The 60,948-nt window shown below is 42.4% G+C and overlaps 1 protein-coding gene across 1 annotated transcript; it reads right to left on the bottom strand.

The window, feature by feature from the left end:
* Positions 1-26,026: 26,026 nt before the first annotated feature.
* On the bottom strand, positions 26,027-55,958 carry Psat1 (phosphoserine aminotransferase 1). The gene is made up of 9 exons (XM_005335150.5): positions 55,801-55,958; positions 52,774-52,834; positions 51,639-51,708; positions 48,862-49,067; positions 47,818-47,990; positions 46,950-47,119; positions 40,346-40,474; positions 28,703-28,840; positions 26,027-27,426 (listed from the first exon to the last, which is right to left on the bottom strand). The coding sequence occupies exons 1-9, from the start codon at positions 55,858-55,860 to the stop codon at positions 27,321-27,323; spliced, it is 1,113 nt and encodes a 370-aa protein (XP_005335207.1). The 5' UTR covers positions 55,861-55,958; the 3' UTR covers positions 26,027-27,320.
* Positions 55,959-60,948: the final 4,990 nt, after the last annotated feature.

The following is a 60,948-nucleotide window of genomic DNA, read 5'->3' on the forward strand; positions in this document are numbered from 1 at the left end:
AGGTTTAGAGAGGCATTCCTGGAAACAATAAAAACTTATAAGGTCTCCCCTGCACCCTGCTTTAGTACCCAGAAGCCACAAGTCAGTTTGCAAATGAACGGGCATGGCTGTGGGCCCATACTTGATTTACAAAAATAGGTGTCTGGCCAGTTTGCTGACCCATATCTCAGAGTATTCAGAATAAGGCTTTTTTAGAGGAAGGTGGTGTTAAACAGGGATTAAACTCGGGGCGCACTCAGCCACCGAGCCACATCCCCAGCTCTATTTTTTGTACTTTATTTAAAGACAGGATCTCACTGAATTGCTTAGTACCTCGCTTTTTGCTGAGACTGGCTTTGAACACTCGATCCTCCTGCCTCAGCCTCCCAATCTGCTGGGACTACAGGCACAGAATACCATTAAAAAAAAAAGTTAAAAAGAAAGAGAGTAATACTTGCTATATGTCACCTCTCTAAGTTTGTGTCTCAATCAGGCAGCATGAGCATCTTCCAAGTGCCATGAAACCTCACTCACGTCAAGGAGCAGCACTTTTAACAACAGGTCCAGGTTTGTTATCTCCTTTGTCTACCCAATTGCATGACATAGGGGGAGAATATTAGTATGTCAGGCACAGACAAATAAATGAAGCTTTTGAATGGTCAGTTGGTGTATTTGATGGACAGAATTCCAAGATGGCATCCAATATTGTCATTGCCTGGTGGAGGGACACTCAACTTCTTCCAATTATTCAATCACACTAATTTAAACACTGCTCTGAGGGGTGAAGGTCCCATATTGATTGATCTAAAGGTAGAGAAATTTTCCTAATCAAATCAATTGAGATTTTTAAACTTGAGTCTAGAGGTCAGAGATGGGTCAGAATCAAAGCGGAAGGAAGATTCCACATAGGGAGAGTCTCTAGATGAAAGATGAAGGGGCTCATGTTGCAAGGAATGTGAGGAGCCTCTAGGAACCGAGAGTGCTCCAGCTGAGAGCCAGCAACAAAAGGGGTCCTAGTCCTACAACCATAAGGACGTGGGTTTGCCAACAGCTGGTGAGCTTAGAAGACCCTAAGTTGCATGTCAGAGCAGAGCCTGGGCAAACACCTTGACCATCAGCCCAAGCACAGAGGAGAAAACAGACATGCAGTGTCTGGACCTCTGATCTCCAGAAACTGTAACATAATTGCTTTATGTTATGGAAAACTGCTGTTTGTGGTAATTTGGTAAAACAGCAAAACAAAACTAACAGAGAGGTTAAGAGAGTTTCTTTTGGGGGGAGGGTAGTATTAATCTTTGCTTTTGCATTACTAGGAATTGAACCCAGGAAAGTGTGACCACTGAGCTACATCCTCAGCTCCTTTTTATATTTTAGCAAATCAGGGTCTTGCTAAATTGCCAAGGCTGGCCTCAAACTTGTTATTCTCCTACCTCAGCCTCCTGAGTCACCAGGATTATAGGAATGCACCACACTCCTGACAAGACTAGGGTTCAAGGTCTGAATTACTACTGGGGATGATGAAGTTCAAAACAATTTCCAGTTTCAAATATAGATGGGTATGTTCCATTAGAGCCACGTTCACTCACTGGACCTGGATTCTCATGTACCTCTGGACAGTACACCCAGCCCTCCTCTTCAGAAGGTGCTCATCCATATGCTAACTGCACTGAGGTTTCACCAAGACCAACTTGCAGGCTCTATTTCAACATACTTGTCATGTGCAGATCCTCGTACCAGGTATTGGAGATGGATGGTGAGAGGGAATGAAAAGATAAATAAGGAGTTAATATCTTAGATGAGGGACCGATACTTGAAAAATTAACAGTTGGGAAAGTATTATAATTGATATGTAAGAGGACCATAGCAGAGCTCAGAAAACAGAGCAATGAATTCTGAAGAAAAGATGGACTTTCCGTGAGAAAACTCAGGAAATAGAAGCACATGGTGTCTTAAAGGAACAAAGAAAGGTTTCAAGTGGAAAATGTTGACAAAGTGCTCAGGGCTTGTATATGCTCTATATATGACTGAGGCCCCCAAAACTTCTTGTATCCTGAGAATGCGTAGCTCTGACCACTAAGGCATTTTCTGGCAATTTAGTGTCTATTATTATTCTCCTTTTTACAACCTCATGAAGGTGGCTCAGTTGAATCCAGAGACACATTTAATTTGCCTTCTATCCTCTAGGAATGTCCCCGCAGAGTGCATGCAAAGTTACTCAACATCAAATAACAGTCAGCCACGGATGTGAGAGCCACTGTCGCCTTATAGCATTTACAATTGCCAGTGTCCTTTTAAAATCTCCTCCAGAGCAAGATACAGGGGTGGGGGGAGCTGGAGGGAATGGGAGCACATGGATTCAATTCAGGGAGATTTTCATTGGCACCAGCTCCCAAGCAGCCTTTTAACAGAGATGTTTAATTGATCTTTATTGAGCAGAACCTTCCCTTCTGCTTATAAAAGAAATGATTGCTCTTCCCCCCCCCCCCCCCGGTTCTGTCTGAAGAAGTTAATAGCCTCAGTTTTCTCTTACAGCAGAGATACTTAATGACCGGGACACTATCATAAATAGAGTTTATTGTCCAAAATACAAGCCACATTCTAATCAGCCTTCACTATTGAAGATGTCTTGTTTGCAGTTGTTGATTTTTCAAGGGACTTTTTCCAGCTGACAAGTACATTGTTCTTGCCACTCAGGGTCCAATTAACAAATGCCTTCAACAAAGCAACTTACAGATATTTGCCAAAGACCCTTAGGATGTCATACTAGGTATCAGTCTGATCTTTTGGGTAGGAGCTCCCAGAAGAGGCCTGGGCGCCAGTCCATAATTGTTTGTACACATTGCAGACGAACATTCTTCAGTATACAGGGATCATTTCATACTTTCAGGACTCAGAGATACATACTCCAGGATTCAGTAAAAATAGAGCCACTGCTATCTAGCTATGAAGAGCAGTTGAGAGGGAAAGCAATACTTTGCAAGTTACTTCAGTTCATTGTTAAAGGGCTTTATTGATATTAGCATTACTTCTTGCAATAACCTTCGAACACAACCAGCAGGTATGCATATTTCCATTTTACAGCTAGGAAATTTTGTGTTAAATGTTCCTGCTAATATGTTATTTACAGGAATAGATTTGCCAGTAAACCAGAAGCTAGTTTTTGCTTCTACAACAAATTATTACGATTTGGGGACTTGTTCAAATTCTTGACTTTCTGCTCCTCATCCTGGCCTCTGCCACTCCTTGCCCACTTCTCCTATTTACAGTCTTCAGCATGGCAGGTCCGATAGCTATAATTCCTAAACCAAATTTTGAAATCTGTTACATGAAAAATGAGAAGTGGTTTCTGGCAGACAACTAGAAAACAGTTTTGAAACCACGACTGTCCAAAAAAATCTAAGACAAGTGGACACTTCAATAGTGTTATTCTAACAGGAAGGATAAGTAGTGCTCTTCTTGTGTACAATATGTCAAAATGCATTCTACTGTCATGTATAACTAATTAGAACAAATTTTAAAAATCTAAAAATAGTGTTATTCTAAGATGTCCCCAAATGGCCATCAAAGGAAGGTGACAGGAGAGAACCACCTACTACTTATTGACACAGGAGTATAATTAAAGCAATTGTAAGATCTGGGCCTGAGGTCTCACCTTGAATTTGAACAAAGAGGAAAGGGGGGAGGATTTGCCCCTGATGTTCCAGCTTTCATTTCACTTGCTTCCATGGTTGAACGCCTAGGACTGTTGTGGTGTTGTTACCAGGTCTTTGTCAGGTGGTATGGACTGAATTGTGTTCCCTAAAATAATCCTGTGTTGAAGACTTATCCTATTGGACCTCAGAACCTGACTACATAACGAGGGAATTAAGTTAAATAAGGCCATTAGGGTGGACCCTCATCCAATCTGACTAGAGCCTATACAAGAAGAGGAAGAAACACCAGGGATGTGAGGCACAGGGGAAAGACTATGTGGGACACAGTAAGAAGGCAGCCATCTACAAACCCAGGAAAAACAAACCTGCTGACACCTTGATCTTGGACTCCTGGCCTCCTAACTGTGCAAAAATAATTTCCTGTTGTGTAAGTGTGTAGTTATGGTAGCTCTGAGAAACTAAGGTGGTGAGTAGGTCACCAAGGGTCAGGAGTACTTGGGAGGAGGCACAAAGGCATTTACAAATGGCAAAGGAACTCCTCTTGGGACCTCTGGCTTCTTCCCCCTCGCTGGACGGTGTCATCACCACCTGGAAGTTTCCATGGGACTTGGAAGCTCTTTCCAAGGAAGAGTTTGACTGAGGCTCCTGGGCCTGCGAAGCTGCCAGCACACGTCAGTTCCTTTCTCAACCTACTCTAAGACCACTTAAATCTCCAGGATCCCAGCCTCTCCCCATCCATCACATCGCCAACCCATTAGGACAACTCTGCAATCGGGTCCCCAACTTGAGCTAGGCTCTGTACTAAATGTTTTACATCTGTTGTCTTTACACTTTCCCACAAATGCTATGAGACAGTTATCCTAAGCATACAAAGACAAAGCGAGGTTCAGAATAAGAATCCAAAACAACAGAGCAAACAAGGTACAGAGACATGAACTCGAGTCTCTCTGTCTTGGGATGGGAATCCACAGTCGCTTAACTTCCAAGCTCCTGTGCTGTGCACTCCCTGGTGGACTCTAGGTCGCACCCACTCTTATATCCTCTCCAGCAGGGACTCTCACACTTCAAAAGGATCAGAGTGGCATAGAAGGGGTCCTTCCCCTGGTCCCCAACACTGCTAAAAACTCAGGCCTGCTCCCGTGTTTCTCTGGGCATGTGGGCCCTTCCCCAGCCCGCAGTTTACAATGCAGTAGAGCTGGGATACAACCTGAGAATGTTCATTTCTAACAAGTCTCTGGGTGATGTGGCGGTTGGTCCAAGGACCACACTTTGGGAACCACAGACATGAGGCAGTTCCTAATCCACAGAAGTGCTGATTGCTTACTTTTCCCTTGAACTCCCAGACTCTGAGCTTTTCCAAATCTGGCTTGTGTTCATTATTCCCCTTCTAGGGGAGCAGGGACTGGAGTGTAATAAGTGCGGTAATTCCTATGTTGAAGTCCTAATGCCTATTACCTCAGAATATGATATATTTGGAGAGTAGGTCTTTAAAGTAGCAATTAAGTTTAAATGAGGCCACTAAGCTAGGCCCTAATTCAGTTTGACTGGTGTCCTGATAAGAGGAGGAAATCTGGACACACAGAGGCACCAGACCCAGGCACACCCGGAGGGACAGCAATGTGTTCACGACCCTCTGCAAGCCAAGGAGGGAGATCTTCAGAGAAACCAGCCTTGGCAGCACCTTGATCTCAGACTTCCACCCTCCAGAACCATGAGAAAATTAACTTGCATTGTGGAAAACTCCCAGTCTCTGGTATTTTGTTATGGCCCTCCTAGCTAATTAATGCAGCCTCCAAGTAATGAATGCAGAACAAGGTCTAGGGTGGACAACACCCACGTGGTATTTGCTACACATTCAAATCTGCTCTGAACACATCCTTTGTATTAGCACAATCCTGGCCATAATCCTATGAAGTGAGCACTATTGTTATCATCCCTTTTACTGATGGGGAAACTGAAGCCCAAAGAGGTCCCATGACTCTCTCAAGGCCACAGGTGGAGTATGCAGAGAAGCTGGGATTGGAGCCCAGCCTGACAGTTCTGTTCTGTCTCAAAGCTACTTACTCCCTGTGGCTCATCCATGAGAACTTCCAAAACTGGTCTTAGGGGCAGTATGGAAGACAAATCTAAGGGTGCTGGACCTGGCTCTGGAGAGGCAACAAGTCACAAACAGGGACACTTTGGAGAGACCAGGACAGCTGCTTCTCCCCAGGCCGTGGATGAGGAGATACCTTCTGCATCACTGGTGACGCAAGGACCCAGAGGCAGAAGACTCGCCCCAGCCTGGTCCCCAACACTGCCAGGAACTCAGGTCTGCTCCCGTGATCCTCTGGGCATGTGGGCTTTGTGGGCACCTCGAGCTATGCACTGCTGTGGCATGACAGACATAGAATCAGAAATGGCCCCTGTCTCTCCAACAGTCCTGGCAATAGAACAGGCCAAGAAAAGATTCCACATTGACATTCAGGGTCATCTTCATCTTCCAGAGCAGGGCTTCTAAACTTCAGCAACAGTGTCATTCTGAGCTAGCTAATACTTTTGTTGGGGGCTGGAGGGGTTGCCATGTGCACTCTAGATGTCAGCATCACACCATCTCCTTGTTCAACCAAAAATGTTGCCAGACATTCCCAAATATCCCCTAAGGGACAAAATTACTTCTGCTGAGATGGACTTCTCTAACCCTGTAAAAGCAACAGAGATATTTCAAGACTCTTGTTTCCATTTGTGAGAATCATGTCATAATAATATGTGTCAATGCTCTATGATGTAAATTAAGCTGCTTTGAACATTGTACAATCTGCCCAACTGCACATGGCAATCCTCCTCTCTCTTTCTCCCCAGCCTGACAGGAGAAGAAAGTAAATCTTAAATCTTTCCTACCTTTTTAAAAATATTTTTATAATTGTAGATGGACACAATACCTTTATTTTATGTATTTATTTTTATGTGGTGCTAAGGATCGATCCCAGTGCCTCATACGTGCAAGGCAAGCGCTCTGCCACTGAGCCACAACCCCAGACCTCTTTCCTACCTTTGATCACTCCTTTCTATTCCACAAACTTGTAAAAAAGGAACCCAAGAGCTGGCGACATCATCAGAATCCAAACTTCCTGACTTAAACTTGCAGTTGGGTTTGGTATTGACCTCTCTCCACCCTGAGGTGAAAATTCAAAAAATAAAAGTCCTGCTGATCCTTCTGATTTTCTAGCCTAGCCATTAATGTGTGACAAGCATGGGCAGCTAATAACATTTTTTTTTCCTCCCTCATTGCTGAAGCAATAGATAAAACAATTTTATAGCTCTGTTTCCCTGTCCCTCAAGCAGGCAGTATTAATTAGGAAATAAAGCAGTGGCAGGGTGTGCATTAATGGGCTATTAATGCCTGCCCGTGGCCTGAAGCCAGAGGCCAAGCCGTTCCCACCACCCAGTGAGCACTCTAACAGCCAATTAAAGCCCATCCTAAACCCGCTCCTTTCTCTTGATCAGTAGTTGGGTTGTTTGTTTTTTTTTTTCCCCCAATCTAAAAAGTCCTGAAGTTCCAAGTAGGCAGAGGCCTTTTTCAAAGCACTTGGCTCCTTTTCTCTTCTTGCAGTAAAACAGAAATCCCCCCACAGAGGACCAGGGGACGAAATCAAAGGAAAGGCATGGAGAGACAGGAGCTGAAGTTGGGCCATTGGGGCCACCTCTGGCCTCTCTTGCTGGAAGCAAGAGGCCCCTACAAGTGCAAGTTATTTACTCTGTCCAAGCTGTAGGAGGAAAGGAGAGTGGCATTTCTGGGAGAGCTTCTGCTTGAGAGTGTGTGTAGTCCTGTTTAGACCTTATCTTCTAACAACATCTGCCTCTTACAACAATAAGAACTAAAGTAATGCACACAAGTGCTCATTTGTTCCCGTGTTGCTGCCTGCATGTATCCATTGTCTCATTTAATCCCCATAGCAAACTCCCAAGGGAAGGATCTTATCCCCATGCTGAGATTAAATGATTTACACAAGATCACACAGCTAGGGAATGGCAGGGACAGTTTCTAAATGCAGACTGTCCATCTCCAATTCGAGCATCACAGCACCTCTGTATACAGTTCTCTTTAGCTCACCTTGACTTGGTGTAGGGCCCTGTCTGCAAAGAAAGTAGGTTTGAGTATTCACATGGCAGACATTTTTGCCCCTGGAGGCAAACATCTTGCTCTACCAGGAAGCAGTGAGAAAGGTCAGAGCTAAAGTCTCCTATGCAAAGTATAGTCTACAATTCGGCAGTAGCAGCATCACCAGGAGCTTGGAAAAGCAGAATTAGGGTGCTACCCTGGAACTATAATACCGGAACCTGCATTTAACAAGGCTTACATAATAAAATTGCATATTCATATTAAAATTTGAGGAGTACTAGGCTGGAATCCAAAATCCCATCTCTAAGGTCATATTCTTCTCTGCAACTAATTTACAAGGAAGCAAGGATTCAATGGGCACCGGCTGTGGCTAAATCACTTTGATATCATACTAGTTTATTAAATCCTCACCAGAACCTACAAATGAGGTTCAGAGTTCCAAGCACCAAAGGTTCCATAAAAGAAAATGACCAAGATGGCATTTGAGCCCAGAGCATCTATCAAGTAGCAAACATCACAGCAGCCCACACTGTATGTCAGGAAAGCAGGTCTCCAAACAGAGCTCATACTACTCTACAGATACCACAGGAGCCACAGTATCAAAAAACTGCCTTAAACTGAAAACTTTTCCTCTAAGAACAAGAACAAAGCAAGAATGCCCATTCTCTCCACTTAACATACCACTAGAAGTACTAGCCAGAGCAGTTAGGCAAGAAAAACATTTTAAAGCATCCAAATTGGAAAGGCAGAATTAAAATAATCTGTTCTCCAATGACATGATCTTTTTAAGAGGATAACCTAAAGATCTCCCCCCCACAAAAGAAAAAATTGTTAGAACTCACAAATAAGTTCAGCAAAGCTGCAAGACAAAAAAAAAAAAAAAATCAACACACAAGCCAGGCACAGTGGTGCAGCCTATAATCCTAGCAACTCAGAGGCTGAGCAAAGACAATTGCAAGTTCAAAACCAGCTTTAGGAATTTAACAAGGCCCTAAGCAGCTTAGCTAAACCCTGTCTCAAAATAAAAAAATAAAAAGGGCTGGAAATGTAGCTCAGTGGTAGAACCCCCTGGGTTCAGTCCAAAGTATGGCAAACAAAACAACAACAAAATGCCTACAACTCAACAACAAAAAAATAACCTGGTTAAAAATAGGCAAATAACAGGTTGACACTTCTCTAAAGAAGATATACAAATAACCAACAAGCACATGAGAATATGTTCAATTTCATTAATTACCAGGAAAATGAAAATTGAAACCACAATTAGATATCATGTCATACCCATTAGGACAGACATTACCAAAAATCAAACCAACAAACAGAAAACAAGTGTTGGAAAGGATGGGAAAAATTGGAACGCTTATGCATTATTAATGGGAATATAAAATGGTGCAGTTGTTACAGAAAACAGTATGGTAGTTCCCTCAAAAACTTAAAAATAGAATTACCATGTGACTAGCAATGGCACTCTAGGTATATAGCCAAAAGAGTTGAGAGCAGAGTCTCAAAGAGCTATTGAACATCAGTGTTTAAGGCAGCATTATCTACAATAGCCAAGAGGTGGAAGTCACCCCAGTGTCCATCGATAGATGAAAGAAAATCTATACAAAATGAATGCAGTCTGTAGGGCTGGGGATGTGGCTCAAGAGTAGCAGGCTCGTCTGGCAAGCATGCGGCCTGGGTTCGATCCTCAGCACTACATACAAAGAAAGATGTTGTGTCTGCCAAAAACTAAAAAATAAATATTAAAATTCTCTCTCTCTCTCTCTCTCTCTCTCTCTCTCTCTCTCTCTCTCAAAAAAAAAAAAATGAATGCGGTCTGTACTCACAGTGGAAATTTATTCATTCTTAAAAAGGAAGAAAATCTGGGCTGGGGATGTGGCTCAAGTGGTAGCATGCTCTCTTAGCACACGTGGGGCACTGGGTTCGATTCTCAGAACTACATAAAAATAAAGATATTGTGTCCACCTAAAAAACTGAAAAATAAATATTAAAAAAAAGGAAGAAAATTCTGTCACATGATATTGATATCACATGAACGAAGCTTGAGGACATTATGCCAAATGAACTTGAGCCAATCATGCAAAGATGAGAACTACTTGATTCTACTTCTGTGATGATTTCAGCAGCTAAATTCTCAAAAGCAGCCAGTGGAATGGTGACTGATAGGAGCTAGGGGACAGAGGCAGAGGGGGAGAGGGTGGGGTGGTTAAAGGGGGTGGAGTTTCGGTTTAGAAAGATGAAAACATTCTAGAAATCTGCTGCTTGGCGATGCATACATAGTTAACACTTCTGTACTGTACCCTTACAAACAGACAAGATGATAAATTTTAGGTTATGGGTTTCTACCACAATTTTCTTAAATGACATAAAAAAGAGCACAAGGCACATGTGAGAAGTTAATTCAGAGTAGGAAGTCTTTGAATTTGGACATTTTAAAGAAAAAAAAAAGCCTGTTTTCCTGAGCTGGTTAAAACACTGCATACCAGTAGTAGTAAGGAGTGAGCAGAGGGCATCTCAAGGTCCCTTCTGGACTTAGAATTTAATGCCTATTTATTGAGAACCTCCTGGTGCATTTGCTCAGTACTACATCAAGATGGAGTTGTTCTATGCGCCCTAAAAGCTTATGATCTAAGAAGGCCCAAGAAACGGATGAGACATAAAAAATGCCAGAACAATGCAACAGCCTTAATCAGGCTGTCTTTGCTTTTCTTTGCTTATAAGTCACTGGCTTTAAATTTAATATAGTGTCACGTCTTTATTTTTCTTGAAGTTTTCTTAAAAGATCATATAAAGATTTTCTTCCATGGTAAGACTTTTATATTGTATTTTTCTTAAAATGGAGAATGGTACATTTACCCTTCATCAGACGATTGCTTATAACTCACCTTGCTTTATTAAGAACACTGCTAGAGGCGTCTATGCCCCTAGCAATAAAAATGTATTTCCAGGCCCATTCAAACCAATGAAAATCTGAGTCTTCAGAGCACAAGATAATGAAAATTCTCTAGATCGGTGTCTTTTACTACTTTTAATCTGTTAACAGACCCTGAGTGTCTCAGATGAAAGGTACTCTACCATGAATTGCTATCATTAATAGCATTCCATCCAGGTAACTCTTGATTATTCCAATTTCTCACGAATTTGGGCACTTTTACTGCCTCTATCACATCTCTAGGGGGTGAGAAAGAAAAGAGACCTGTGCAACTTATTTCTCAAAATATACACAGAAATATAATTGCATACACATCCATGAAAACCTTATAAATAATTGATGAGGAGAATGGAATGCCAATAATAGAACCACTCATTTAGAAAGACAACACTTGTCACAAAATGTCCCTTTACCAAAATAGACAGACAATTTTTAGGGACCACCAAACCAAAGATGGGTATGTATGAAAATCTGGGCTGTCTAAAAGGTAAGTTTTTGACAGCCTCCTAGGTTTTCCAGAATGGCTCCACCTAGGGCCCTCCTCTACCCTCATCCTTTACAATGTGATGTTACAGCTTCTTCCTACAAGAGGTGAGGTCTGTTTTGCCATCCCTTGAATCCGGTTGACTCCATGGTTTGCTTTGACCAATAGAATGGAACAGAAATAAAGGGGAGCTAATCCAGAGCCCAAGAAGCCTTGCAGTTCCTGCTCCCCACTTGGGGCCCTGCCACCAGCACACACCCCAGCTACCAGCCAGACAGACGTGAGGCCCAGTCAGTTCATCAGCCCTGCTGACAGCCAGCTGCCCTCTCGGCAAGAGCAATGCCAGGGGTTAGGCTGGGTTTTCAATGAACATGCTACATAAACTTCTGAGCAAACATAAGATTATTTATTATTATCAAAAACATTTCTGATATTCTGAATCCCTTCATGGATTCTTCAGTGATTACTGGAGAGTAAATGATGCAAATTGAAATGGAGAGAAAATACTATTATGTGTCCAAGTTAACATGATATTTTATATACAGTCTTAGCTTACAATGATTCCACTTACGATTTTTTTTACTTAATAATGGTGCAAAAAATGGCATACATTCAATAGAAACTACTTCCAATTTGGAGTTTTAATCTTTGTATCACAAGAGTAGACAATCAGCCAGGTGTAGCAGTATATGCGTAATCCCAGCCAGCAATTCTAGAGGACCAGGAGTTCAAAGACAGCCTAGGCAACTGAGCTAGACCCCATCTCAAAAATTTAAAAAAAAAAAAAAAAAAGTAAAGGACTATAGATGTCACTCGGTGGTAAAGTGCCCCTGGGTTCACTCCCCAGTACAAAAAAAAAAAAAAAAAAGTGTGTTGCTAAACTATGATGTTCAGTAGGTTAGGTGTATTAAATAAATTTTTCAGCTTACAATATTTTCAACTCAGAGCACAACTCCATTGAATTGTAAGAGAAGGATCATCTACATTTAAAGACATCTGTTTAAAGAAAAACAGGCTTGAATGAAAAAACAATCCAAAGTAAGAAAAGTGAAGAAAATAGAGATTTACTAACAGACTCCAGGGTGTAATGGAAAGCTGAGTTTATGTTTAGTTCTTTGTATAATTTTGTTCACAAGGCATTCTATGATTTGTACACACATGGAAGAAGCCTTAAGATGATCAATAAGTGAAGGATGCCTGAAAATGTAGCTTGGGGCACAGGTCCACTTGCCTTGTTAGAATGAATGACAGGACAGCCCAAAAAGATTGGCGGGTGGGGTGTATGCACGAATCTCCCTAGCACCTGGACGTAGGACACATTTAGGAACCATCCCAGGGCTGCTACTGACCTTCCCTAGGGGACAAAGAGGGTAAGAAATCTGAGTGGCATGAAAAGGGAGAACAAAGAAAGTCTGGGTGTATAACCATATGAGGACCCAGTAGGTGTCTTAGGACTTCTGGGGGCTTGCCTAGCATAAGTAAGGCCCTGGGCTCATCCTCCGTCCAACAAAAGGAAAGGAAAGAAAAGAGGAAAAGGAAACAATTTTTAAAACTTCTGGGGCATCACAGAGCTGCTCTTTTTCCATGTTCCTTGACACACGTCAGAATAAATTACTCAGGGTTGGCTCACTCCGTTGCTTGGTTGCCTCCTTGCTTCCACCAATCCAGAGTTGACAGCACTCTCTGAGTGACCCCATCTCCTTTGTACTTAACATCCACTGTGGAGGGTAAGACTGTAACAGGGATCCCTTCCATGCAACAGGGGTCCACTTAATGCTTTGAATATAAACCACTGGTGGCTTCTTTCAAAACTCGCTTTTTCTTTTCTTTTTCTTCCCTATTCTCCCTCTTCCCCTCCCCAACTGCAAGGAAAGCAAGATGGACATTCTTCCATCCTAAGCCAAGTTATCTGAGCTTCTGCTCACTGTCCACAAAAGTAAAGAAGCTCCAGGTGTGGAAACTCCAGACGGGTTACAGAACAGCAGCTCCTTCCGATGTTAACTGTTAATCAGGTCTACTGATAGTGAGCCCTGGAAAACAGCCTTTGCAACCTCCTTGTGAAAGCCTTCTGTTCCCCCTGGCAGTTAGAACGGCAGCCTCTGTTACTCCAGTCCTTGCCTTTCTCCTTTGCTAGTAAAGCAAGACATTTTCTTTCTTTTTCTCCAAATCTTGTCCTCTTTAAAGGATCCACTTTGGGAACAAGTGAGACCAGGCAAAGGACAGGTAGCTGGTTATCAGAGAAAAGGAAATGCGCAGATAACACTCCCATCACCTGGTAGCTAACAGCCTGGGGGGATCACACTTTCCAACACAAGCAATCAGCCCCTAGATGGCTCTCTTCCTGCCCTTTTGGTCACCTTTGGTCTCACAAGCTAGATAAGAGGAGGAGGGGACAGGAGAAGAAAGGAAACCTAAAAGCTATAAAAGGGGCAAGACATCCCCACTCACTGGGGCAACAGCTTTGGACATCCTCCTCTCTGGAGGAGCATATCTCTCTATCTCTATCTCTATCTCTATCTCTATCTCTATCTCTCTCCTCTCCTCTCCTCTCCTCTCTCTCCCCGCCCCGCCCCTCCCCTTTCCTCTCCCTCTTCTGCCTTTTAAATATAATTTACTTTTCCATCTTTGCCTCTGCATTCCTCTTGGTTGTTTAATCTTCAGTACCTGGGGAATAAGGACCCTATCCTGATTTTCAAGACTGGTTCCACAAAGACCAAGCCTTTGGGTTTAAGACTGCCAAGAGTGGGAGGAGAGAAGCAAGTTGTTAATGACAACCAGATTGAGAAGGAGGAGGGCTCCCTGGATGGACCAGCTGAGAGGACTGATGATGTGTGGAGTTGATCCCTGAAGGGCACAGCGGCAGGTACCAGGAAAGAAAAGGAAAGGACCCCATGAAACGCTCAGGCCCCGAAACATGGACAAGTGGTTTATATATCTTACAAAAATTCAATTAAAATTTGCTCTAAATTTAAACAGATTTTTTAAAAATATAACATAAACCATGTTAGTGATTTTAATTGCCATTTTCCTCAGTGAGCTCAGATCCCAGTCACAAGGAAAGAGAGGGTGTAAATCTGCCATTCTCTCAGGAAGCCCGTGACTTTGGGTGTCTCTCACTGTAAAAGCATCTTGCTTTTTTGCATTTTCCAGGGAAAAGTGACAAAGTATACACCCCAAAGATGCTACGTTAGTGTAAGAATTATTTTGAGCTAAGGAAAATTTAAAAAAAGAAAACACACACAAAAAAACATTCTGATCTCCTCTTACTTCTGAAAATAGGAGATTAAAATTCCTGTGTGACTGAGACTTCATCTCACTCCAGTTAGAATGGCAATCATCAAGAATAGAAATAATAATAGATGCTGGTGAAGATGAGGGGGGAAAGGAACACTTCACACTACTGGTGGGATTGTAAATTAGTAAAACCACTATGGAAACCAGTGTGGCACTTCCTCCAAAGACTGGGAATGGAACCATCATATGACCCAGCTATTCAGCTCCTCAGTGTTTATCCCAAAGAATTAAAGTCAGTCTGTTATATTGCACACCCATGTTTACAGCAGTGCGATTCACAATAGCTGTCGTGGGACCAGCCCAGGTGTCCATCAACAGTTGAATGGACAAAGAAAATGTGGCAAATATACACAGTGGAGTCTTAATCACCATAAAGAAGAATGAAATTGTGTCATTTGCAGAAAAAAAAGATGGAAATAGAGCACCCTGTTGAGCAAAATAAGTCAGACTCCAAACCTTAAGGATTGTATGCTCTCTCTCATATGTAGAAGCTATACAGGAACAAACAAAAAAAGACCTCATTAAAATAGAAGGAAGACCAGCAGAGTAAAAATAGGGGACTAAGAAGAGGGAGGAGGGAAGGGAGAAGGGAGGTACTAGAGAATGAAATAGACCAAATTATGTTATGTGCCTGCATGAATATCACAATGAATCTATTATGTATAATTATAATGCACCAATAAAAAATTTTAATTGTGTTGCATTATAAGAGATAATTAAAATAATAAAACTGGTCCTCAGATGTTAAAAAAAAACCCACATGAAAAATGCCCTCCCTGCTCCCTGTAACAGGAGGAAAGACACATTCTTCCACCAGGAGCCATAGCTGGGGAGAGCAGGGGACACAGATCTAGTTTAAAATAACTCTTGCCCAGCATGGTGGGGCATAACTCTATTCCCAGCAAATCAGGAGGCTGAGACAGGAGAATCGCAAGTTTGAGGAAAGCCTTGGTAACTTAGTAAGACCCTGTCTCAAAATAAAAGATCAAAGGGCTGCACATATAGCTCGGTGGTAAAGCATCCCTAGGTTCATTCCCCAGTACAATAATAATTATTATTATTACATTATTATTATCTTTCTTACCTTCCTTTAGCCTCCCCATACAATTTAGTTACTTTTTCACTATTGCCTCTTTCTGTTCAACCTAATATGAAAGTCTTTGGGCTTTGCCATGTCTTTGGGTCTTCATTTTCTTGTAAGCATTCAGTTGCTTTGTTCTCTTGATTGGTTTTGTTTTGGGAGAACAAGGGATTGGACCCACCAGCCCTATTTATTTATTTATTTATTTATTTATTTATTATTTATTTAGTTTACTTTGAGACAGCGGTCTCTCTAAATTGCCCAGGCTGGTCTCAAACTTGCAATCCTCATGCCTCAGCCTCGCTAGTAGCTGGAATTACAGGTGTGCACTTCTGTGCCCAGCTCTGTTCATCTATTTTATGTCAATTTAATTCTCATGCCCACAGGGATGCTAAGACACCAGAGGTAAAGTTTGGTTCCGGTACACAAGCAACATTCCTAAGAGCAAGTCAATCCCTCTGTCTAGTTCTCAAAGAAACAGCACTCTGTCCCAATGCTGAAGGAAAAAAAAAAATTGTTAACTTGGCTTTTTGAAACACTATATAGGTCTTTGTCCTAGGAGGTTGTTCAAGAAATCAGCTGTCAAGAATGAAATTTTTTAAATCTGATGTACTCACTCAAGAACCTGACCTTCATTTATGACCCAGAAGCACTGCAGGAAAAGAGGGAGAGGGAGAAGGTCAATCAAAGACTCCTGACCAAAGGCAACCAACCTCCAAGGGTCAACATGTACTTTAGTTAGCTTTTCCTCACCTGACAAGTACAACTTTTTTTAAAAAATACAAGTTTAAAAAAAAAAAGAAGAAGAAGAAGTAGACAAGTTTATCTGGGCTCACAGTTCAATTCATGGTGGGCTGACTCTATACTGGACCCAGAAGAGGCAGAGAAAAGCAGCTTGGAATGAAGCAGAGAGCTCTGCTCACCAGGGACAAAGTATAAAGCTCAAAGCCAGGCCTCCAGTGACCCACCTACTCCAGTCAGTCACACCCCATCTGCCTCCAGTTACATTACCACTCAGTTAATCCCTGTCAGCGGATTAATCCACTGAGACCAGGTTAAGGCTCTCATAACCCAATCATTTCCCCACTAAACCTTCCAGCACATGCACTTTTGTGAGTGACCCCATATCTAAACCATAGCTACGTGGAAAACCAGAGAAAGGGGACACCCAGTCAGTGGGGTGCTGGGGGCACAGGAGCCTGGTCCACTGGGATTGCAGATGCCACCTTCTGTGCCTCCATCAGCCCCCTGTTCTCCTTCACCGACTCTTTCCCACCACATTTAGAGAGCCTCTGGGGAGAGCCCTCCCTCTCCTCTCTTTTCAAATCTTCCTCTTATTTCCCTCCACTGCTGGATTTCTTGACACCTGCGTCATCTTGGTCCCCAACCCATCTCCCCTTCAGTCCACTACCATTTGGTTTTTCTTTTCTTTTTTTTTAAATATATAATTTTTTTCTTTATTTTTTAGCTGTAGTTGGACACAATATCTTTATTTTATTTATTTTTATGTGGTGCTAAGGATTGAACCCAGCACCTCACACATGCTAGGCAAGCACTCTACCGCTGAGCCACAGCCCCAGGCCCTGGTGTTTCTTTCTAAAGGAACTGCTCACCTTGGAGGCCCTGATCATTTCTTGGTTGACAAGCCAATGGAAGGCTTCTGGATCCTTAACTTCCATGTCAACCCATCAAAGTGGACCATCTTAAATGATGCCTTTATCCATATTCATGGGTTCCTCATCCACAGATTCAACTAACTAGGATGGAAAAAATTGGAAAAAATAAATTGAGTGTGTACTGAACTTGTCATTGTTCCCTAAACATTACAGCACAGCAACTACTTACATGGTATTTACATTACATCAGCTTTATGAGTCATCTAATTAAAATATGAGAAAGGATGTACACAGGTTACATGCAAATACGACTACTATGCTATTTGATATAAGGGACTTGAGCATCTCCAAATTTTGGTATCCAAGGGAGGTCCCGGAACCAATGCACCCTGGATACCAAGGAACCATTGTATATGACTTCCTGTTAAAATCCCATTTGAATGTCTCATACAGTGACTTCAAACTCAACTCACTCACATTAGTCAAGGCCCAGTAGACAACAGCCCGTGAGGGGCTGGGGTTATGGCTCAGTGGTAGAGTGCTCACCTAGCACGGGCAAGGCGCTGGCTTCAATCTGCAGCACCACATAAAAATAAATAAATAAATAAAGGTATCATGTCCGACTGTAACTAGGAAAAAAATATTTAAAAAAAAAAAAAAGAAAACAGCCCATGACAAGTATAGCAAGTTTCACCTGGTGATAGAAAGGCTAGAAGGTCAAGTAAAGAGCCAGACAGTCCAGGATATCCCAATAGCCACCCTCTGGCTGAAAGTGCAAACTAGGAAGGGATATCACCAGAGCCAGGGCACAGAGGAAGCAGCCCCTGGTGAGGACAGGCCTCCAGAGGCAAAGCAAAAGAGCCTGTGCAAAGAAGAGGGAGAAAGACATGGCTTCTCCCTTCCTCCTCACTCTGACCTTGGGTTGAACCTACCTGGAAAGCAGCAGCAAGGAATTCTGGAAGGTGGATTGTAGGTGCAGTCCTGGTGACCCTGACTCAGCAGTGGAAAGGCAGGGAGCATATCTCAAGCACACTGGCCATGAGAGCACAATGCCCACTTCTTCCTGCACCCCTAGACCCCTCCTCCTGCAAGCTAGACTTGACTCTTCCTTTTGTTTCCTGCAGCTGGTCATCCACCCGCTGAGCTTGTCCATTTCTTTCTTCCTCACACACAGCCACCACTCAGCTTTACTACTGCAGCATGCACCCTTCTCTACTCTCCTATCCTCTCCAGACTCCTCTCTAATCTCCTCATCTTCAGCTACCTCCAGATGGAAAAAAAAAAAAATTCTGAAAGGCTTACCCTCCATTACTTTGCTGCTTACAATCCTAAAACAGCTCCACAGCACACTGAGGTTCAAGTCCAGATTCCACAGCAGCTTCACTGTCTCTCTAGACATCCTGTTTGACAGTCCTTAGCCTTCTGGGCTCCAACCTTCCTCAGCGTCACTGCCTCAAATTCCCTGGGGCAGCTCTTGAGTGTGGACCTTCGTGTGGTCTGTTTGCTCCTTCTACATGGAACACACCCGTATCCTCCTCCCTCTTCTGACATTCCTTCTTTGTGTCGGCCTTCATGTCCTTTTCTCCAGGAAGCCTCCCCACTCTTCTTCTTGTGTGTCTCCCTGCACCTAACATATACCCCTGTGGGAGAGTTGCCAGATTAAACAACTAAACCATGCAGTTTAACTGGCCATCCTGTACTTTATCTGGCAATCCTACCTGGTAAGCATTTGTTCCAGAGTATTGCAAATGAAGATTTACATTTTCATTTCCCACTAAGTTCCAAATCCCCTTGAGGATAATGATCCGGTCATAATACTTCTCCATTTGGCTAAATGAATAAGCATATGCACAAGCAACTTGAATGGATGGATAAGTGATTGTGAATGGGTATTTTTTACATGAAATTCTATAGGACTTGCTGGGCACAGTAATCTCAGCAACTCGGGAGACTGAGGCAGTAGGATCACAAGTTCAAAGCCAGCCTCAGCAACTTAGCAAGGCCCTAAGCAACTCAGCAAGACCCTGTCTCTAAATTAAAAATAAAAAGGGCTGGAGATATGACTCAGTGGTTGAATGCCCCTAGGTTCAATCCAGAGGAGATGAAGGAGAAGGAGCAGGAGAAGGATAGAAAGAAAATAAATTAATAAATTCTACAGGGCTGAACCATCAGGCCTAAATCGAAGAGATGCTTCAGAGACTAAGAGGCTGATGACCATTAGGCAGAGAGGTTGGTTCTAGGTCAGGCCTTTGGGCTCTAAGAGAGGAGCTTAATGGAAGGAACTATAACTAGAAGGAAATGACAGGATGGGTAACTAGAAATGATTAGGTAATGCTTTTAGCCTGAACAAAGCTAACAGAAGAATATGATCTAGTTTGTGGGGCTGCTCACTGGCCGACAGTTCCGAGAGTCCTTCATCCAGCTCTACAGTTTGTTTGCACTCTTGTTGCAGAGGTCGAAGATGGTGAAAACAGCCAGAAGGGTGAAACTGATCATTTTAAAGTGTCTTATTATTTTTTTATCAGAGTGATTTTCTAATATAAAGTATAAATATTGCTACTACATACTGATACCCATTATATAAAAACCAGGTAAGTAACAAATATGAAAGAACTTGACAAGGTAGAAGAAAAGCAAATTTGAGCACTCTCTCTCCAAAGGAGCAGCCTCCAAAGCTTCCAGACCATTGTTACCACTTGAATGCAGGCCTCATTAAGGAAAGGCAGGAATTGAGAGGATGATGCTTCCTTTCATTCTTTTTAAAAACGACCATTAATTTAATAATAATAAGGTATTAAATATTTCCAACAAAACACAACCAAGAGTTCATTCTACAGTAGAATCAACATGTACCACCAGGTTGAGTTTCTCTCACCCTGAAAACCTTGAGCAGATGTTGATTCAATTACCCTAAGTCTGTGATACAACAGCAATACCCGAGATGTTCAGTGGGGAGGGAGGCTGTACAGATATAGGAAAGCACTTATTAATTTGCTTTAGGAAGAAATCTTATATCAGTCAGGAATGAATGTAGATTACTTTCCCATGGTCATCTATACTGTCATCTATATTTTTAGTAAACATTTACTGAATATCACTTACAGAAGTTTAGTGGTTGATATTGGGAAAATTCTGAAAATGTGGTACATTCAGTGCTGAAATACAGCACGTATGCATCTTTGCTCTGTATCAGTGGTTTATATACTTATCTATATCTATCCTCTTTGGTTTGCAATCACTGTCCAAGCCCCAGCCTTGCTGGCCTCAGACCCCAGCAGGAAAGCGTCCCAGGCCCTGCAGTGAGCCACTGCTGAGGTCTTACCTGACTTTTTGTCCATGGGAACCTGCTGTCTGTTGGGGAGTTTCCCATAGGCGCCCTCCTGTGGTCACTTGAGGAAACTGCAGCCTCTGCGGAGCACAATATGGGTGGTTCAGTACACCAACTCTCCCAAGAAAAAGTCAAGTGATAGGTGTCTCCCGAGAAAGATGCCCAAATTTCTTGGCTCTCTCCTTAAATTTCTCTTCTTGATAACTCCTACACGATCTTTCAGGACTCGGTTTAAATGTCACCTCCCACCTCCAATCTGTATTGGTTGTCTTTGACTTAATTGTCACACTGTTACTTCATATATTGCAACCATTTATTTGTTTACTGTCTGCCTCCCCAACTAGGCTGATCAATGACGTAACAGAAATTTTCTGACAAATTACCCAGGTTTCAACATGGTTCAGATGGCATTGGCTCACCCACTTCCAAGGGAGGACCTTGATTTACTTCAGCCAATCAGCATATCTTTACCTCATTGGTTCAACAGTGAGAATCTGACTCAGCCGGCCCAATCAAAGCGCCCCTCGGTACTCCTGCTAGGAGGGTTGAAATACATACCTTTGCCATTACCTGGGCAGCCTATGTGAAGAGAACTGCCCCTGCCATCTCAGATCATGAAAGAGGATGTGAAAGAGGGTGAAGTCCCAGAGTCAGGAAGTTGGACCTCCGCAGGAAACCAGACCAGAGGTTGGCCTGCCTGTGGCCTTTTCAGTATATCAACCAATCATACATTTTTTTTCCTCTCTCTCTAGTCGGTTTGGATCAAGTTTCCTATTTGCCCAAGGACCTTCCTCAGGGAAGACACTGAATAACTCTGTTGAATAATGGCTGCTGGGAGATCTGGGGATGTTTTAATGAAAGAGGTGTCAGCTAGAGCCTCAATTTGCTTCTTTTTCTTAGAACTAAGATGTAATATTTCCCAAAACTCAAATGCATCTGAAATGCAACAGCATTTCCCCCCCTGGCATATTTCATAGCCAGTTTGTTTCCTGTGCTTATTAACCAGATCAACTATCCTTTCCCAAGAACTACTCAAGATTTCTGCTTCAAACTTGGAACTTTCAACCTCAAGAAACCATGGTTTTAAACTGGGGGAAGACAGCAGAAAGCGTCTAGTTGTCATTTACTTTCCTGGATAAAATATCCACCCATCCACCCCCCACCACACACACACACACACACACACACACACACACACACACACACACACCTGCACAAATAAGCTGTAATGGCTTACATTTCTTATGCTTCAACTTCAAGTCTCATTTCTCGGATATTTAAGATAACTTCAGCTTCTTACCTGACTAGATGGAAGCCAAAATTTTTCCCCCCTCTTGGGGACAATTTTGCTGAGCTAGAATCATCTGAGGCAACTTTAACTTTAGGTATGTTATATGACATCTTTCAAAGTATAATCAGGCTGTGTGGTTTGAGATCTGGCTACTGGATTAAAGGTATGTGTCAACAAAGGGCTGTGCTTCTAAAAATATTGAGACATAAACAAACTTGATTAGACAGGGAAGGAAAATTCTACAAGTTGAATACCCTATATCCCAACCAGAGAATGCTTTTTCTCTTTTCCTAGTTCACTAAAAGCACACTTGCCCAGACTATTCATATTTTCAAAATATGTTTGTTGCTCTCAGGGCTTCTGGAATACATACCCTCCAGCTATTAGTTTTGTACTTCCAAAATGTAATTTTTTTGCACACCTTTGCTTCAGGTGTTTTTTTATTTGGGGAGAGGAGGAGGAGTTTGTAAAAAAAAAAAAAATAAGCAATAAATCATTTTACCTTCTCCATCAAATAATTCCACTGATAATATCCTTTTTGTGTAACTTATATGCAATCTATTTGATTGCATATTTACAGACTCTCAAAACATCTCCCCAAAACATATTAATCACAAAGACAAGTAATAAATTGACAGTGGGGATATCTCATAGAAGAGGTGAACCAAGATACTAAGAGTATTACCAATAAGACAAATCAACTGAGGACACAGTAGCACTTCTGCAAGACTGTAGATTAAATGTATCACTGTTCAATTTCTGATTTGGGTTATTTGTGCTGTGGTTACATCAGAGAATGCCCTTTTACTTAGGAAGTAAACACTGTAGAGAGATAAAGGGGAACATAGTCTCCAACTTATTCTTACACACTTCAGGAAAAACATTTAGAATATATGGAAAGAGTAAATGCCAAAGTCTACGATGCCTAATATTAAGAACTGTTGAATCTAGGTGAAGCATATACAAAGAGTTCTTCATACTGGTCTAGCAAATTTTCTACAGGTTTGAAATTATGTCTACAAATTTATTATACAAAGATATTATGAACAATATATAAACACACAACTCAAAAATAAATTTATAGCCCAGTGCATCAATCTAAAATCCAGCCTATTTTCTTCAAGTATTTTTCACTAAAACACCATCAGAGACAGGGTCTGTAGATCCATCAATCTATCTTTCTAGTAACTTATTTTTTCACTTGAATAAACATTTGAGGCTTCCTTCAACCTAATGCAGTTTGTTTAAAAACTCAAATAACAAATTCCACGACCCCAAGTGAGGTTCAAGGCTGTTAATGTTCTCCTGCACTACCTAGCAATCAGGGATACTTTCTGGAAAACTAGAGAACTTACGTGGATGTAAACTTTCTCTAATATTCCTACTTCCTTGTTTTCTTAAAAAAAATCCAATTTACATCTCTAGGATTCCAAATATACAAGCTCTTGTTTCTGTCACATCAAATGAACTGTTATTCTTTAGCTTCTTGTAAAAAAATTTTTTTTTTCAATAAATCTTTGCTCACTGTCAGCTTTTCTCTCTCCCAACAGCTCTTTGATCAAGATTTTCCATCCACTCTGGAATAATCCAGAGGTAATTAGAACTTCTTACCTGCTTTAGCCCAAACGGAGCCAATTTATCACAAACTGTCAGGGATTCCGATTTTAAATTACCAAGAGCCCAATTACCATCAGAGGCAAGGAATCTTCTTTCTAATTAAAGTGATTGATTTCTTAGCAGACTCAGTAGTATTTCACTTTTTAATTATGCTCATTCCAATCAAATGTAAGAAAATTCTCATTTTATTTTCCTTCCAAAGAGCATAATACAACAAACATTCATCATGAGTGATACAAGGCCAGGCCCAGCAATGCCTTTGGCAGAACTGGACATCTAATCTATCAGTGGGTCTTGTCCATTTTTACGAGCCTTGGTGGCCACTGCTTCAGCTCCAAAGAAGGGTAGAGGGATAATTATGTTTTTTCATATAGTTCACCCAGGAGCACACTAAACCTTCCAGCATCAACTATGTTGTGACAAAATGGCAATGGGTACTTCAATAAACAGTCTAGCAGGGGCATGGGGAGTTACAGACAGAACCCAGTCTCATTTCTTATGCACAGAACTGGGGTACTGAAAACAAAGCAGTGTGTGGAGGTAAACCTCAGAAACAGGGGAACCAATTTGTTTTTTCTCACTGGGATGGCATTAGAACAATTATGTGTTATAAAGAATTTTGAAAGGGAAAAATACAACTTCAGATTCAGTTCAATGAAATACAGGGAATCCAAGGAACACAAGGCAGCCCCTCGCACAGCCTCTGAAAGCCCCAAGGACACATTTGTCTACCTGGCTTTTAATCTTGAATGACAGAGCAGCCGGTTCTCTCCTAAGGCCTGCTTACCAGCTGTCTGCATCCTTATCTCCCCTTCCTCCTCTTTCCACATAGTCAGCAGACTGGCATCAGCTCATTCCTTGAGACAAGGGTCGAGTGTTACACTCTGATGACTAATTTCCAGCAATCTGTATTCAAAACTTACTCCTGTGGCCAGATAAGTGGATACCCTTTGTCTATAGGAAGCTACTCACCATTTTCCAAAAGCATGCATATTTAGGTAGTTCTAGGGAACCACTAAGATTTTAAATTTCCACATTCAACCATGGAACCATATTTGACCATTCTAATAAAAAAATGAAATTGTATACTAAACCTTTGATATTTTAGGAAAAAAGGGCTGGGGATGGAGCTCAGTGGTGGAGCACTTGCCTAGATGTGTGAGGCCCTAGGTTTTATCCCCAGTACTACAAAAAAGAGAAGGAAAAAAATGAAATTTAAGAAAAAAAAATCGATGTGTTTGAGATTGTCTCTCTCTCTGCCTTTACTACTCTAGGCAGGAAGACCTCCCTTAGGACCTTCGATTCATTCAGCAGACAATTATCCAGCACCTCCCAAGGGCAAGGCAGGCTGTCAGGAGCAGGAGAATCTCGACTCCTTCTCCACTGCTTTACAGGGAAGAAGACAAGTGGCCACCTCAGTAGAGTGAAGAACAGAGCTGGAGATGCTCTGATGGGACAGAAGGGTCACCATGGTGAAAACTAAGAAAAAAACAAAACAAAACACTTTCAGTAAAGACATGAATGAGGTTGGCTTACTGAGGGCAAGAACCCCAGGCTCCCTTGGTGGCGTCACAGCATGGCAAATCAAATGCCCCCATTCTAAGAACCATGAACATAGGAGACAAGGGGTCAGGCCAGATGTGATGAAGCTGTGACTGCCAGGCTAAGAGACCCAGGTTCTTTATGAATGAACAAGAACAAGGGGAAGTCACAGTCCAACTGGCTGTGGTGGGAGAGGACAGGGCAAAGACGAGACTGCTGAAGCAATCACCAGGGCTGACACAGAGCTGGCCCTGACAGCAGGATGGAAAGAAGCACAGACTGAGCAACGCAGCGCTGGCAGAGATAACAGGGATTTGCAGCCGCATGTGAGGAAGGAGGCACAGTGGATGCCAAGCACCACTACTGTAGGTGGACACTTAGTCAGATTCCATGGACTGGTGGCTTTTACTAAAAGGTTTACTAGGATTATCATTCACATCAAGCACTTGCTTTAAACTCTTAAATATTCCTGAGATAAGAAGCAGTTATTTCACCCCTCCTTTTAGAGATGAGAACCAAGCCCAGGAGTCTGAGACCTGACCTGAAAATTCAACTAATAGTGCAGAGACAGAACAAGAAGCCAGTGGAGTGCTCATTACACAATCAAACATGACAGAAATAGAGCTCAAAACTGTCCCACTGGCATGTTTCTGGGGTAAGGGGGACAGAGTTCATAGAACTTTACCCGGTGAGCTGGGTCAGAAGGTGGTTTGCTGATAATGTCCGCTCTAAAAGCAAATGGAAAACTTCCACACTGCACTCAATTTTTAAAACACAAATGCACAAGATTCAAGTCTTACACCTTAGATTAAATTACACTATCACATGCTATTTTTAGACTCTAGTTTTCTCATCAAAACATCTTTTTTTTTTAAAGAGACAGTGAGAGAGAGGGAGAGAGAGAGAGAATATTTTAATATTTATTTTTTTTTTTAGTTTTTGGCGAACACAACATCTTTGTTTGTATGTGGTGCTGAGGATTGAACCCAGGGCTGCATGCATGCCAGGCGAGCGCGCTACGGCTTGAGCCACATCCCCAGCCCCAAAACGTCTTAAGATAGAAACATTTGTCTAAAAGTCAGGTAGAAGAATCATTCACAAGGGTTTATTACATCTCAGGATTTTAATGTTCTTCACATTCAACATAAAATACTGACAACAGATACACAACAGGGGAAAAGACTCCAGCAAAGATCTTCTGGGAGTCACAGTATTGCTCTGGTCACACAATACAAAGAAAACCACCAAGTGTACACAGGATAAGGGAATCTAACAGATTTTCAGTTTAATGGCATAAATGAAAAACATAACACCACCATTTCTTCCCCCTATTGAAAGGAAGAGTCAAAGCAAATTGTGAAACTTCTAGATTCTTTCCATGGAGCAGGTTCAAAGGGGAAAGGGCTGAAGAGGGGGTACAACTGATCCTAATACAATGCTGTAGTACACAAGGTCAGGGATTTAACAAACTCTAAGCTTCTATATATCACTGAGAACCGTTTCATTAGAAATATAAATGCACTGAGATATAAATGAAGTGGTATTAAAAACAGACCCTACTATATGAACATTTATATAGTAAGTCACTTATCTCTTCAAGAGAATAACAGTATAAAGACCTACAGTTTGCCCTTTTGCCTGGCCCTCCACATGCTCACCAAATGATCAATATTAACCTTAACCCATTATGTTCCATGATCCCATTTAGAGAATACCTAAAAAACTTAAATTGAGCAACAAATGTACCACCTTTGATAACTTTGAAATAAATATTTATGTTTTTCGAGTTCTATTTTGTTGAGAAAAGTAATAGGTGAATGATTAGTGATACTATTAATATTATTAATTAATGATTATCATTATATGTTTAATGATAATAAACTATATAATAAGCTTTAGGTTATGATTTCCAACCTAATTTATGCACCTGTGTCAATTTCATTGAAATATTTGCAGAGTTGAAAACTTGGGATTTAATGGGTTAATCAAAGCTGCAGAACCCAGGAGACCCCACTACTCCTAGATTCTGTACCCAGAGGACCCCCACACACCCTCCATAACTAATTGCAACTGGCATAATTAAGTCCAAGCAAGTTCAAATACTGAGGTCTAGCTAGAAAAAGTAGCAGCAAAGACAAAATAGGCTGGAATTCATTAGAAAAGCAAGAGGAAGATTTTTAGAAATACTTCCAGTTTGAGTCAGAATTGAGGTGACCAGTAGCTGGTGGTTGCATCAACTGGGCAGAGCTGTGGATGTCTTGCTGTTGTTCTTTGAAAATGGAATCTATAATAAGCATGTTTATTTGAAGAAACTTAACCTGTCTGTCAAGTTTTTGTAGCCATTCCCAATTACTTTAAACTCTGTATACATTATACAAAGGCAGAGAACAGGTCTCTTTCATAGCTGATGCATCTCCAAAAAATTTTTCATGAAGGTGGCCAAGGTTTCAACATCTTCAGTGGTGACAGCATTATACAGAGAGACCCGAATGCCTCCCACAGACCTAGAATGACCAAAACAGATTCAATCATTAAGAATCAGAGTATCAGCTGGGTGCAATGGTGCACTCCTGTAATCAGCATCTCAGGAGGCTGAGGGAGAAGGAACACGAGTTCAAAGCCAGCTTCAGTGACTTAGCAAAGCCCTGTCTCAAAAAAATAAAAAGGGATGGGGATGTGGCTCAGTGATAAAGCACACTTGGGTACCAAAAAAAAAAAAAGGAGAAAAAGAAGAAGAAGTAGAGGCTGGGGGTTTCAATGGCAGAAAACTTGCCCAGCAAGAAAGAAGCCCTGGATTCTATCCAACACACACACACACACACACACACACACATCTAATTCAGTATCAACACAACTCTGCCTAATCATCACTCCTGAGAGCTACAGCACTGGAGGCCAACAGTGCCCAACCTCCCACCTGAAAACTCCCAACAGGTGGCATTGTCTGAGTCATTAGAAAAAAAAAAATCTCCCTTATGCAGTGAAAGTGCTGCTCACACCTGGACTAATTCAAACTATTCACTCTTGATAAATACAAAAACTACATAAGGGGGAGAAAAGATCCATCGATGAAGATGGTGATCGTGGGGCTCCGCACCAGGCCATTCATGATCCTGCTGCAACAGCCAGACAGGGATGTGCAGCTCGCTGCTGCTGGTGTCGTGTGTGAGGACATTTATTTTTTATGGAGTATGTAAAATTAATCCTCTGGTGTTCAGCTGGAGAAGCAGCAATGTTCTAACAGTAGAAAGAGTGGTGCCAGCCTCATCAGACAGGACGGCTGTAAAAGCAGTTAAGAGATTTTCAAAGGTAATTTTTAACAAAACCTCACAGAACCTCACAGAAGCTGTGATACTCCACTGGAGCCAGGGAACTGTGCCCTGGGTTCTATAGACAGGAGGAAGGAATACAACTGAGACAACTGTTTCCCCCAAGTTAACAAAACTGCTCCTCCAAGCTGAGCAGGCTCCCAGATGTGTTTTGTTTTGCCTTTGAAAAACAAAACCAAGCCAGGCTTGTGGCCCATGCCTGTAATCCCAGTGACTTGGGAAGGTGAGGCAGCAGGACAACAAATTTGAAATCAGCCTCAGGAACTCAGTGCAGCCCTAAACAATTTAGGGAGGCTCTATCGCAAAAATAAAAAATAAAAACAGCCGGGATATGACTCAGCGGTAAAGAAGTACCCTTGGGTCAAATCCCTAGTCCAAAAAAAAAAAAAAAAAGAAAGAAAGAAAAAGAAAAAAAAAATCTCTGAAGCATCTGGTTTGGAGGTGTACTCACCTATGGCCTTTCAAGGAAATCATATTGAGTTCAAGTGCCTTATCGAGAAATCTTTTCTCTAAATCATTGTCTCCTTTGGCGTTGCCAATGCGGAATGGAATATTCATCTTGCTTCTATTTTGGGGCTCCACTGGGCATCTGAAAAACACATTTCATATTCCAACTACTTTTCTGAAATGCACAGGCTATCATTAAGAAACTTACAAGTTTTTAAAAACCATTTTCTAGATGCAAGCAGACGATTAAAACAAAACCAAAAATCTGTCCCAGGACATTTATAATTTACCTAGACAGACCAGACTCTTGTAAGATTTGTATTTAATTTCTGTTTTTTTGTTTGTTTTTAATTGGTTGTTCAAAACATTACAAAGCTCTTGACATATCATATTTCATACATTAGATTCAAGTGGGTTATGAACTCCCATTTTTACCCCAAATACAGATTGCAGAATCACATCGGTTACACATCCACATTTTTACATGATGCCCTATTAGTAACTATTGTATTCTGCTACCTTTCCTATCCCCTACTATCCCCCCTCCCCTCCCCTCCCATCTTGTCTCTCTACCCCATCTACTGTAATTCATTTCTCTCTTTGTTTATTTTCCCATTCCCCTCACAACCTCTTATATGTAATTTTGTATAACAATGAGGGTCTCCCTCCATTTCCATGCAATTTCCCTTTTCTCTCCCTTTCTCTCCCACCTCATATCTCCTGCTCTTCCTCCCTGCTCTATTCTTAGTTGCTCTCATTATATCAAAGAAGACATTTGGCATTTGTTTTTTAGGGATTGGCTAGCTTCACTTAGCATAATCTGCTCTAGTGCCATCCATTTCCCTGCAAATTCCACGATTTTATCATTTTTTAGTGCTGCGTAATACTCTATGGTGTATAAATGCCACATTTTTTTTATCCATTCATCTATTGAAGGGTATCTGGGTTGGTTCCACAGTCTAGCTATTGTGAATTGTGCTGCTGTGAACATCAATGTGGCAGTATCCCTGTAGTGCGCTCTTTTAAGGTCTTTAGGGAATAGTCCGAGAAGGGCAATAGCTGGGTCAAATGGTGGTTCCATTCCCAGCTTTCCCAGGAATCTCCATACTGCTTTCCAAATTGGCTGCACCAATTTTCAGTCCCACCATCAATGTACAAGAGTACCCTTTTCCCCACATCCTCGCCAGCACTTGTTGTTGTTTGACTTCATAATGGCTGCCAATCTTACTGGAGTGAGATGGTATCTCAGGGTGGGTTTGATTTGCATTTCTCTGACTGCTAGAGATGGTGAGCATTTTTTCATGTACTTGTTGATTGATTGTATGTCCTCCTCTGAGAAGTGTCTGTTCAGGTCTTTGGCCCATTTGTTGATTGGGTTATTTGTTATCTTATTGTCTAATTTTTTGAGTTCTTTGTATACTCTGGATATTAGGGCTCTATCTGAAGTGTGAGGAGTAAAAAAATCTGTTCCCATGATGTAGGCTCCCTATTTACCTCTCTTATTGTTTCTCTTGCTGAGAAAAAACTTTTTAGTTTGAGTAAGTCCCATTTGTTGATTCTTGTTATTAACTCTTGTGCTATGGGTGTCCTATTGAGGAATTTGGAGCCCGACCCCACAATATGTAGATCAGAGCCAACTTTTTCTTCTATCAGACGCAGAGTCTCTGATTTGATATCAAGCTCCTTGATCCATTTTGAGTTAACTTTTGTGCATGGCGAGAGAAGGGGATTCAGTTTCATTTTGTTGCATATGGATTTCCAGTTATACTCTGGTTTCTCTTCAGAACATATAAATCTTTCGCCTTTTGTATTTAATTTCTGTAAGCCTCAGTTTCCTTGGCTGAATATTGGGAATAATACCTCTACTGCAAATTAGTTGCAATGATCCAAAGATTCAACAGGTAGGAAGGATCCAACACAAGGGTGCCATATAGCAAGTGTTTAGGACCCTTTCTCTGTTCAGATGCAGAGGTATATTTGTCCTAACAGTGTTTGGAAGGCTTGAAAATAATGAGGAGCAGTTTTTAAAGGGTTTGTCACCCTGTATTGTTCTAAGCTGTGTGACCTCGACCAAGTTACCTCCCTCCTGTGCCTCACTTTCCTCCCAGAACAGTGAGAACACTATCAGAACCTTTCCTCAAGAGTTGAGGTATTAAATAAACCAAGTATTAACAGAGAATTTTGAGGGGCACAATTAAAAATTTTTAAAAAGATTTGGGTGCAGTGGCGCACACCTGTAATTCCAGCAACTCCACAGCCTGAAACAGGAGGATTGTAACTTCAAGGCCAACCTCAGCAACTGTGAGTCCCTAAGAAACTTAGCAAAATAAGAAATAAAAAGGGCCAGAGATGTAGTTCAGTGGTAAATTTGGTGCCCTGGGATTCAATCCTCAATACCAAAAAAAAAAAAAAAAAAGAAAAAATGTTTTTGTTGTTTTGTTTTAACAAGGCAAGGTCAAGTTCTCTACCTTTTGGTTCTGGCCTGGCCTTGTGAGTTGGTTTGGCCAAGGGACTGCAAAATAAATAATTCTACCTCACACCAGCTTCTCTTCTCTCCATCTTCAACATCACTGCCACTTACACAAGTCTGAGCTAGCAGAATGGAGGTAAGTATCCCAGCCAACAGCCAGCACCAAGTGCCAGACATGTGAAACCACGTTAAACCATCTGGCAGCAGCTCAATCACCGGATGCCTTCAGTGTTGAGGGCTCCTGGGACCAGCAGAAGCACCCAGCTGAGCTCGGCCCAACCTGCTGACCCAAAGAATAATGAGCACGGAAAAGGGTTAAGTCAGTAAGTTCTGGAGTGTTCTGTGACACAGGGATAGGCCACTGATATACCTGGTGCAATTTAAAGCAGCATCCAGAACATATCAATGCTATATAAGTATCTGTTAAATGCAATAAAATTATCCTTTTACTCCCAGCACCCTGCCTAAGGCACACAGAGACTCTCAAAAATGAATGAGGAATTTTTGTCTGGGAAAGATTAGTATCTGACTTCAGTATCTGATTTGGAAGATAAGTAGCCAAAATTATTCTCCACTGACAACCAGAAGAGACAAATGGAAGATGAGTTGAACTGTAACTCCAGAATGAAAGAAAGGCAGAACATATGGCCCTCTCTCCCTTTTCTTTTTTTTTTTTTTTAAGAGAGAGTGAGAGAGGAGAGAGAGGAGAGAGAGAGAGAGAGAATTTTTAATATTTATTTTTTAGTTCTCGGCGGACACAACATCTTTGTTGGTATGTGGTGCTGAGGATCGAACCCAGGCCGCACGCATGCCAGGCAAGCGCGCTACGGCTTGAGCCACATCCTCAGCCCCTCTCTCTCCCTTTTCTTAAGTACATCCTATTTTATTCTTATACTTCTGTAGGCAGGATTCACTAAAATTAAACAGCAAATAAATGCAGTGGGAGAAGCCCCCTTCTGGCACAACCCTATTGCAATTAATGGGAGTCAAGTACACACCGCCAGGAAGAGAGGCAAGAAGGGGAACCAAGCAACTGCAGCAGCCTCGGCTCAATTCCAAGCCCCCCTTCCAGAAGGCAGCAAGTTTCATAGCTGATATTTAAATTAAATATTCAGTGGCTACCCTCTTTTGATATTCTGTGCCTCAGGCTCCCAAAATGAGGCTCCAATCAGAGAGGTGAACCAATAAAAGAGCACAGTTAAGATAAAAAATTACAAGAAATTAAGGATCTGTAATTAGAGTTCACCTCCCCAGCTTACCCATCCTATCATGAAAGTAGGAGATATCACAAAGCAATAATGACATAAAAGATAGAAATTAAAGTTGAAGTCGCCATGCCACAAACATTTACACAGCACTCGTGACCATGTCGCTGAAACAAGTGTGAGGGAGAAGGAAAAGATCAAGGGGAGTTAACTGATCCCAAACTAGTGAGAGATGCTCTGCAGGGAATTAACAGCTCCATTCAAGAAGGACCAAGAGCCATAGCCTGTGGCTTCAGAGCACAGCAAGTAATTCTGCTGAGAAGGCCCACAGGTTTCAGAGGGGCTGTGGGAGATGCCAAGACAGGGAGAGGAAGAGGGAGGGCATTATGGCAGCTCCCAGGCACAGAGGCAGCGGGCAAGTTCTCCAGCTTACTTGGGGTGTGGGGTTCCTGGACAAAGTGGCAGGGGAGAGCTGCAGGGCCTGGCCCCTGGAGGGCCCTGTGGATTCACTCTGCTGGGAATTAGACCAGGTCCTTGAGCAGTGAACAAGAAGTTTGCACAACAGATCTGAGTTTGAGAAAAAAAAGAACTGGCAGAGACTAAGGGTGAGGAAACCGGGGAGACTGAGAGACCTTCTGAAAAGCGCTTACCAAGAACTTTCTAGGTCAAAAGAAACAGGGCCTGTCCCAAGCCCAGTCCTGGGGAGCCTCAAGCCATGGTGATTTAGGGAATGCTGCATTAAGTGGCCCGACCAGGCTTTTTACTGACTTCCTGGGCCTCCTGTGGCATGAATCCCCAGGGGGAGGTCATGAAGGGACAGTTTCTCCCAAACACATCTTCTGAAAACCCTTCCCACAGAGGGGATTAGCATTCCAGAGAGCCCCCGCATCCCCCAAACACCCAAAGTACTCCCCCAGGGTATTGGAGGAGGGGTACGTGTGAGGGAAGGGGCAGCTTCAACAAGAGGTACTTGTCTCACAGACGTGGTGAGGGTCAGGGGTACCAGAATGTCAGGTCAGTGGACAAGGGGTTGACCCACTTATTTCAGTCGGTCCCCTCCAAAAGATGTGTCGGAAACGAACACGTAAACAATAGAGAGTACAATACAGGAGAGAAAAGCCCATAAAACAGTCATAGATCTCCATGGTTTAAAACCTTACAGTCTCCACTTACACAAATCGGAGCTATCTGCCTCACACCACACTAGTAAATTCTAATCAGTCAGAGAGGTCTGAGCTGGATGTTCACATAGGAATTGTAGCTCCACATCATGTCCAACACAAGAATGGGAAGTTATACTCCATGCATGTATGATATGTCAAAATATACTCTACTGTCATGAACATCTAAAAAGGAAAAAAAAAATTTTTAGATATATTTTTTTAAAAAAGGTTTAAGATGGATGTAATCGTGCATGCCTGTAATCTCAGCAACTCAGGAGGCGGAGATAAGAGGGTGGCTGGTTAATTAATTTTTAAAAATCAATTTTAAAACTATATGTGAGTAAATAAATTTTAAAAAAAAACTACTTTATGTGATTACAAAAATCTGAGTAAAATTATGAAGATCTACCACCCCTTCCCAGAGGTGGCTATCAACAATAAGCTGGTGTGTGCTTCTCCGAGCATTTTTAGATATATATAAACATGAACACGTGTCAAAATAGGTATATATGTATGCACATGTGTAAATGTATATACTTACGTAACATCTGCATAAACAAATGTGGGTTTCATAAACAGACTAACAGCCACATCCTTTTCTACACTTTTCTCCTTTTGGCCCGTTGGCATACACAGTCATCTTCCAGTGTCTGCTCAGACACCCTCACTCCCAGTGTACACATTATTCTTACTGTCTTAGTCAGCTTTTTTGCTGCTGTGACCAAAATATCTGACAAGATCAATTTTAGAGGAGGAAAAGTTCATTTGGCACTCCTAGTTTCAGAGGTCTCAGTCCACAGACTGACTCCATTGTTCCAGGCCCAAGGTGAGGCAGAACATCAAGACAGAAGAGGGGGGCACAGGAAAGTAGCTCGGGACATGACAGGAAGCACAGAGGCTCTGCTCACCAGGAACAAAATGTATTTCCCAAAGGCAGCCCTAGTGACACGTCTCCTTCAGCTACACCCTGCCTGCCTACAGTTACCGCTCAGGTAATGTCTATCTGGGATTAATGCACTGATTAGGTTAAGGCTCTGACAACTCAATCATTTCACCTCTAAACTTTTTGCACTGTCTCACACATGAGCTTTTGGGGGACACTTCCTATCTAAACCATAACACTTACTATGCATGGATCCTACTAAACTTCCTCGAATCTCCACTGACAGGCATGGTGGCGGCGCTCTGCAGATTTTTCACCATCCCATCCTATAGTAGACCCACAGCGGCTCAATTCTGTGCAAACGGCTGCATCCAACAGGATTCCAGAGTAGGGTGGCTGCTAGACATAATATCACTGGCAAGTTTGCTTTGAATTTTGATGGATATTGCAAACTTTGCCCCAGATTTATTCAGATTAATACTTCCATCCAACTGTGGTCCTTTGCCAACACTAAAGGTTATCAATTACTTTTTAATTTCTACCAATCAAAGGTAAAAAACATACACTTCATGATTTTAATCTGTACTTCCTAAAGAACTAATGAACTTGGGCATTTTTTGGTGTGTGTTAGCCAGCTGTATTTCTTCTGGATTGTTTAAACCAGAAGCAACACCCTTTGCCCTAATTTGTACTTGGTCATCCTTTTCAGTCATTTGTGGGTTCTTGCCTATATTAAGGATGGCAACCTTTCTGTTATATAGTGCAAAACTTTTCTCATGTCTGACATTTGTTTTTGTTCACTATATAAAATTTTAAGATTTTTGTGAAATTAAATGTCAGTTTTTACTTTATTGCTTTTGAGATTAATAGTTTGTTTTTAGTTAAGGCCTCTGTATTCCTAAACTTAAAAAAGACTCACCAACATTTTTTTTCTTGGTATTAGAGACTGAACCTAGGAGGAACCTAGGGGCACTTCACCCCTGAGCTCCATCCCCATGTCCTTTCATTTTTTAATCTTGAGACAGGGTCTCACCAAGTTGCTGAGGCTGGCCTCAAACTTGTGATCCTCCTGCCTCAGTCTCCTAAATCACTGGCATTACAGGTGTGCATAATTGCAACCAGCTTAGAACTTTCTGACTAATGAGATTTATTTTTGAGTATGGCATGATGCAAATGATGCTAATTTGTTTAAATTAATTTGTCATGGCTTCAAACAGCATGTTATGAATATTTTTCAGCTAATTTAACATGCAGTTGATTCCCAAGTAAGCATGGGCATTTATGAGCTTCTTTTTTATGGGGAGGATGGGGTTCTGGGGATTGAACTCAGGGGCACTCTACAACTGAGCTACATCCCCAGCCCTATTTTGTATCGTATTTAGAGACAGGGTCTCACTGAGATGCTTAGCACCTCACTTTTTGCTGAGCTGGCTTTGAACTCCCAATCCTCCTGTCTCAGCCTCCCGAGCCACAGGGATTACAGGCATGCACTACTGTGTCCAGCCATTTATGAACTTCTTTAACTCACCTATTGTCTATCCCTGTGCCAGTGCCCCTGTGTAAATTAACAAAGCTTTATATAACTATAATAGATAATGTGCTAAGTTCATCCTGTACCATTTTCTATTTTTAAACCATCCTTTTGCTTTAACTTGAACAGGTGGACATTTGGATTGATTGCTAAATATTTTATTTATTTATTTATTTATTCGTACCAGGATTGGACCCAGGAGTGCTTAAACTATATAAACTATATAAACTATATCCAGAGCCCTTTTAATTATTTTTTATTTTGAGACAGAGTCTCACCAAGTTGCTTAGGGCCTCACTTAAGTTGCGAAAGCTGGCATTGAACTTGCAATGCTCCTGCCTCAGCTTCCTGAGCAGATGGGATTACAGGCATGCACCACCACACCTGGTGATATTTTATAATTTTGAGTCTGTTAGGAATTCCATCTTTATTGCATGTTTGTGGAGAATGGAATCACAACTGAGCTCTAAGTGATCACACTTCTGCAACTGATCATTCCTAAGGTTTTCTGCTGGTTCTTGCACTTTTAATATAGAAAGTCACACCATCTGCCATCTGTGATTTTTTTTTTTTTTCATTTCTTAGGTGTAGTAATTAAAGCGCCACACAGGCCCTGGTGACATAGTGCCCACCCACCTCACGTTCGTACTCAGGCTGATCCCACTTCCCAGCTGTGACTTATCCTGTCTGTGCCTCTGTCAGACATGCTTCCTGTCTGTTTCACAGGGCAGCAATGGCAATAAAGTGTGTAAAAAGCCTATGTATAAAGTGCCTGGTACTCCACCTGCTTCATTTTGATTTAGTCTTCATTAGATCTATCACATGCTCCTTCTCTTTCCTAAGAAGGCAACCAAGGTGACCTCACATCTGGATAAGGAATCTGCCTCTTGAACATCCTTATGATGAGAGAGTTAATATCTAATGTATGTTAAGCACTGTGTGTCAGGAACATCCAAAGTGCTTTACACATTAACAACCACAAATAGTAATATGAAGAGCCAACTCATGAGGAGGAATACTCATAAGGTGCCACTGTTTCCAGTGCTTTACACAAATTAACCAGCACAATAGCCCATCCTCTTAACCTACTTATTATATACTCTATATCACAGGCATTGCCATTTAATCCTCATGACCATCATAAAACACATGTGCCATTATTATACCCACTGCACAGATGAGGAAACTGAGGCTTACAACAATCAAGTCATCTGCCCAAGGTCAAGTGCCAATAGTGGCAATATGGGGCTTCGAGGCCCAAGACACTATGCTATGCTGCCACTTGGACTCAACTCCAGGTCACCAGTGTCATGGGAGTGGTTAGGCTGTGGAATGAACTTGGGGACTTCAAGGGTTGTCTCATCTAGTCCAAGAACTCCCCGTTGGGTTACTGGTAGGTTGTTGCAGTCCCCCATAAGAGGCTTAGGAAAGGGGCTGCCTTACAAGTTAGGGAGCATGAAGGGAGAGGAGGTTCATGACAAAGATAAAAACAAGAAGCAAAGACAATAGCAAATTGCAAATCATGATCCGTCTCTCAGTATTCCAGGCCAACTTTTGTGGGGGGGGGGGGGTACCAGGGATCAGCAACTCAGTGAGGCCCTAAGCACTGCTATCCCCACCTCCAGGACACTTCACCACTGAGCCACATCCCCAGCCCTATCTTGTATTTTATTTAGAGACCGGGTCTCACTGATTTGCTTAGTGCCTCACTTTTGCTGAGGCTGGCTTTGAACTCTCAATCCTCCTGCCCCAGCCTCCCAAGTTGCTGGGATTACAGGCATGCATCACCTTGCCCAGCTTCAGGGCCATCTTGCCAAACTATTTCCATAGTTCAAAAGAAGAGTGAAGAGTTTCCTGAGAGCTCAGTGGCACACAGGAACAGCTAGAGAGTCTCCCGCTTTTAGTAAACAGAGGAGACAGAGCTAGCACCTGCTCTGGACTCCTCAGGAAATGTCACTCTGAGATGACATTTTTTTAGGCAGGTGGTTGATAGGGTGACATTTTTATGTGTGTACTCCTCCTAAGAAAGAGTGAAGCTACAGCTAATAGACTGCTCTCCACTACATAATAATCACCAAATGTTTCCACTCATTCAGGTTCTGAGCACTTTGGGGGAGTCAGGGATGGTGATTTCTTCTTCTAGGTATCTCAGGAGCCTAGAGCAAGGCTAGCCCAGGGTACTCAGGAGCCATCTGCAGGATGGATGGTGAGGTAGACAGATGAACAGGAAGATGGGCAGGTGAATGAGTGACTGGCTAGATGGCTGAGTAAATAGGTGCACAGGAAGGTAGATAGATGGGTCAACAGCGGAGTGAAGAAATGGACCAAAAACATCTCAGACCTCTCCAGGACTTCCATTCAATCCCAGCATAAGCCATTGCCACCAGGAGGCCCACTGTCTGCTCCCCAATACACTGTGCTTCCTCCCTCAATGCCTTTGTGGGATCATCCCTGCCTTCCAAGTCCCTACAAGTACTCCCGCCCATCTCTCTGCCCAATTCTACTCACACCAAGGCTCCAGTTCATCCAAAAGCTCTCCCGTCCCCTCCAACCCAACAATATCACCCTGTTCCAAGTTCATGCCACATCCCTTAGCTCTTGGCCCTGAACTCCTTGGACCATTTCCTGCTAATCATGCAGAGTTCCTATAAGCACTGCTGCCCCCACCTCCACACTGAGTATAGGATGGAAGCTTCCCCAAGACCAAGCTTTGTTACACAGAACCACAGATTAGACAGGAAGGTGCAGGGTGCATCTCTTCCCCCAGGCAGCACATGGAGCAGAACCCAGAGGCCCAGATATCCAGCCAAGCCCAACTCCCCCAGGGCTTATGGCTAGAAGCCACTAGATGCCAAGAACTCACAGATGTAGGTGACAGGCATTTCAGGGGAAAGGTGGCAGCACTATGCTGCTTTCACCCCGGCTGTCCAGAGTCCACTCCACCCCTCAACCATGGATGGTACAGAGAGTCATGACAAGTCGTGGTTGAAACACACATTCCAAGTTAGAGCTGAAGCATTATATTTTCTATCCCATGTGACCCATGTAATAAAGGGAGTGCAAATTTCCCCATTACTGCAAGGGCATACATATATTATTGTCATAATAGTAAAACTCAAAGATAATGAGCACTAAAAATGAGGGTCCTAAGCTATGTGTACAGCAAAAGCCTGAAGTCCCAGCTACTTAGGATGCTGAGACATGAAGATCACTTGAGCCCAGAAGTTCAAAGCCAGCCTGAGCAATAGTGAGATGTCATGTGAAAAAAAAATTTTTTAAAAATCAAGGGTCCTAGTTTGACAACTGAGTATCAACATAAACACACACTTACACACTGCACATGCCACACTAGATGGCAATGATGCTGGGACACTCTCTGGATCCCATGCTCCTCAGCACTAGGTGCCTCACATCTACATTTTGTTGAGAAGCCATTTTTGTGAGAAGGTTGGATGGTGACCCCATGTCCAGGTCCTACCCCTAGAATCCGTGAATCTTGAACTACTTGGAAAAAGAGTCTTTGCAGGCATCAATAGAAGGTTCTGGAGATGAGATCATCCTGAGCTACCCAGAGTGGGAGTGCTAAATCCAATGACCAGTTCTTATCAGAGAGAGAAGAGGACCCAAGCAGAAAGGAGAAGGGCATGTGAAGACAGAGGTGGACACTGAGGTGAGGCAGCCCCACCTGGTGCCACTAGAGGCTGAAAGAGGCAAGAAATGGATTCTCCCCTGGAGTCTGTGGAGGAAGCAAAGCTCTAACGACATCCTGACTTCAAATGTCTGGCCTCCACAATGGAATTTCTATTATTTTAAGCTACCAGTATATGGCACTTTGTTATGGCTGTCCTAAGAAACTCATACAAGGCCCGTCCATTCTCTGTAGCCCTCGCAGGTGCTGGCAATGGTCAAGACATGTTCATCCATCACTTTGTCAGGAAAATATTAACTAGGAGTACACCTGTGCCACAACCAATTCTACTCCCTACACGCCTGGGATGGGAGCATCTCTCCTATAGTAACGGAGGCAGCCAGGCGTGGGCAATTATACCAGGGGACTCCAACAGGAGGACTCAAACAAAGCTGAAAGCTTCCAGCAAGTGACACACAAGGAAGGAGGGAGTAGAAGGGACTTATCCCAGGGGACACACCGAGATTCTTCCCCAGGGCAATATCTTTGGAGTGAGAAAAGCCATGACCCACTGGGACCTGGATCCCAAAACCTGGGTTTCAGCAGTGGGGTGCAGCAGGGAAGAACTCAACCTTTCTGTTCACAGGTGCACACATACTCACCAGTATGTCACTGTCTTAGGGAAAGGTGATTGTGGCTGCTTTTCAAAGGTATACAGTTTTTAATTCAGAAGAGGCAAAACGTGGGATAAAACACCATTGACTTACACGTAGAATCCTTGAGAATTATCAATTATCTCATAGATCTTCTGAGATTTGAGGGAGCTGAGCTTCTCCATAGCTGCTGTCCCACCATTGTTCTTAATCCACTCCAGCACCAAGCCCATAACATAAATGCTAAAATGAAAATTAAAACAAAAAGCCATTAATGCAAATTGTTACCTTTCAAATAAATTGGTACCTTGCATTAAGACAATCTTAAAAACATTATTAGAAACAGAAAAAGATAGCTGGGCACAGCAGTGCATGTCTATAATCTCAGCTTCTAGAGAGGCTAAGGCAGGAGGATCACAAATTTGAGACCAGCCTAGGTACCTTTTGTGAGTCCCTATCTCAAAAAATAAAAAAGGGCTGGCTCCATAGTAGAGTGCCCTTGGATTTAATTCTCAATACTGAAAAAATAAAATTAAGGAAAGAGACAAGATAAATGCAGACCACATGTAAACAAGAGGATGTCATGAGGCAAGGAAGGGTCAATACAATTCTAAATCTCTAAGGGCCGTTCAATGGATGTCACATCAGTCCCTTTCTGTCCAGCCCAGCTCTAATGCAAACTCTCCAGGACACACAGAACATACTTCCCACAACAAATCATCAGAGTCCAGCTTCCCAACTTCTTCCAGGGTTAACTCTTCAATTCCTAAACTCTGATCCCAGATGCCCTTGCCCATAATACCTGTGTAGCTTACCACTCAGTCCTTATTTTATACTTCTGTGTGTCTGGGTTTTGGGCTTATGCTTGAAAGGCTGGAAGTTCACACTGTTCACCTTTTCTACCTCACAGACCCAGCTCAAAGCCTTCCACCTAGCAGATGTGGTATGGCGCAATGATTAAGGCAATGTCTCCCAGTTACAGTCTAGACCCCAATCCCAGTGCTGCTGTTTACACACATACTACATAGCCTCCTTGGGAATCTAAGCCTAGGCTTTCCGACCCCACATGCAAATTCCCAACAAGTCTTGCTCCCCTGGTCTCAAAGTTGGGCATGGAATCTATACAGACCAATTAGAAACTACCCTGGGGTGTGGGAACATAGCTCAGTAGTACAGCACTTGGCCTAGCATGTGTGAGGTTCAATCCCCAGCAATGTAAAAAATAAACAAATGAATAAGTAAGTAAGTAAATAGTAAGAACTTCCCTGGGATTTTCTCTCACCCAGGAGTGAGAAGAGAGGCAAAACCATGGGTTGGTGATACTGTAAGGCATAAGGTAAGAGCCCTAGGCGATCTCACTTCTAGGAAACATTTGAAAGAAGTTCAGCTGAAAAAAAACTGAAGCCAACATTCCAGCTGAGAAGCAAGAAATGGAGAGCAAAACAGGTACCTATGATCCCAGGGACTCAGAAGGCTGACACAGGAGGAGAGGAAGTTCAAGGCCAGCCTCAGCAACTTAGTGAGTCCCAGTCTCAAAATAGAAACATAAAAAGGGCTGGAGGTATGGCTCAGTGGCAAAGCACTCATGGGTTCAATCCCCAATACCACAAAAAAAGAAAATAAAAGAAATGGAGAGCACATGGTATAGTGTTGATGATCTGTGTTCCTGGTTCTGAGGGGACTGGCTGCACCCCAGTCCCTCCGACAACTTGCTTGGGCCCAACCCTTTCTGGAACTAAGCATTTTAACTCCCTATCCCCTGTAAGACCTGCGTCTAGCACAGAGCCTGGCACAGGCAGATGGGCCACCCAAATGGCAGCTAGTGGTGTCTTTGTGGTTAGGTGCCCAAGACTAAGCCAAAAATACACAGAATTGAAGACTAGTGGATGGTTCTGCCCACCAGTCTTCCGAATGTCCCATCTTTAAAAAGGAACTGTGTCCTTCCATGTGTCCTTCACTGACTACGTCACTAGCAAGACACCACCCTCCTTGAGTTGGGAGTTTGGAGGAGGTCAGCTCTCAGCTATGCTGTCTCCAGAAGGGGCAGGACAAAGGTCCTCTGGGAATTAGGCAAAAATTTCATGGAAGTTAATGCTCAGCAAAAACGGGGTGGCACTGCCTGAGCCCAGCTGCCCCCTTATTTACTGACACCTTCAGTCTACCAACACCAGGACAGGTGCTCACAGGAGAGCCCAGGTCTGGAAGATGTTCCAACAGCCAAAGGCTTAGGACAGGAAGTTCCTGATACTGACTGGCTCTCAGACTCTCAACTGGGTGGGCCAAAAACTCAAGTTATATTAGTTTTTCATCACGGTGACATAAGTTCCTGAGAAGAACAACTCGGAAGAAGGAAGATTTATTTTAGCTCGTGGTTTCAGAAGTTTTAGTCCATGGTCAGCTGGACGTGCTTTGGGCCCAAGGTGAGGCAGAATATCTTGGCAAAGGGTGTCAGCCAGGAAGCAGAGGGAGTAAGAAAAAGAGGAAGGGGGGAGAAAGACCCAGGGAGAAGATACAGTCCCAAGGGCACACCCCCAGTGAGCTACTTGCTCCAACCATGCCACACCTGCCTACAGTTCCCATCACTTCCCACTAGTCTCTTCAGCTAGCAATGGATTAATCCACTGAGGAGATCAGAGCCATCATTACACCATTTTTACAGAGGAGAAAAGTGAGACTGAGAGTTCTCCAGAATACCACACCACTATTAAAAAGAAAAAAAAGAAGGTAGGCATTTGAGCTACCATGGGAGAGTGCCCATGGCATATTGCTGGGTGGGGGAAAGGAATTCACTTAAGTCTGAATGCATTTGAACAATTACATATATGGCTCAGTATACAATCAGCCCTCCATATCTGTGAGTTCATCATCATGGATTCAACCAACCCTAGACAGAAAATATTTAGAAAAAAAATATTGTGTCTGGGGGCTAGGGTTGGAGCTCAGTTGGTAGAGCATTTGCCTTGCGTGTGTGAGGCACTGGATTCGATTCTCAGCATCACATAGAAACAGGTGAATAAAACAAAGGTATTGTGCCTGTATACAACTAAGAAAAAAAAAAGAGTGGATGTTTTAAAAAAAATTATGTCTGCACTGAACATGTACAAACCTTTTTTCTTATCATTATTTTCTGTACAACACAGTATTACAACTATTTACATAGCATTTGCATCGGACTGGGTATTCAAGTAATCCAGAGATTATTTAAAGTATGCAGGAGGATGTGCACTGGCTATATGCGAATACCACACCATTTTAGATAAGGGACAGGAACATCTGAGAATTTTGGTATCCATGGAACCAATCCCTGATGGACACTGAGGGAAGACTGGATTTGCATATGCCCAGTTAAGAATCTATCAAGATACACCACAAGCAGTTAAAGTGGTTACCCTGGTGACTTGCTCACTTGGAAGTCTTTGCTAGGAGTATGTGTTACTTTCACAAATTTCTTAAAGGAATACAACCTACTGCCATGTGCCAGGGCTTTGAACAGCATTCCCCACAAAGTCCTGTGGGAAATTCCTGTGGGAAACTCCCGTGGGAAATTCCCAAAGGTTCTGATTCTGCAGAGGAGCTTCTGGTTGAGGACGTTGTGGCTCAATTTTCTCCAGAACTAATAAAAGGAACCAGAGAGCAGAGCACTTTTCCCAGAGCTGGTTTCACTACTAATCCGCCCCTCTGTGGATTCTAGGACTCCAGGTTTCTTGCATGTCACCCAGGGTAAGGGAACCTGGGGCAAGCTAAGCCCTCTGGACAGACCTACAGACTTCATCTCTACCTCCCATTCTGGTAAGAAAGGTGACCTGAGTTAATCATTTCTTCACTTCATATTTTTACTGAAATAAAAATGATTGAATTAAAAATGCATTACTTGCCCTCATTCTGAAACTTGGAGGTTTAGTAGTTATGATAAGTAAAAAATGTTTTGTGGAGTTAGAAGGGACATTTGGGCATCTTTTCCTCTGTCTGCTAATTGAGTTTAATGTGTTCTATCAAGGGGTTAAAGAGAATGACACTGTGGCCCTTTATTCCACCCCAGTTCGTTGCTCAGGGCTACAGAGAGCTATTTGTAGCCCAGTTTATCTAGCACAGTTAAAACAAAGTTCTCAGGGCCCGTGGTATTTCAGCTCTGACAAACACAAATAAAACAAAATAAATCCATGGCACATTTTCAAACCTGGAGCCTTATCTACCTATGTGTTAGGAAGTATGCTAGGTGCCTTACCGGCCTCCTAGTCAAAGACTGGGCAGAGTACCTGGCATAAATCTCTCTGTCCACGTGGAAAAGGTTTTCCCTGAGGACTTCCTCTCCTTCAATGCTGAAGCACTGCAAATGAACTCCAAGTATTTCAACCCACAGACTCATGGTTATTCCTCAATCTTGCAGAATTGTACAGAACTTTTCTCCTCTTGTCTTCTTTTAAGGTATAACAAAGCAAAGCAACCTCCAGGGGGAATATTGGAGTCAAAATTCATTAAGCCATACCAACTTGCCTTAAGACATTTTCAATTATCACTATTTTATCTGTTTGTAAAAGAAATTTTGCCCCTTTCAGCCCTGGGAAAAGAATCCTGCCTCTCCCTATGTGCACCAGCTGAAGGGTTCAAGGTCAGTCAAGGCCCAAACAGGGGCTGGTAGGGGTTCACTCTTCCAGGAGGACTTTCTGTATCTCCAGCCATTTTCATCTCCCGCTAGCATCTCACTGTTCTCACTAAGCCATTTTCACCCTAACAGCAAAAAAAATGTGTTCAATTTTTTAAAATATGCTTCAAGGTAGCTCTTAGAAAAGGTGCCTAAGGGAGCAACTGTTCACCCTGTCCCTCCAGGCTGTGCTTTGAACAGAACTTACTGGCCTTGATGCACATTTCAGGGACAGTACTCATTCCCTGTGCCTCCCACCTCCTTGCTTCAAAAGGCAGTGGTGGCTTTGGCCTTCCCCTGAAAGACTAACCTAACTTCGAGGCAGGTACCCCAGCTCCACCTCCAGGTACCCTTCCAAGTAAGGATGACCACCTTCTCTCTCCTGCCCCACAGAGCCTGACAAAGCCCCTCTCTAGGATCCCTGCCCTTGAAGTCTCCCACTGGACCTGCAACATTGAGCCTGCCCAGTGTGCTCCCTGGCCAGCCAGTGACCAGTGGTGCTACCTCCCTGCGTAGAGCCCCAGTGGTAAACCAAGGGAGTAGGAGACAGAATTCAGTCCGCCCTGACACACTCGCACTTCAGCAATATTTTCAGCCAAGGTACAAGAAAGTGGAGTTTAGAGATGACCAGGAGAATTAGACCTAGAACATCCCTGAGGAAAATGGGGGACACACAATGAGGATCTGCTCTGTACCTGGATTTCTGCAGAAATTTCCACTGGAGTTCTAACTGTGGAAAAAAAAAAAAATCTCCTTTCTTTCTTATAGTAGACTATATGGGAGACATTCTCCCCAGGCAGCACCTAGGGGAGGAGAGAGCTTTAACAAAATCCTGACCCAGATGGAACTACTAAATGCATAGTAGCCTACCCACCCCCTTTAAGTTTAAGAGAACTTTGGCCCCTCATGGAAAAATCCTACAGAATGGAAGAACTGGACTCATTCTCCTAAGACAGAATCCTTTAAAAAACAAATCCACTCTGGTCATTTTGCAAAGTACCAAAATACAGGGTGGAAGGCACCCAGGCTGCCTGGGCTCAAATCCCAACACTGCCATTTCTTAGAATGTGACCTCAGCTTCCTCCCTTGCAAAATGAAAACAGTAATAGTATCCACCTCCTATGCGATTGGGAGGATTAATGGGGTCCCACACATAAAAATACCACTGTTTTACATCATAGTTGCCTGGAAAGATAAATTAATAAACTCTGGCACTTCCCTTTTGTCACACTGCCCCTGCTGAGGCTCCGGGAATTAACAACAGAAATAAAGCAGCTCAGCCAGGCATGATGGTGCATGCCTGTAATCCCAGAGACTTGGGAGACTAGGGCAGGAGGATCACGAGTTCAAAACCAGCTTCAGCAAAAGCGAAGCACTAAGCAACTTAGTGAGACCTGTCTCTAAACAAAATACAAAAAAGGGCTGGGGACATGGCCCAGTCAGTGGTTAAGCAACCCTGGGTTTAATCCCCAGTACCAAAAAAAAAGAAAGAATGCAGCTGACATATATAAGTCACCAAGTACCAGGTACTTACTAAGATAGATAGATAGATATATCACATAATCCTCATAGTAACCCACTGAGGATGGTACGGTTATTACTCCCAATATCAGACAGGTAGGGACTTCCTAAGGTCACACAGTTAGTAAGTAGCAGAATTTTCCAACCAAGGGTGAAATACTAGGCATCATGAAGGTTTTCACAAAAATCTGGAAGTGAAAAGACTCTAAAGCAGGGCAACCTTTCTCTCCCTGAGATACTGCAATGCAGGTTCCTACAACTGAAGAGAAGCCAGCTACAGTTCATAAAAGGACAACAGTTCAAGCCAGTGCGGCCTGAAGTACCAAGATCAAAAACATGGCCCAAAAATTTAAAAATGTTTTTACAAAGGGCAACAAGAAAAACTGCTCAGTAGAAGGTCAAGGGGGAGACGTGAACAAAGAATCCTGGTAAAATATTTGGGGCTATTAGGTCATGGCTCATAGGAGCACACTCTACTTTAAAAACTCATCCCCTCTTTAATAGGAAATAGTAAGAACTCCTCGCGGGGTCCATAGCGACACAACCCAAAGTTACCTGAAACATGGAGGCGTGTTGTACAACGAGCTGTTTGCGGCCTGCACTTTGTACTCCAGGAAGGAGGGGCACTCTCTGAGGGCAAACCCCAGCAGGTCATCCCGGACGATCACCACTGTGACCCCAGCAGAGCCAACGTTCTTCTGGGCCCCAGCAAAAATCACACCAAACTTAAAAACAGAAAGGTAGCCTGCTTTAGAAGCATTTGTGGCCATTTTCTATCAATATATGCAAACTTCCCAATTTCTTTCCAAAGCATGTTTTTTTGAGGAAGTGACTCCACTCCTGTTTAGAGAGCATCCCATGGTCTATAGGAATCACCAGGCCCCAGGCCTGGATCTCACCTGAAAGGGGCTACCGAAGTCCAGCATTGTAAAGGCCATGTCCATATTCACATTCACATTCACACTCACAGCACACCTCCATTCCACACCCAACAGTCTTTAATCCTGGGCCTCTGGGCTGGAGATGTAGCTCAGAGGAACCATGCATGCTTGGCATGCACAAGGTTCTGGGTTCAATCCCCAAGCACCACAAAAAAATAAAATTAAGTCTCTAAATATTCTTGGCAACCAAGAGAAGAAACACAATTTTTTTTATCCTAAAAATTTATCTGTACAATGTTTAATTTTTTTTTAACAATTTCAAATGGTAAAACTCTAAAATTTTTTAAATTTTCATATTTTTAAATTTTTTTAAAAAACATCCAAAAGTCCAGCACTGTTCTTTGCAGACATTCTCCCCCTGGTTTCATGCACCTAGAGCAGGAGTGGCCCACTTGCAAGCAAATGTCAGTCTTCTCAATGACATCTGCCCTGGCTTCAAGGACTAGAATCCCCCTAAAGAAACCACTCTTTTTATACTGTACCTTGGAAACATCCACTGGCTTGGATAAGAAGTTTGAGGACATGTCACAAACCAGTACTGCTCCCTTGACATCAGGTATAAAATTAAACTCCACACCATGCACGGTCTCGTTTGCACAGAAATACACATAGGAGGCATCTGGGTTGAGGTTCCAGGTGCTTGGATCTGGAATTTCTATCACAGAAGACAAGTTTGAGACTTTGCACTTTTACCCTCCTTTCTAATATAGATTGGTGTTGACCAGGAGACTGACACTTCTCCCCCTTTAGTAAAAAGCTGATCCCAAAGCATTTCACAAGTGAAAGCACCCTGCCAACTTGGTGAGACCCAGTCTTAAATTTAAAGGGCTACAGATATGACTCAGGGGTAAAGCACCCCTGAGTTAAATCCCCAGAACCAAAAGAAAAGAAAAGAAAAAAAAAAACACGGTGGATCTCTAAATAATTTTTTCTTGTCACTCAGAATCCATCTATCCTGTGTCCACTAAGAGTTCAGGAGTTTCTTCCTGAGACCCTGGCCCTCACCAGTTTTTCAGCAAATGTGGTTTCAGAACAGCTGATTCAATCTACAGCTCAAGAGCTAGAATGTGACTCAAATACAGCCACAGGGACTTGTTTAGACTGGGCACGAGACATGAGACTGTCACTGAAAATTCCCTAGCATATAAAACTTAGGGAGAATATAAGTAAGGTCAGAAGCAGCTATAGTCATTGTCCCAGAAAGAGGGGACAGCTTTTCCTGGCTGTGGAGGAAATCACAGAGAAAACAAGGAGACATCAAGGCCCAAAGGCATTGTTAGAACCCCTGCTCAAGCCATACCTAAAGCCAAACTCGCTGTTGGACTTTTCACCTACATGAGCCTATCAGTACTCTGTTTTGCAGAAGCTATTTAGTAGTCTTCTATTAATGCAACCACCCAACCTAATTGGTATCAAACTAAATGCTGACAAGGGGAAAAAAGCATTAAAATCAACTGCATATCACCCTATGCAGGGGTAAGCCACCAATCTGCACATTACTATCCAGCCCAGCTCCCAGAACTTACTTGTATAGCTCCCAAGTTTAGGATGGACAATGTTCACAGTCCCAAACTTCCTGGCTTCCTCTGCTGCCTTTGCTGACCAAGATCCAGTCACCACATAGTCGGCACACTTTCCAGCTTTTAGGCCAATCAGGTTTAAGGGGACAGCACTGAACTGGCCACACCCACCTCCTTGCAAAAAAATCACCTTGTAGTTTTCTGGAACTGCCCTGGACAGAAACACAAGTAACCGCACATAAACAGACTCACAAGGTCAAAGATGGAGAATGAGTGATACTCTACCAAGTGCTTTGTCTTGGGTGGCTTTTCTATAAGAAATACAGTAAAGTCCCACTATCACTTTGTCTTGCCAATTTAGTCATTTACCCATTTGTTCATAGGACAACGATTTATTGGGACTATTGTGGAAGCCTACAGCCTACTATCTGAAGAGAGGCATCTCCTCCTTTTCCTAGTAACATACCCTGTTATTCTTAGGGAATCATCCCTCCTCCGAGCTGGCCAATGGTATTCAATTCTTAGATCTTTGCTTGAACTTTCTTTTGAAGGAAAGAATAAATTTGTGGGAGCTAATCCTAAAACCACTAGTGGCCATCTGGCAAAGCTAACACATATGAAAGCAGAGGCAGGAGAAGGAGAAGACCTTCCTGGTATCAACTGAGCTCCTAAATCCACTGTACTTCTCTAAGGGGGTAAATATTGCACTTTTTGCTAAAGCCAGTGAGGTAGGTTCCTGTCACTTGTGACTGAAACTCCTGAAACTTTCTATGTCAGATAGCATGCTATGAATCAGGAAGACCCTAGGGAGGGATTTTTGATTACCACTTAGACCAAGTCATGTAATCACAAACCCGATGTAGATCAAGATTAAGAACAAAAATTTTTGACTCCAGGATGGAAAATTAAGATGATAATTCTAATAGCTGCAGGCAGCAGAATACCACCAGCTTCAGGGATCCATGGCCAGGGAAGCTGGACCCAAGCCTTAGAGCAGTCAGAGTTTAGAATAAGGGGTACAAAAGGCAAGTGGCCAGGGAACAGGGCTCTAGCATACACATAAATAATAAAGAACAGGGCAACTGAGTAGGGTCTTGGGGGAAAGGTGGTGTGCAATATCTTGTTCTGAACTCTGCCTGGCCTACATTCTGTAGCCAGTAAAATAGCAAAGCAGCCACACATATCTTAGGAGACTCTACCAGTTATTCAGATGCAAGGAAACCAGGCAGAAGTCCAAGTACAGGGGGATAGACAGGAGCTTGGTTAGGAGGTTAGGTCCATAATTAAATAGTAGTTCTAGTCAGAAGAGGCCTACAGCCATCTGGTCAATGCCAATGTCCCAGGCTAAAGTTCCAAATATCCCTTCCTTCATCATTCCATGAATGTCACAGGGGACCCAATGGGCAGACGTGGGCAAGATGGGCCAAGCAGATGATCACCAGATCCGAACACTCTCAGTGCAATGGGCCTCCACTATTCCTCACAAAATTACCTCCAAGCCTGCCCATCTAATCAGCTTCTCAAAGCACTTTAAAAAGCAAATTTATGGCCGGGCAGTGATATACTCCCAGCAACTCCGAAGGCTGAAGCAGAAAGATCACAAGTTCAAGGCCAGCTTCAGCAACTTAAAAAGGCTCTAAGAAATTTAATGAGTACTTGTCTCAAAATAAAAAATCAAAGGGGCTGGGAATGTAGCTCAGTGGTAAAATACCCCTGGCTTCAATCCCTAGTACCAAAAGATTTAAAAAAAAAAAAAAAAGTTATGAAATAATCAGGACAATTTAATAAAATGATGATGTCAGAACAGAACAGACCTTCAATGTTGATTATCTCTGACTGGTGGGATTATAGATAATTTCAGTTTAATTTATAAGTTACAGTCTATTTCTGAACTTTCTATCATAAATGTGCATTATATTTGTAAGCAGGAAAAAAAACGTGATTTTAGGGCTAGGGATATAGCTTTAGTAGTAGAACACATTCCCCACCAAGCAAAAAAAAAAAAAAAGCCATATGTATATGCAACTGTATCTACATATTTAAAACCTTTCTTTCTCTCCTTTAAATATTATTAAGGCAGAGGAGTACCTGGAGTTAAGAACTCTTAAATTTCCCCAAATCCTCTTACAAATAGTTTCTCCAGACATTCTGACTCAGCAAATCCAGGTGAGCCTTGAACTGTTTAACATCAACCCGTAACCAGGTAATTAATTGACAGATAGCAGAAAGCTTCCACTTTAAGAATTCCTGAGGGCTGGGGATGTGGCTCAAGCGGTAGCGCGCTCGCCTGGCATGTGTGCAGACCGGGTTCGATCTTCAGCACCACATACCAACAAAGATGTTGTGTCCGCTGAGAACTAAAAAATAAATATTAAAAATTCTCTCTGTCTCTCTCTCTCCTCTCTCTTCTCTCTCACTCTCTCTTTAAAAAAAAAAAAAAAAAGAATTCCTGAACTAGATTATAGTTATTTATGCTGAAAAAGGTGACCATTTCTTTCTCATTTAAGGCCTTTTCAAGTCAGTTTAACTGGCACAATGCTAAAAATCTTTCCAAGATATTTCACATCTTTGGAAATAACGTATAAAATAAAAATGACACACAGACGCAGGCTGGAAAACACATAAGAAACATTATGTACTAATAGTGAATCTGGGAGGGGATTAAAAAGCTTGTTTTTAATGGTAGAATACTATGAACAAACACAAAATATAGAAAATAATATAACAGACATCCAGGTTTATGAAATACTGAACAAAAGTAATTTGGCCTTTTTTAGACTTACAACAACTCCCGCACAAGATTCTCTGCATTGTTTATAATTTTGGCGAAATCTGATGACCTGTGACTCATTTCTGTGGAAGATAAACAACAAAAATGTCTACAAAATTGGCAAGAAAATAATAAAGAAAAATATCAGTTACTTTGCATTCAAATAGTGGGCCCATACTCACTTAGTGTAGGGGATAATCCAAATTTATTTTCAAGTCGTGCACATTTTAGTCTTATAGTCAAAGCAAAATGATTTTTCAAGTCACATGAAATGAATAAGCCACTTAAACTCATCATTAGGTTCTCATTAGACTGTGAATACCACATCTTTCTCACAAACAGGAATCCATGGGCAGTGGTTTCTTTTTAGGACAGAGCACAAAATTCCAGGCTGTGATTTCACTTGACAGAAATCTAAGTATATGTCTCAAACCCACAGGAACACAAATAAGCAATACAGTTAACCCTATGGTCTCTTTTTTTTTTCTTTCTTTCTTCCTTTTTTTTTTTTCTTAGTTGTAGATGGACATAATAGCTTTACTTTATTTTATTTTTTTGAGGTGCTGAGGATTGAGCCCAGAGCCTCACACATGCTAGGCCAGCATTCTACCACTGAGCCCCAGCCCCAGCCAACCCCCCCTATGGTCTCTTCATACCATGTAGCCTTTGGAACTTTCAAAACAAAAAAATTAAATAAAAGAAAATTAATTGTAGAACTCAGAGGTCCTCTTGCCCAACACCACAGGGGAGAGAAACTGAACAATAAAATTACTAATGTGTAAGATCTTCATAGAAGGCTTGTGTACTTTTAAACTTTAGTAAATTTGTACTTGAAGTATAACAAAAATTCTAAATTGAATTAAAGAAATTATAAATGTTTGATGGTACTGTTATGCAAAAGTACAGGGTCTTCTGGTCACAGATTATGTTATTAGCAAAAAAAATCATGAAACAGAAAGCTGAGATGTCTAAGCCTCCCACCAGCATTTATGCCATCTTCAAAATTGTTCCTAGCAAACACAGTTATTAAAGTTTAAAAATGTATCTACAAAAGCCTATTGGGAAGACCTGTAGAAATTCTAGGCTGACTGCATTTAATAAATTAACTCCCTCTGAAACCAGGACCAGAATCCAAAAGCAAATCTTACCAAGAACACTAATGCCCACTCCTTTGTAGTCTAATAATTCTTTCTGAATCTCTAACAACACCTGGAAGAAAAAAAAAAAGTGATTTCAATATGCTATACACAGCTTTCCCTTTGTATATATGAACCTGAAGAAGAAGAGGGAGTCCACACACAAGCCTGTGAGATTCCCAGGCTTCTGTCCCAGGCAAACCTCCTCCTCCCCATTCCCACAGGAGCTTTTCTAATGCAACTTAGCCTGAAATGAGGCAACAAAATAGATGCTAAGACATGCGTTCCCAAAGATATGAATTTACCAATTCCCTAGAAAATGTTCCCTCCACAACCTCATTTGCCACTCCCTAAAAGTTAAATGTATAGGATGCATAAAGTTCTAGGTCCAGGAAACAAACAAACAAACAAAAAATCAATTAGTCTCTAATTATAGAGATACAGTTAGATCAATTTTCCAGTCTTTTTTTTTTTAGATTAGGACAGGTAAGGTGGGGGAAAAAAAAAGAAAAAAAAAAAAGGAAGCACCTGCTGTAAATTAAGATTCATCCCAAGCCCTGGGTTTGAAGGAGGTTGGGGGTGTTATCTCAATGTGCTAAAACAAGATTAGCAAAATGCTGATAGATGGGTACCTGGGAGTTCACTACATTATTCTCTCTAAACCTGAGTGAATTGAGGATTTCCATAATAAAAAATACAGAGAAAATGAAAAGCTCTAAGAAATGAACACAAAGAACAAGAGACCCTGTGTGGACTCCAAATGGGAGATTACTTCTTTAAAAGATGTTAGATAAGGAAGACATCATTAAAATACAAGCTGACCTGCAACTTGTCTGAAAAAATATTTTAATAAGAATTACACAAAGACTGCCTCAACGGTGAGGTTCAAGAAAGTGTTTTTGTGTTTTGAATGGCTGAATGCTTATTAGCTAGCACTGGCTGATCAAATTACTGACTTGATCAATACACAGAGTACACAGGTGATAAAATCTTACCCCATATATATGTACAGTTAACCAAAAAGAATAAAAACAAACTTATGTGAATCCTTTTGTTTAATAAAAAGAAACAAAATAATCCAGACTATTTTTTTTTAATTTTTCCTTTTTTTGGTGTTGAGGACTAAACCCAGGGCCTCATTTAACAAGTGTTAGGCAAGCCTTCTACCCCTGAACTACACCACCATCCCCAGAAACATCTTTGAATTTGCTTTAAGACTTTAAATTTTTCTTCTAGACAGCATTCCTTGAAAAATACAACTATAAAAGTTTCTAAAATCATCACAAGGAGTTTTTAAAAAGACTTCTAGCCAAACCTCCCACCCACCCACAAACACACCCCTATAATGCAGTGAAGTTTTTTCCAAACTGCAGAATGCAATAGTTTTTGTGGTTCACAACTAATTTATTTAAGGAAACAGAGCAAACTAGAGCAGAATAGAACACAAAAAGAGTGTATATCACAAGTAGGATAAATATTATTTCCTAATATTTTTTTAGATTATAATTACAATGCATGTACTTCATCATCTTGTAAAACATATTTTCCACTATGGTGACAGAGGTTGAAAACTTTTCTAATTTTTACAATTCAACTAAATCAAGAAGACACCCAAGCAGCAGCACCTGCCCCACCAGGTTACAGGGTAACAGAAGGAAAAAAAAAAGTCCTCTCAGGAAAAATAATTAATAAGTGTATTATTTATGACAAATGCCACCATAATCAATTTCATAACAAATAACAGGGGGATACAAATACCTGGAAGACTCTAAAACACAGCTGGGCATGAGGGGCACTACAGGAATTATTTCCATAGTTCTATCAGCGAAAATGAACAATGGTAACAGAAAAAAATGAGCCCTGGGGGCTGGAGATGCAGCTCAGAGGAAGAACATGCCTAGCACGTGCAGGGCCAGGTTCCATCCCCAGTGCTGCAGGTGGGCTGTTCTCAGCTACTGTGAGCGCCCCCAGAAGAGCAAGATCTCCTTTCCTCTCTCACATTGTAAGATTCCCTGTTCTTACCACCACACAGAGAAGGCTCTGTCCCAGGGACATTTCTAGTGTTCAACAATAGATAATTGTAAAATACTTGGCTACGCTCCCATGCTGCTGCACATTATCAGACAGGCGGCGGAAGCCTGTCAAAGGGTGCAAGGCACATCAGAGACATTGCCTTCTTCACAGCTGATGGAGCTGGGGGAGGGTGCTCGTGGGGAGGGTGGTGAAAAGGGAGGGGCCAGAGCCTGACTGGGGGCTGGGAGGGCAAGAATTGAGTTCCACTTGCATTTGCTTCGTGTGGTTGTAGCCCAGAGGGAAAAAAATCTAATCTACTTGCTCCAGAACAAAGTGAACAGACTGGACTAAAGCAGACCAATGCTACTAGAGTTTGAATCATTGAATGCCTAATTTAGAGGACAAGCAGGTTTTAAAAACACAACAGAGAGAAGAAAGAATGGGTCAGTTCTGTGGAGGACAGGAACCAGGGGGTTTTCAAATCTAATTTCTGACTGCAGTATTCCCAGCGACGGCTGAACTAAATACGTTTGGGGGTGAGGGCAAGCGATCCCTCAGTTTGCAATCCCCTTCAGAAATCCTGAACCACTGCAGTATGCAAAATCTATTATCTGCTCATTCCCTTGTATCATTCACTCACAGTACCCAGTCATGCATTCCATGCACACTGCCAGGGATTGCAGCACACCGAGATAAGAACTTTTTCTTTTCTACCGCGCCGCATTTCCCGCCTGGTCCAGTTGGGTCGGGGAGAAGGCACGGCCACGGGATCTGCATGCAGGAGAGCTGCACCCGGCTGGCAGTCAGAGCCAAGAACAGCTGCAGAGACATGTCCCAAAGAGCTTCCTCTGCCAAATCCATTCTTCTAGAATCTTTCTCACAAGAGCTCCTCTTTGCATGCAGGTTGCAAAGAGGTTGGGGGACTCGCGTTGGAAGCCGGGATCTGGGCACCCGGAGCAGGGATGCAAACCCACCCAGGTGAGCGATCTAGTTCGAGCCAACTCCCAAGCACACCGCGAGTCTTACCGAGTGCGGCAGTTTGGCGGGCCCGGGCCCGAAGTTGATTACTTGCTTCAGGGCGTCCATGGTGCAGCGACGAGAGCAGCTAGTCAGCTAAAGAGAACAGACCGCGTGGAACACCAGCGACTCTTAACAGCAGCCCTGCTAGTCTGCCGCGGGCACCAAGCCCCTGCCTTCTTCCAGCGTCAAACCGGCGCCCCATTGGTCCGCTGTCGCAAGCCCTGCGCCGATTGGTTCTCAGTAGAAAGCTTGCGTCCGCATTGGTCTCATTCACCAACCCTTTGTGGTTACGATTGCTCCTCGCTTTCTGTGTTTCGTCCCCCTTTTGGATCAATGCAAGGCGCACGAGAGATTGCACCAGCCGGCCGGCTTGGCTGAGCTGCCTTCTGAAGATGGTGGGCGGCGAGAAGAGGCTGGTCCTACCCAACTGTGTTCGCGCCTCTGAACCCTCCTTTGGTTCCATTACCCCAACTCCGACCCAGCCTGTCTTTCTGGGCCGGATCCGGAGAAGCGATGCAAATCAGTCGCTCTTAATCCACCATCTCTCTTCCACTAGCCTCTGGACTGGGCTGTGATAACTTTTTGTTCCAGAACCACAGCAGTCATTAATTCACCAAACTTTTCTAAGCACCCTCACGACTGCCAGACTCAGTCTGGCAAGGCACCCAAGATGCAAAGTCGAGAATGGAGGGAAGTGCGGGGGTGGGTGATGAGTGGATAAGATTCTTTGTACCCGCACTTGGACCCCTAGTTCCTGCAAGATGAAAGGATGGAGGTGTCCCAGGACTCTGGGTGGCTGCATGCCCCCAAGCAAATCCTTTAAAGTTACTGATTCTCCTTTCCCTTTTTGTGAAAGGACGAGCTGGAGGCTGGCGTTCTCTCTCGGGTTGCGCCAACTGTGAGTTCAGAAACGTGAGAAGATAACTAATAGGAATGTCATACACAGGGGAAGCCACAGACCAAGCCAGAGGAAGGAGGCACAGAGCCAGCGCAACTCAAAGAGCCAGCGCAACTCAAATTTTTCCACGTAGGTTCCCCTCTCGAAAGAACTCCAGTGGAGACTCACATGGAGATTTGAAAGAGGGAGGCCCCCTTCTCTGCAGAAAGGAGTTCCTTTGAAGTCCAGACTTTCATCATTTAATGTGAATTTTACATCTACTTCATAATTTAACTTAGCCTCTTTTCTACGAAAATATTTTCCCAAGGTCTTTGAGTGAAATTTGGAGTGGCATTTTTGTAATCCCATCTAATCACAGAAATGAAATTGGAGAAGGGAGGGGCAAAGTTGATTAAATGTGGCACGATGTGCTATGATGACCATTAAGAATCATTAAATGATGTAGGAATATGCCATGTGACATAAAAATAAAATAAAAACTCTTTTCCCATCACCTCATCTCTTTGCACACAGCCAAAATAACAATACCCCAACTTAAAAAAAAATAAAAATTTAAAATCCCACTTTCTTAGAGCCACAATTTCCGCTCTTTATTCTCCTAAACCAGAACATAAACAAATGCATTCAGATTTGGTCATTTAGCTTTCATTTGTAACTCAACACATTGTGCATTGCTACTACATGCAATGAAGACAGCAGGCATGGCACCTGCCCTTCTGAAGCTTCTGGTATTTAGAATAATTTTCCACTTTACAATTGTCATCCAATCAATGAGGCCTGCACAAATACCCTCTATTTTATTTTATTTTTTCATGTCTTTTTATTAGTGGACTTTAATTTATTCCAATAGTTTTGGATTTATAGTAAAATTGAGATGACATCACATAATTTCCGTGTGCACCTCTCACTCAGCTTCCCCCACTATTAACATCACATGTTGGTATGCTACATTTATTATGATTAACAAACCAGTATTGGTACATTAAGTCCATAGATTTCCTTAGTTTTTAACCTAATATCCTTATTTTGTCCTGGGGTCCACATCCTATTGACTTGCCATGTCTCCTTAGTCTCTGCATGACTGTGATGGTTTCTCATGGTTTTTTGGTTTTGGGTTTTTTGTTTGGTTTTTTGTTTTGTTTTGTTTTGTCTCTCTTTGTACTGAAAGCTTCTTGTGTGTGAAGTAAGTCTCGTCATCCCCCATATCCCATCACAATGCCTGACTGGACTTTCATGTAAAACATGTCAACACAAATACCCTCTTAAAACCACAACCTTCCTCTCCACAACTGGTCCACCTGATTCCTGCTAACTTTTTCTTTTTTCCAAAGCATGAATCACCTCACATGCTATATCATTAGTCCATTTATTACAAGCATTGCCTGTCTGGTAAAATGTAAGCTCTATGAGGGTTGCACTTTCTTCTTCTTTGTTTCCTGATATACCAAGAACAGTGCCTAGCCCAGGGTAAACTCATGATGGAGATTTCTTGAATGAAAGAATGAATTTATAAATAATGGATCTATTTCGATAATCACCCTAAACTAAAAAGAGGCCTATCTTGAAGTTCAAGTCTTTACCTCTAGAGACAGGAAACTATTTGCCCTTATGGGTTAATGTTCCCCTTCCCCATTTGGCATAGTTTCAAGAAGGTCTTCTCTTCCCTCATTCTCATAGTCTATTCTACCTCAGAACTTCTCCCTCTTTTTCTTCCCCTGCCCCCCTCCCACTCTCTTTGCCACCTTACCTTCCTTCCCATTTCAACTCCAAATAGGAACCTCCATCAACTGGTAATTGGAACTCAGGGCTCACAGTCTAGGCAGGTGTGGTGCCACTGAGCTACACTCCCAGCTCACAGTCAACTTTTCAAAACATGCATAAAGAGATCATGGAACTTCCCTGCTGAAAGCCCTCTAAAGGCTTCCCAACGCAGTGAGAACAACCACCAAACTTCTAATGGATCCACAAGACTATAACTGACCTGGTTCTTGGTTACCACTTGGCTCAGCCCTTAGCTGTCTCTCATAACTTAGCAGTCTCTGCAATAGTACTACCTATTTAGGGATCACCCCCTCACTAGGATGTAAATTCTCTGAAGAGCTGAGATTATGTTTGTATCTTCAGCATCAAGCATATTAGAAACTTGACAGATACTTCTTGAGTAATCATGTAAGGCAGAAGAAAGGAAATAAATGTTTTGTTTTGGCTTTAGGGTATTTTTGCAGTGCTGGGGATGAAATCCAGGGTCTCGCACATGCTAGGCAAGTGGACTACCATTGTTCCACCTTCTCAGCCCTTTATTCTTCAGAATTTCCTATGGTGGACATTTAAAAATTAATAATCATGTTTTGTTTTGTTTGAGGAGGGGGTTGTTGTGGTTTTATGTGTTTGTTTCGCTACTGAGAATTGAACCCAGGATGCTACATTCCAGTCCTTTTTATTTATATGTTGATACAGGGCATCATTAAGATGTTGAGGGTCTTCTTGCTAAATTGCTCAGGTTGGCCTTGAAATTGCAATCCTCCTGCCTCAGCCTCCTAAATCTCTGGGATTACAGGCATGCACCACCATGTCCATGTCCAGCACATGCTTTTTTTTTGTTTTTAAAGAGAGAGAGAGAGAGAGAGAGAGAGAGAGAGAGAGAGAGAGAGAGAGAGAGAGAGAGAGAGAGAGAATTTCAATATTTATTTATTAGTTTTCGGCAGACACAACATCTTTGTTGGTATGTGGTGCTGAGGAGGTCGCAGGCATGCCAGGCGAGCGCGCTACCGCTTGAGCCACATCCCCAGCCCCAAAATATACAACTTTTAAAAGCATGTGCTGGGGGCTGGGGATGTGGCTCAAGCAGTAGCGCGCTCGCCTGGCATGCCTGCGACCCGGGTTCGATCCTCAGCACCACATACCAACAAAGATGTTGTGTCCGCCAATAACTAAAAAATAAATATTAAAAACTCTCTCTCCCTCTCACTCTCTCTTTAAAAAAAAAAAAAGTTGGATATTTTGAAAAAGTGGGGTGAGGATAGGCCTAACAACCACCAAAAAACCCTGAAGATCCAGGGGCACCCATTTGCAGCCTTTGAGAGCCTGTGGCTGCCAAGGCCCTTCTTCCTTTTTTTCTGCCAAGGTTACATGCTTCATCGGGCACTAACACGTTGCCCTGCCACTAGAATTCTAGGTCAGTGCTTTTACTGACAAATGATGCTACATGTGGGAGATCACCAAAAACTTTGCTTCTATTCAACTTGCTTTAGTTCCAGTCACTCTTCTCTGGATTTGCACAACTATTCAAAGTTTACAGCAGACCTTGGCAAGGTACAGACTGTGCAAGAGATGTGTTTTGTGAGGGAGAAGAGGTAGTTAGACGAACAGGGTGTTGCGTACATTTGTTTCCCAAACTCACAGTGCTGGAAGGAATCTTGGAATATCATCTAGAATCATCTACCCACACATTCTGACAGCCAACCTCTCCCAGCATTGTCCTGAGGCAGTGAGGAGGGAAAATTACATTCCCTGTAAATAAGCACAAAGCTGTTCCCAGATGACAGGCCAAAGATTTGGAAAGAGGTTGACAGAACTGAGAAACAGAATGAAAAAAAAAATTTTAATGCTATTTATATAAACTATGTACATCCCAGCATCCTTTGACTTGTATCATCCAAATGGAACTCTTTTTTTTCCTAAAACTTTTTTTGTAGTTGTAGATTGACAGAATACCTTTATTTTATTTATATATGGTACTAAGGATCAAACCCAGTGCCTCTCACATGCTAGGCAAGCATTCTGCCACTGAGCTACAGCCCCAGCTCCCAAATGGCACTGTTAAGTAACAAAATGACTCAGTGTCCCCAAGCTGTTCCCTCATGCCTCAAATCTCTAAATGGAAATAAATTTCCTTAGGGAGTTGAAGATAATTTTAATGAATCCTAACCAGATGTACTGACCATGTAGAATTCAGGAGACAAAAGAAACTGCATGAATTCTAAACTCTTCCGTTTACAGATCAAAGAAAATTACCAAATGTCCCAATGAATAGTAAAGGCAAAGATATCCACTCTCTTTCAAACAATACAGGATCATTTTCACATATCAAAATATGAAGTATTTTCATTGTGTCTTGTGTGCGTGTGTGTGTGTGTGTGTGTGTGTGTGTGTGTGTGTGTATGTGTGTTGGATGTTGGGTTTTGGGAACTGAATTGTCAAATTCAGATCACAAATCCCAGGAGCAACTCCTTCACTTTTTGAAATTGCCAAAGGAT

The sequence above is a fragment of the Ictidomys tridecemlineatus genome, chromosome 4 (assembly GCF_052094955.1).
Source record: "Ictidomys tridecemlineatus isolate mIctTri1 chromosome 4, mIctTri1.hap1, whole genome shotgun sequence".
Lineage (NCBI taxonomy): Eukaryota > Metazoa > Chordata > Mammalia > Rodentia > Sciuridae > Ictidomys > Ictidomys tridecemlineatus.

Bases quoted from the DNA above. Each gene is read 5' to 3' on its own strand.
- Psat1 (XM_005335150.5), bottom strand. From the start codon at position 55,860: ATGGACGCCCTGAAGCAAGTAATCAACTTCGGGCCCGGGCCCGCCAAA. The intron at 51,709-52,773 runs GTAAGATTTGCT...TATCTTCCACAG, and splicing joins AGTGGGCATTAGTGTTCTTG to AAATGAGTCACAGGTCATCA. The intron at 28,841-40,345 runs GTAAGTCAATGG...TGTGTTTTTCAG, and splicing joins AATTCTCAAGGATTCTACGT to ATGCCCAGTGGAGCCCCAAA.